Source organism: Hippoglossus stenolepis, chromosome 18, assembly GCF_022539355.2.
Source record: "Hippoglossus stenolepis isolate QCI-W04-F060 chromosome 18, HSTE1.2, whole genome shotgun sequence".
Lineage (NCBI taxonomy): Eukaryota > Metazoa > Chordata > Actinopteri > Pleuronectiformes > Pleuronectidae > Hippoglossus > Hippoglossus stenolepis.
In genome coordinates, this window is record NC_061500.1 from 15,640,844 (window position 1) to 15,712,932 (window position 72,089).

The window sequence follows — 72,089 nt, forward strand, 5'->3', positions numbered from 1 at the left end:
TAGAACTGTTTGAGGAGGACTCACTAATGACGAGGATTAAATCTGAAGTAGCTCCGGAGCATTAACACAGGACAAGAGAACAGAATATTCCAAACAGGCTGGTTTAGAACGGGCACTGCACTAGTATAACTAAATATTGGGTCAGGATTGAGTTGCATTCAAGGACACCAAACAAGCCTGATGACTGGGTTTGCTGCTCCGCGGATGCAGACCTTCATGTTTCTGTCCCTCCACCTCTTCATCATTCTCTCGGGTCTCTGTCACTGGCACCATCTGCACCGATTCCCAGAATGTAATGTATACACTGAAAAACACATCTCCCAAGAAGCAAAACCTCTCGGTGAAAAACATAATGAAGTGCTGACATCTCATATAGAGGGAAAACCCCACGCTTCAATCATGCCTGCACATGAGCACACACACGCTAATACATGTATGAGTTCAAGTTTCCCCTCTAAGAAACTACACTGTATGAATACATGCTGCGCTCTCTGCACTGGTGGTGAGATTTAAAGGCCAAGGCGATGACCCCCGGTGTGACTACCACCTACTGCCTCCACGCCCCAGAGCAGTGCAGTGAGGGTCCCCCCCCTTTTTTAACAAGTCTCCGCAGGCTCATCCGTCTTCCCAGAGAGCCTGTCAGTCTGTGCTCAGCGATTTATCAGGCTGAAAAATGAAGCACGTCTCACAGGAAAAGGCGTCATCGGAGACTACTGGACACAAAGGGGCCTAACGTCGTGCTGAGTGTCGCCGTCACAGAGCAGCCGCTCAGCTCACGACTCGGCATCCTCTGACCAAAACTACAACTTTGTACTAATGCGTAAACAAATCACTTCTGTTGCCTTACATCCCAGCCAGTGCCAGATTTATTTTGTACATACATAAACATGGTAATGGCTCTAACAATAATCATATGGTCGGGAGATTACTTGTCTCCGAGGGAGGAAATGTATTAATAGTAGGCTACTGTCTGGATCATGATCACTGCATGTTTTAGGACATGTTCCATCATTTTTAGACTGCACGCAACTCATAGATATGATGTCAGAGTGAACAGTGGACATACAAGAACCAGGCCCTGACACCCAAGAACCCCCAAGTGATAATGTCTGGATTAGATTATAAGCAACAGAAAGGTTTTGGGTGAGGTTGGGGGGGGGTGTTACAGTGCTGTGGGTGAATAAAGATAACTATAGACAGTTTAGAATGTGCTGAAGCTGCAAATGTATAAACAGTGGAAATTGTGATCTAGTAATTTAAAATCACTACATCTGGATTTTTATTTGATTCTCATAAATATCCGTTCTCCTGAATATTTCCTGAATATTTTCATCAAGATCCTTAAATTATTCTCAGAGAAATCAACAAGAATGTTGGAAAAACACAAAAATCTATTTTTTTAAACGTCAAAATGTAATCGGTCTTTCCTGGGGTCATGCCCCACCCCTTCCATTTCATGGAAATTGGTTGGGCAGTTTGTGCGTAATCCTGCAAACTAACACAAAAAAAAACACAAACCTCTTTGGCGGAAGTAAATAAAAAATATAAATGAATTTTTGGTGTAGTCTGTATCTGTTTGGACAAAACAGTGTGTGAGTGTGTGTGTCTGTGTGTGGCAGTTAATCAGTGCAGTGAGATTTAACAGGAGCACAAACATCCAGTCACACACTTGTACAGATGGTGTGTGTGGCCATTGATCACCAACTTCACGAGCAGCTCTTATCAGTGTCCTGCTCCATTGGCTGTCTGCACTTTCACAGACCAATCAAAGCTTGTGACTCATTCTCTCTACTCGTTATCTCTGTTTGTGTGTGTGCCTGTGTTTTGTGTGTGTAATCCACGAAGGGGTGGGGGTGGGGGGGTCAAAGAGTAAAGGAGGGGCAGTGAATGAAAAGGATTCCCAGCGTTATGAAGGTTACCGTTGGCTTCAGCGACCTCACGCTGTCCATCTCCGTCAAGAAACTTCAGGCTGTTAACTCTTATCTCTCAGCTGAGCCTGTGGTACCATCCATTCAATCCCTCAGTGTCACTTCACAGCCTTTAGAGGGAAAGTGATTTTTGTGTGTGTGTGTGTGTGTGTGTGTGTGTGTGTGTGTGTGTGTGTGTGTGTGTGTGTGTGTGTGTGTGTGTGTGTGTGTGTGTGTGTGTGTGTGTGTGTGTGTGTGTGTGTGTGTGTGTGTGTGTGTGTGAGAAGCCTACTTATCTTTTTTTCGAGACTGTTACTCCACTTGAACGGGTGGTATGAAAATCCTCTTTGCTTTCAGGACATATTAATGGATTATTACTGACATAAACAGAGTTAACAACCTTCTGATAGGAGTATTATTTATAGTTAGCAGTAATTATACTTTTTTTTCATGTTTTCATGGTCTTTTTAAGCTTTTTTAATTTGGAGAATGTTCCAATATTTGACCACTTACCCTCTGGAAAAGTCCAGCAGGACATTTGGAACCAAATCCATTTATAAACTTCTTATTATTAACATGCTTCACCAAACTTTATAACTGGATTCTTTCTAGGAAGCTATTACCTAAACATTTTATTTCACAAATATTTTATTGCTCCCTCTACATTTTAAGTTGTCCACACAAACCAGCAGCTTGTTAACTTCTATAAGTTTGATAAATAATTGTCTGGTGAAGTTTCTAGCAAACACAGAGTAACAGCAGCACCATTAGTCTTTTTGCCGTTCAGTTTGAGGTATAATCGTGTACAGTGGGGTTTTTTCTCAGAAGAGCTGCCTGCTACACTGAAACACAAGAAACACAATGGTGAGAGGGAATGGAAACAGTATAATTGTCGGTGGAAAACCAAAACAATGAGATGAAAGGTGTTAAAAAAGCTCCATAGAGCTAAGGGAGACTGCAGTGTCGGCTGATAATTCTTTGATACGTTTACCGAAAACCTTCTACATTATGCATAGCCATCCATTGTTTAAAAACGCTTCCTGAAATAGCTTTAAGTAAGGGACCTGAATATTTCTCCCACCACTGCTCAAACAAAGAGAAACGTCTCTTCTACCACAGGTTCGTCAAACTCTGGTCAGAAGCTGGTGAAGAACAGTCAGCGGAGCAGGTGGGTGTAAAACTAGCCCTGTGCTTGTTTGTCTCCCACCCCCCACCTGCTGTTTTTATTCCTCCTTTTATTTATTTTGGATTTCCTCATTTCATCCCTCACTCGTCTGCCCGCGGCAGGTTGTTCTCAGGACCCGCTCACAGCGGGGAGCCACAGATGGTCGATAGATAATCCGAAAGTTTCACTTCTGTTTCGGATCCAGTCGTTGCTTTGGTTCACTTGTAAAGTGGACACATTTACAGCTTAGTGACTCATGACAGTATAACCAAGGAGACCGAACTGTGTGTTTTAACATTCAATTTTGTATCCACGATTTAACAAGAGAGTCGAGCCTCAGCTCAAGTCGCTCTGATTTCACCTGTTTGGAGAGTATCTGACCCCAGTTCACCGTGTGTTTATTTAGCTTTTAAACCAGAAGGACACTGGCTCACATACACACACAAGCAAACATGAGTGAAGGGCCAGTAACCTTGAAGGTCATCACAGGTGTGTTTGTATCTGTGAAAACTTTTTTTTGTCTCAGCTGTCTCGGTGGTCTTTGTTTGGTTCGTAAAGTTTAGTGACTCGCGAATCACTGAAAGAAGTGAAACACAAGTAACTATAAAAGCTAGCTTTAATCGGGGTATATGTATTTATGCTTGTCATACTTTTCCTTATGATTTTTTCTTTGTGGTTACAGCCCAGTGATTTCAAGTCAGATGTGTCATGTTTTTAGGCGTTTAAAAATAATAAGAAACACCACTGTTCAACTTCAGTGCTTTTGTAAATGTACCATACTGATGAGCTCACACCAACGTTAGGCTCAATTTGGAGTTTGAATCCTCAACCTGCGAATGACAGAGTGATTCATTTTCACTCAGAAAAGCAGAGGGGAACTCGGAGAGCACATACAGTACCTCCACACAGACTGATTCGCCACTATATTGCACATCCTTGTATTGAGATCAGAAACCCTCGAAGCTGGTAGATTTAAAACAAATCCTGAGGAGGACAGGTTGTGTGATTTGTGTGAATTAAGGTTGAGAACAAACCACATTTTCATCTGTGTTGTCCTTAATATGATGAGTTAAGACTATATATATATATATATATATTACGTGAAATGTTCAAAATCCAGAAATGCAGTCTGGTGCAATGATGACAGAATGGAATGGGTTTTTAATTTCAATGCTTATAAGTTTGCCTCCTTGGTATCTATGGTTTATTTGTTTAGTTGTGTTGTTGATGCTGCTACTCTGGTTTCTTTATTTCTTTTTTGGTTTGATTTTCTAAATAATGGTGTCTTGTAAGCCTATTTTAGGAGGGGCAGATAATGTGGATAAGGTAAGGTAAGGTATTTACTGTGTTACAGCAGCAAAAAAGGAATAGTGAAATATACACTCAGTAAAGGTAATAAATAAGTAAAAAATACAATATAAAGACAAGGAACTATAACAAAAATGTAAATATATATCTTACAATTTCACGTGTAAACATGTTTGATATAAATCTCTTATTGTCATAAAGATCTCTGGATTATTTCTTGAGAAATTTCCAAAAATGTAAAAAAGAAACACCATGCAATGATGAATAAAGCTAAAAAGAAGTTCAAATCGCTCCAAAAGTTAATGAGTCCTTCCTCAGCCCATTCCTCACTCTTCCACCAATTTTCAATAAAATCGGTTCAGTAGTTTTTATTTGCGTTATCCTGCTAAAAGACAAACAGCTATGAAAACATAACCTCCTTGGCGACTGTAAAAGAAAGTTATTGGACCATAATGTCTCCTAAATGAATGAAACCCCTTTGCGTCCTTCTTTATATTTCTCTTTCATCCCCATGTCTACCTCTCATTGATTCTCTCTTGTCTCATTACCAAGCATGTATCACCCCGTGACATGTGGCTGAGTATATGTTTCAATACGGGACGATAACGTTTTCTGGCTCTGCTCCACGCAGCTTGAACCTTATAGCGTGTCAGTCCTGTTGGTCCGTCTCTCAGCTCCCTGCAGGTTCCTTGGCTCAACTTTATGCTCCAGTGGAGTTGAATGGGTCAATCTGACAGGTCCACAGTGGATATTGTGTTGGTTTTCAGATGTAGGGTTAATGTTCCAAAAGGACTGTAAAGATTTGGATTATTACATTTTTATAAACTGAGAAGACATAAACCAGACTTTGTTTCTACAGGAGCAGTTTGGGGCTTATTTCTGCCTAATTTTCTATATTTCACATACCTCTATAACTGCCTCAACATCACTGAACCATGCTTAATGGTTTAAATTGTCTACAATAAGTAAACACAAAATGTTGCAAACAGGGTGCATGTTCTCTACCCCAGCAAACTGATGAGTTTAAAGATACAAACGTAGTGACTGATCCCTTCGTTTCCTCATAAATCAACCCACACAACAGATGCTGCTATAGACATCTAACATAAAACAGAGAGAGAGATCATGTTACTCAGCTCCGAGCATCACATTATGTTAGGATTGATTTAAAGATTTTATTGATTACGTTTGAGAGTTTTTCATGGCTGGGCTCCAGAGTTCCTTTCCTCTCATCAACAACCCAAGTGCAGCCTGAAGTTCTCAGACAGGAACCTGCAGACTGTTTGGGTTTAAGATCAGCGGGGGCCCGTACTTTTGTGGTCAGGGATCTACGGCTCTGGAATGACCTGTATGAAGAGGGGAGGCCAAATCATTTTTGTGCTTTAAGTTACTTCTGAAAAGTCATTTTCAATGATGAACCTACATGTAATTTGTCATTTATGATTCATATCACATTACCTTCATGTTTATTTTCTATGGGCTTTAATGTACGTAGCCCAGCAGTTTTCAGACATGAACTCCAGAGAATGTCCGTGGAATTGAGTCTGGACTTTCTCCGGAGTTTGACTTTCTAACATGAACATACATGTTCAAAACAACACATACATTTCTGGATTGCTCAGGTGAGGGGTGGTGCAGACAGAGGCAGGATGTAACGTATTCATTCAGCTGCGGAGATCACGAAATCGGCGTTGGCCCGTATCACCAAAAACTCTCTTGACATCTTCGTCTATGTCTTCTACGTGTATGGCACCGCTCTTGTATTCTTTTAGATTTTTGCTTACGTTACATGTTAGAAACCTCATCAACACCCCCACTCACTCATGGGGCATCCTGCGGAGGAGGACCTGCTGTGTTCTCACATCAAGATTTTACTGGGGGGTTACTGAGGGTGTTTCTGTGAGAACCAGAATCGGTTCTGCCCGCTCTGCATCGCCCTCTTCTTCAGTCTGGGAGGTCTGCTGCCAGGAACGTTCACCACCTGAGAGGAAGACTGAGGTGGATGTTGGATATAAAAGCACTTCCTGCTCAGGGTCTGAATATAGTCAAGATGGAGTACAGAGGGGATGTTTACATAGTGGTCTACAGGGGCTCCTGACACAATAGGAACAGCCTCGGAGCATGTTTGTTGGATGACGAGAGGCATTGTGCTGTTAAACTTTTTTCTATCTCTAACTCTGTCTCAAAGTAGAGCTCCAATTAGCCCTTTGTTGCTCCAAGTTGTCCCGTTGCATGCTGGGAGACCTACGTTCCTCTTTTGGACATTCAGCTTTCTGCAGGGGCCGCGGGAAAACACTCGGAGGACGAGCGTTGCCTCGGTCGTTATATCACAAAAAATAGTGCAACAGGTTATCATCTCTCTTCACTTTCAGCTTGTCAATTATTTGTCAGCCAGCAGAAAACACAACTCACTCCTGCACTGAGCACCCAATAGTCTACGCTCATGCATTTGGATTAGCTGTTTGTGAATTACTCTCCAGCGCAGACCTGACAGCATTTGTTCCAGGTTATCTGTGTGAACTGGACTCTTCCTTCCTCTCTGAGGCATGTCTTGGCCCGTTTGATGGACTCATCATTTTTCTGGACCAAAGTCAATAAAGGTTTCTCTGCTATCCACAAATCTGAGGACAGAAAAACACACACACACACACACACACAATTCTCTTAGTGACAAAGGATTTCCCCCCTGTTCTGGGTGATTGGTGCTTGATTTCAGATGGGTTAATGTGGTGAGCAAGGCAACACCCATCTGTGACACTTCTTTGACAGGTAATATACCATAAACTACTCTATTCAGTCCCCCTGACCTCCTATTGTCTTCATTCATTAACTCTTTTGGCCACTTGGGGGCATTGCAGCATTCTGTAAGAACATGTAATCACCCTGTAAAAAGTTGTAGGGTCTGAATCAGATTACAACTTTGATTATAGATTTAATCAAGCTATAACATCAGTAGGAGGATATAAGTTTCAGTGCTATTGTAAATATGAATTATTCCATATCTTGTCTGTGTTTCAGTTGTAAATTCATGTATATACAGGACACAAAAGTTGTACTAACTTAAGGCCTTTGGGTCCAGGGCTTGCAGGTAATGTTTATGTGCCTGTTTTTTCTCATTTTATTCCCATTGTGGTTACAATACAATGGTTTAAATTCATATTTTTTATGTCTTTAGGGTATTTTTTTAAATAATAAACCACCCCTCAGCTTCAGTTCTTTTGCAAATTAACTGGATCAATTAGCTCAGACCAACTTGAGGCTCAATTCTTCTTAAACGTGGGAAAAGGAGGGGGGATTTGGTTTTTTTCCACAAATACATCACAAAATGTACTTTATTGATAATATTTGTTCTTCTTTTATTAATTCTACAGGTATTGAGGCACCTCTAGCTTGTAGAGGGAGCTGTGGCCCACATGTTCTGTAACATACAAGTCTCAAGTCAAGTCAAGTCAAGAGTGTGTGCTGCTTTTTCTGCTTTTTATCCTACGGCGCCACCATCAGGAGGATCTCACTAAAGACAGAGCAGCTGAAGTTCCTCCGTTCACAGCCTCAACTGTGCTCCTCTCCATGGACATGTCAACTACAAATACATTAAAGTAAGTGCTGTACTTTATTCACTGCTCCAGTTAATAGTATAAAAGAAGGAATTTTTTAGTACAAAAATGTAATGGTGTGGTAAGAGATGAGATTTAATTCATCTATATCTCACATCTGAGAAAATAGTGCAGACAAATCATATCTAATATGAAAATGTGTTTAGATAAGCAACATGCAACAACTGTCATACAGATCATAATGGACATGATGTCTCTGATTAGCTGTCACTGTGTCAATGCTGGATGGAGAACCTTTGTTGTCTTCATCTTAGCTCTGTAGAGGATGAAGGTCTCAATTGATGGTCTGAGGATCCTCTTTGGTCTCTAAAAATTGTATTCACAAGCAAAACCGCTTTTAGAAAAAAATATATTTTACTATGTAAAAGGCTGGATACACAGGAAAATATACCCTGCTGGATTCGAATGCCCCTGAAAAACAGATAGAAAATGACACTGTTGATGAAAGTAACTACCCTGTCTGTTTTACCTGGCTTGTTACCAGAATTAATAGAGAGACATGAAAACTATCCTTTCTTGCAGGAAATGTCTCCCTGTTAACTGTGTGTGTCACCGTGATAAGAAGAGAGAATCTGGGGAAATATATATACATATTTATCGAGGAGACGATGTATAATTGTTACTTTTATTATTATCTATGAATTGTACAGTAATTGTATATGATTGTACATATTCTTTAAAAGTGTTTTAAAGTTTGATTAAATAACTTGTGTTGGGGTTATTATTTCCCCTTCTGCACTATAGTGTGTGTGGAATTTGACTTTCACGTCAAACAAGAAGCCTGCCTGCCTGCCTGCCTGCCTGCCTGCCTGCCTGCCTGCCTGCCTGCCTGTCTGTCTGCCTGTCTGCCTGTCTGCCTGCCTGCCTGCCTGCCTGTCTGTCTGTCTGTCTGTCTGTCTGTCTGTCTGTCTGTCTGTCTGTCTGTCTGTCTGTCTGTCCTGATACTATACTACTATGAAATTTGTAGTGGACTGTCTCTTTAAATGACTCTGACCAACCAATCACCACTCTTCTCTCTAAACCTATCACAAAGCCGCAGCTCTGAGTTTAACCAATCAGAGGCAGGACAGGGGCGGGTCCTCGCCCACCTCGGTGGGTAAGGCGTAAAGCCGGTGAGTTTGAGTAGTTGGCTAAGTTAGCATATTGCTAACTCCGCCATGGAAGATGCCCCCAGACTAAGCTCCACAGTGTCTCCCGAGGAGAATGGACCAGGGACCTGCGACAGCTCCTGGACGGAAGACGGACTGGTCGATGCTTTCAGAGACCTGGCCACCCTTCCGGTCGAGGTCGAGGAGAGAAGACCGACGTGTTTACGGTGCCGGTGAGCTGAATTAAAGCGAAGCTAATGCTATGTAGCTAGCCTAACGGTCGGTTGTGCAGATTGCCCCACCACGTCCCTCTCAAATAAGTGGCATGCTTTGATGAGGGAACAGGTTCATGTCGTTACAGAGCATCTGCACATCAGCTGAAACAGAGAGAGGGGGCTATAGGCTGGGAAGTAACGGGGATATCACAGCTTCACGTCTTCAACTTTCCTCCCATGTAGTCGCCCTCAGAAGGTGTGTCTCTGCCCCTTTCTGCCAACACAACCCCTGGAGGTCTCCACATGCCTGTACGTAGTGCAGCATCCCGCAGAGGTGAGTCCATACAGGTCAAAAGGGATCTGCCTGCTTTATGCTTCATGCTTCATGCTTTTATTACATTACATAGCATTTAGCTGACGCTTGTATCCAAAGCGACTTACAATAAGTGCATCCAACCATGAGGCTGCAAACCCAGAGCATAAAGAATCATGGAAGTACATTAACTTCAAAATACCAGTGGTGGAGGAAGATTGCAGGCCCTTTATTCAAGTTAAAGTAGCATCACCACAATGTAATGACACCACCGAAGTCCCAGGTTTACTGCAGATCATTTCCACCAAAGTTGACTCAACACAAATGTTACAAAATTGCATTTAAAGTGCAATACGAATGTTGTCTTAATCATCAATACAAGTGACAGTATTTCTCTCTATTTATTGATTGTGGAGAATACACAATAGCAACATTGAAATTTGATTTCAATATCAACAAGAATGACCCTCAGTAGAGAACATACCACCACTAAGGCCCAACAGTCCAATTGCACACACTCATGGTTATCAGTCCCTTAAATGTGCCTCATCTTTTTCATCAAGATCCATGAATCCATGTAAATACATGTAAATGTTTTAACAATTAAACACTAAACAGACATCCTAGCTGATGACAATCATTATCATGTCTTTATTTTACATTTGTGGCTCTAATTAATTAATTGTCAAACCATGTGTCTTTCAGGAGAGCAGAGTTCTTCGCACAGTGCCTCTACTTGCTGCTTGTTTGCCTCCAGGAAAATGCAATGTCATAGTAGGAAGGCGATTCAGTGAGGAAAAGTAAGGAGTTTTTTTTTATATTCTAATATAACACACGGATATCCTGATGTCACAACACTGTTTTTCTCTTAATCTCATTTCCCCTCAGGCACCCAGACCTTGCCGCATTGTGTCGGGACAGCAGGACGCTGATCTTGTACCCAGGCCCTAGTTCTCAAAACCTGGAGGAGTTAGTGAAATACCAGGAAGTAGGAGCTGTAAAACATAACATCATCATCATAGACGGCACCTGGAACCAGGCTAAAAGCATGTTCCTCAAGAACAGCCTGTTCCACCTGCCCAAACAGGTTTGAATCAATGTCTCATTGTGGGGTGAAGAAAATTGAAAATTTGTCAAGTTAGTGTTTGAAAGTCTTTCTCCTCTGTTGTGTCCCATTTGTGTTTTATTTATCAGCGTAAATCACAAAATCTTAGTGGTTATAGAGAAGGGCCTTTTTCCAATAGCCCCTTTTATACCGGGATCCTACTATTGCTGTTAAGAAGAGTCACCAAAAAGGCCAGTATATTGCTGCCCCTTTGTGTGATATATTTCTTTGATAGCATGCTAGCTTTCCAGAAACAGAGACACGCTTTGCTGTGGTATTTAAAGACGTTTTATTCAATATAAATCTGAAGATCATGCTGCTGTCTCTTCATCAGCTTATCTCTTAACTTCTAGACATTAATCAATAAGAGCCATTGCCAACAGCGTGAGAATACCACACTACTACTGGTGACCTCTGCTTTGGTTTACCAGGTGCAGCTCAACAGGACTTTGTGCAGTCAGTACGTGATCCGCACACAACCCTCTAACATCTGTCTGTCCACGCTGGAATGTGCTGCTGTCGCTCTGTCTATCCTGGAGCAGAATGACGCCATCCAAGAGGTGATGTGGTGAAATAATTATGAATTATTGTCTGAAAATATAGATTTGACACACTTTTTGTCCCACAGATTGCACAGTGAATATGAAATTACTTACAGAGTCAGTTTAGTTGCTCTTTAATATATTTCCAGGGGGTGTAATGTTAAGGAAAGGGGGGGGACTCTCTTCGGTTTGACTGCTGGCCTCGGGACCCTTATAGCAGGTCATAGCCTTCTGTGTCTCCTCCACTGTTGTCAAATAAAGACAGTGAATTTGTAATGTGGGATAAGATAGTCAAAAACCCATTTCAATAAAATACATTTCAGTGCAACATCACAATCTACATTCACACTACTACATTTCATGTGAAAACGCATCAACTCTGCTACAGTTACACCCGGTGTTCACACACATTTTTTTTAGAGCCACTAATGCAGGGAAGTTTTAGAGCCACTAATACAGGGAAGTTTGGAAATGCTACTGCTCCCGTTTTAGTCTGAAAACTCCAGGACTGCATTTAAGTAAGGAAGGGCAAAAACTGCGATGTTTGGAAACAATGACGTAAAGACTCACAACTGCTGATTGGGTCTTCTCAGTCATGACCTAACCTTCGCTGATTCATCAGGCTCCTATCACATGGTCCTCTTCCAGAAAGAAACAGGCATTAGTCTCGACTACCACTGTAGAACGCCAAATGGATAATCAATTACAGGTGTTGCTGACCCTATTGTATATGATTTTACAATAATTCAACTGCTTACACTTCATCAGTAGATTATTTTGATACAGGCAGATTCTGGGGTTATAACACCAGTGTTAAGCTTTTAATATCATATCAAAAGTAACTGAATGGAAAATAAATTTGAATAATTGTATTTCGTATTAACTTCTCCCTTTTTCAAATTGTATGTCCAGGTTCTTTTGAGGCCCCTCAAAGCCCTGTGCTCCTTCCAGCTGGATCACGGTGCTCAGGTTCATCACAGCAAGGAGCATCTACTGAAGAACGGCATGTACGACAAACCTATGCCCAAGAACAAACGCAAGATTAAGAGAATGGAGAAACTCGTCACCGATCACAACATCTGCCCCAGATGAAAGTGGGACTGAGCAGAGAAAAGAGCCTCGACTCATCTCTGTATATACTGCACAGGACTGTATCACCCACGTGCAGCAGCGTCAGGGTACAGGCATGGTGACCTCGGGACTTATGGGAAATAAAAAATAAAAAATTAGTTGGAAGCAGGTCAATGTAAGTTATGTATTTGTCATTAATTTGAAATTAATTGATGACAAAGCTGTTGTTGAATTGTCATAGAGTGACAATTAGTCAGGTTTCTGGACTTTCATTGTTTTTTAAAAAGTTTACATGATTCCTTCTTGTGTTTTATAAACATTTTGGTAGTTGTGTTCTGCAGGTGCTCAAATCTGGAAGGGCTGATTTCATTCAGATAAACTACCAAAGACACAGTGAGGAGAAAAAAGTGAAATAAATGTGGAAATATTAAATTGGATGTAAGATCTCCACATTTGGCTGAGAGAACTGTTAAATAAACAGTAATAGGGAACTTGCAGGTCTTAAAGTAAAAGCATTGAATTCAATTTCAATTGTAAAAAGTTTGATTAGTTTTATCCTAAAAAATATTGTTATATACTGCTGGGAAGTACAGAACTGTGATATAATAAATAAATCAAAGCCATATTGTCCTGACTGGTTTTTGATTACACTGTTGTACTTATTTAATTGCACTCTGGTTTTAAATAGGTCTTCACATTTCTCCACATTTAGGAGCAGATGATTCCCACCGCACCACTCAACAAAGTTTGCCATCAGTCTCTAATACAGCCCACGACCAGAGTTATCAAGTGTTCTTCTGTAGGTGGCGTGCTTATTATAGAAATCTGAGGAGTGCAGAGTGAACAGAAGTGGAAACATGAAAGTGCCCTGTGGCGCTTTCTGTGTTATAATCACCAGCTTAGACAGGGCTGTCCACAGCCAAACGAGCTGGGGCCTATCTGACAGATAGTCAGGAGACTGTAGTATTTTTTGGTAGTTGCTATGTGTCTGTTTCCTTAAAATTTTGCAGATGATGACCTCTGACCTCTTGGTGCTGTGAGCCTGTACCTAATGGTACTATTCAGTAACCCATCCAAAGCTATAATAATGCATCATAAATTAATTTTTGATTAGTATTAATCAGAATCTGCGAAGTAACTGCTAACTAAAGTTTGCAAATAAATGCAATGTACCAAACTTTACATTTAGATATACAAATAATACTTAATGTGTACTGTGCTTGATTTGCCACTGGTCAGTATTTAGAGGTTGCCCTCACAGAATCTGAATTCATTTCTGGTGTATCATTATAGGTTTAGATAAAATAAGACCATGAGACTGTTACAAGTTTTGATAGAAATAAGGCCTGTGCCTGTTAGGCTTATTCAGTAATCCATCCAAAGTCTTATTTTATCTATCAGTAATACAAATTACCAAACCTAAGTGAGACAAATGTAAACTAAAACCAAAACCAAGCATATTGTTCATAAGCAAATGTGTGTTTCTGTGGAGACTGTGTAAATAGTCAATAATAGTTCATTATTATATTAGAAAACACTAAATTTAAGTGAATAGAATCTGTGGAGTGTCTGCTATTTCAAATTAGAAAGTAAATTCAGTGTAAATGTGTATTTTTTTGAATGTACAAATCCATTCAGGCATTAACAAAGTACAAGTACTTGTAATGTAATGTTTACTTGAGATATCTCTGGTCTGTATTTTGTAATGTGGCCAGAAGTTGCCTTCGACGAACTACTGCGCATGCGCGTTTCATGCAGGCCCGGTCCGTCCGCCATCTTTGTCGGCTCCCCCCATTGTTCACTGTGGAGACAACAGCGGCGCTAAATCAGTTCCACTGCGCATTAAACTCACCGGACGGTGTCACAGGCCGCTGCCCGCGACAGTCGTGGATTTACACTCAGGGTTGCGACTTGTTCTCGGCCAGCAAGTGTGACAGAATGGACGATGACCAGCCCAAAACCCTGTAAGTGTGCGTGTGTCTGCGGTACCGCCAGCTAGCTAGCTACCAAGCTAACCACTTGTATTCGTCACGTAACAGGCAGCGGTGGCTCGTCTCCTCACAACGAACTCAATTCTCTAAACGCTGTTTTTCTCGTGCACGGGCACATTGCACCTGCACGTGCTTTAAAATTAACACATTATTGAATTAAACCACAGTGTATTGATCTCGCCACTGCACAATTACCACCCAAGCAGGTTTGCATGCTAACAAGCTAGCGAATTCCAGAAAAATCCAAATCTCTAAAACCCGTCTGTTCACACTGCTGCATCAAGAAAACCGAATCAAAGATGAATTGCTATTTATAATTGGTGTTTGGTGTGTTTTGCCTTTGATACATTTCGCTAATTTACGCATTTGATTAATTCGGCAGAGACTGACGATGGACAGATCATTAAACTACCATCTTTTTCAATGGAGTTTGGTGTATCAGCCTCTGCGTTACTTTGTCTGTATAAATGTTGTCGCCGAGGCCTAGGAATCTATTTGTATGGGTCATTCTCTTACAAGCTACGTGGCTAAATGTCAACAAAGGCTAATGCAGATGTTATTGTTTTGGTTTGTTATTATTAACCGCCTTAACAGTAAGCTAAGTCTTTTTAAAGCCAGCAGTGAGGTAAAGCAAGGTCAGTAGCTGTGTATTTCAATAATACTTGTCCTCGGCTGCTCACTATATTGGGTTGAAGAGATGGTTATTGAATTCAGAACCACTTCCTGCAAACAGCCTTGAGACATTTGCATTTACGTGTGGATTAAAAATAGACTCATAATGGCTGTATTTGTTACATATTGCTCAGTGATCGTAGGTGTTTTATTGTTTGTTTGCGGGAATGAGATGTTGGCATTTACACATACACGTTTCTCTCATTGTAGGGGTGAAGCTATCAAATATTGTTGATATAATTGTTCAACCTCAATTAAAACTGGAAAATGTCAGAAAATAGCTAATGGTCATTTGCCAAATGAACCCTTAGATCAAAGTGATATTAAACTGTCTTGTTTTCAATAGTCGAGCATCTACCGAGTATGATACCGAAAAAACACCAATCCTCACATTTGGAAAACTAGAAACATCAAATTTGATACGTTTGAGCTAAAAATAATCAACACTATAACATAAAAGTAAACTATTTGTTTAACAACATAAAGGATTCATTTTCTGATTTGTTTCAAACGTACTGAACCAATTTACACCACTTAGGGGAGGGATGGGGAATTGGCCAGGGAATAACCCATTACATTTTGATGGAGATCTAGTTAAAGGGGTAGAGGCAGTCATTTGGCTTTCATCACTTTTCTTAACACTGCAAGCAGTTCCCCACAAAATTCCCCAGGAAAATGATTTATGAATGTTGATGCTGAAAATTATTTTGAATAATATTTATGAGTTTGTACAATTTGGTGCAGATGATTAGACTTCTTCCCATTATTTTTTTTTTAAATTCAGTGTTACAGACATGTAGGATTGTTTGGCATTGCATTTGGAGTTTAGTCTGTTCTCTTTTGACAAAACTGTTTTGGTCCATTTTAGTAATACTCAAGGACAGTGGCAGCAGTAAGTGAAATTATAGGGAGACAATAGAAGAGGAGCCGTTTGTGTAAATATGGGTTGCAAAAATGCCTTTTTTATAGTTCTAGGGCTGCAGCTTGTGGCTTCATCCACACTAGTACATTTTAGTGTAAAAACAGGTAACTTCTGCCTCGTGTACGCCTTGGCATCCACACTGCTCCAGAGTTTCATAACCCCTAAAACAGAGAATTGAAACACTGCTGGTGCCCTTTAAGTATGAAAATTATGTGGTTGCGTTCATCCTTAACGGGAGGAAATGGAGACATTTGATTAACGTGCATGACCCATGTACATTTATGGTTGTGTGATGTGTTCCAGGTGTGTTTAGTATGGACAAGAATTGTTTCGATATGGAGGTAATCTTCCCATCTTGACAGAGATGGGTTTTGAAACGCTGCTATAAAACTAAAACATTAGCGTAGAGTTAGCCGTTGGTCATTATTGTTTAATCTGCAAACAATTTTATTGAGTAATCATCTAATCATTTTGTCTATTGAATGCGGCACAAAAAAGGTTTTCCCATTTTCCCAGAATCCTTGTGGACCTCATCTTTGTTGACCTCATGTATTGTGTTGTATATGTTATGAAAACCAGCAAATACTCAAATTATAGAGGCTGCAGCCATTTAAGTTTACTGTCACGATGTGACAAAAAAACATTAATAACTCTTATTTGAGACACTATATATAAGTTAGGTATTTTTGGATTGTGATATTGTTAATGGAGTATAAGAGCTAAATACTTCTTCCATCACTAATATTAGTAACAGAACTTGTTCACAGAGTCTAAATTCACATGGATTTTCAAACAGCGACTTGCTAAGCAATTACTGTTGTGTGTTTCTGTCCTGTTTGTTTATATTTCTGTTTAGGTATGTGGGGAATCTGTCCCGGGACGTGACAGAGGCCCTCATCTTGGAGTTGTTTGGCCAAATTGGACCTTGCAAGAGCTGTAAAATGATAGTAGATGTGAGTTCAGTTGTCATCTTTTTCTAACATTAGAAAATACTCTTAACAACATTGTTGCTTCTAAGAAATCAGTGATAAGTGCCTGACTTCCTTTCCTTACAATCTGCCTTTGCTGCTTCTATTTTTCATCCTGTTGATCCACAACTGTTGCTTTTTGATATTAGGTGGTTGACTGATAAGTGTATATTAGCCTATATTAATTTCTAACACTTAACATAAACTAAGATTTTGTTTGATGCTTTAGTTATTGAGTGGGGTGCTGGGACCATCCAAATCTATTTTCACTGTCATTAAGTGTTTTTCTGCTGAGCTAATAATCCCTCTAATATGACCAGTTCCAGCCAGCTTTACTTCCCACCATTTTAATGCCAAATGAGGTCATTATGTTTCCTAAGAAATGCACAGAAGCCACACTGACTTACTTTGTGTTTCCTGTACACTCCAGACGGCAGGTCATGATCCGTACTGCTTTGTGGAGTTCTATGAGCATAGACATGCCACTGCCACAATTGCAGCCATGAATGGTCGGAAAATACTGGGTAAGGTAAGCTATCATATCTCCTGGGTGAGTCCACGGGGGCAAGGCTTGGTGGGCAGGGTTGAAATGAAGCAACTGGAAAAGCTTGTATCTTATTAAACCTTATCTCACTCATGTTATTTCCCTCTTCCACTTCACTTAATTTGTTTTATTCCCATGAGCACAATATTTGCCTGTGCACTCTCTGAAATGACTGGGGTGGGAACACGACTGATCTCTGCCATGTTAATGCTGTAAAGAGTCCAGAAAACATAATAACTAAACTTACAACAATGTGAGATTTTCGGGTTTCATTTTCATGGTACAAAAACATTCGGTTGACTAATCAGCAACTTGTTGTCCTAAACTTAAAAGCTATTTCGTTGACCACGGTAATTAATTATTAACTTGTTTTAATGTATTCTCTCACATTAGTCGGCGCAGGAGACCCCAATATATCTAAGTTTAGTCATGGTGCATCTTGTTTCAACAAATGCTTAACATTAATAAGCTTTAAAGGTTAATTTTCAAATTACATAACTGGTTTAACTCATTAACTGATAAAAATCATAGTGTAATTTACATTGTGCCTTAACACAGATGTAAAAGCATTTTAAGTTCTATCTGGAATTTTTTTAATCGTCACTTCATGCTCCATGCTGTCTGTTTTAATGAGGTTTTTCCTTGAGTGCGTTTCCAATCTGTGTATGAATTAATTATTCGTGGCCCTGCTGTGTAATCATTCTACATGTTAGATTCTCTGATCTACTTTACTTGATGCTCTTCTCTACATCTTTACTGCTGTGTGTTCTTTTTGCAAAGTTATTTCCACATAGAATCCACATAAGAGCAACTTCAAGAAAAATACATTCAGTTGAAAATATTCTATCCTCAACAGGTATTGAAGGACCATTTGAGGAGTATAACAAGTTCGTAAAAATCACTTGTTTGTAAGTCCCTTGTTATTTGGACCTTACTTCCTTCAGTTTTGCTCCAAATTTGTTCTAGACTGAGAGTGCAATGTTCCTGATTATGAAGGTGAAATCTTTAAATCCCTTTGATATTCTCCACTGTATTTGATTGTTTTATTAATTAATGCAAAGGTATGTAAAATTAGATAATGATCAATTTTTAGTGGTGGTTTTAAGAACCCAAGTGTGGCTTACAGAGACCAGACCACCTTATTTAATAAAAAGTTCTCAATCACAAAATATGACCTAAGTAAAAGTGGTGTGACAAAACCTCTAATCACAGAAAAGAAAGCACCTTCCTCTCCTCTGCAAGCTATTTTATGCCTCACCGTTTTCCTCTTCCCCGTTCTCCACATCTGTCTCTTACAGGAGGTCAAGGTCAACTGGGCCACAACGCCAACCAGTCAAAAGAAAGACACAAGCAGTAAGTAACACATCTAAATATTAAGAAACAAGATCACAATGTTGCATTGCTTCTTACCTGTCAGTTGGCTAATTTTCTTATTATTAAATTAACGCAATAAACCCATATTGGTATGAATGACCACATTAAGTACAATTTGAATCTTTCTTTTAGGTCACTTCCATGTCTTTGTTGGGGATCTTAGTCCTGAAATTACCACAGATGACATAAAAGCAGCTTTTGCTCCTTTTGGGAAAATATCGTAAGTGTATTCTCATAATTATTAGTCTGTACAATTCTGTTTTCTGTCCTCTGAACTGTGGCTGTGGCTGTCAGCCCCAAAACTATTGGTTTCTAACACAAAAATGTTAAAACACAGGTCACAAAAAATAGTTATATTTTTTCATTCATTCACGTAATTTTGATTGGACTTCTCGTGATATATATTAAGATCAGATCCATTATTGTAAACTCCTGAAGACCTCAAACATGTCACCCAGTGCAACAGTAGTTTACTTATGTTTTAACAGTAGAGCTCTATGGCACAGAGGAATAAAATGTATCAGGATTTGAATACACTGAATGTTTATTCGTAAAAAAAATTCGTCCTTGAATTTGGTATTTTTTGTTGGGTTTGTTTTGAGACTGATCTCTGCATTTAGTTTACTACAATCTGTAGTATATAACAGCAAATGCTAATGTAGTTTATTTTTACATTTAAACCTTAAGTCATTGTCATTTCGACCCAATTCCCCACCATAGATAAAACTTAAAATCACCCCAGCTAAATAACAAAAGATATGGTATAACATTATTGAGGTACTTGGTTAATATCACAACTTAATCACTCTATTAAATGTATTTCTTGACTAACAGAGTGTTTATATTTGTCAACAGGGATTGTCGAGTGGTGAAAGACATGGCCACAGGTAAATCTAAAGGCTATGGCTTTGTGTCCTTCTTCAACAAATGGGTAAGTGTGTCAGTAGTGCCTGTGTGTTAGAGGACTGAGAAAACATTGGCAGGTTCTGTTTATTGACTTAGTCGGAGCCAGGGTTCACAGTAAAATGTTTTGCATTTGGTGTCTGTGACCCAGGAGTTTGTTCTGTGTGTTTCCTCCTCTGTACAATCAGGATGCAGAGAATGCCATACAGCAGATGGGAGGGCAGTGGTTGGGAGGCAGGCAGATCAGGACCAACTGGGCCACGAGGAAGCCTGCTCCTAAAACTCCAAATGAAAGTAAGTCAGCAGTAATTAGATTGATTGATGCACAGTGGGCACGCACACACTTAAGGAATGTACTCTTGAGAGGTAGATCCAGCAGCAGATCTGTTTCATCTACTTAGACGGAAGTATCTCAACTACTATCAGATATTCATGTGCCCCCCAAGATATGCTTTTATAACTTTAGCGATTCCCTGGTTTCACTCACTGCCATAATAGGGAATATGGATGATTATGGACACTATTCTTTTACAATACACGGCAAAGAGGAAACGGTAGTTTGTAACAAAGCTGGGAAAAAATTAATACATTTTTGTGGTAGCCCTGCTCTTAAAATATAAATAAAAAGATCTTTACCAAATCTTTTTGATTTCTTATTTTGAAGTTGGAAGTAGTAATCTGAGGTTTAGATTTTTACTTGAAAACCAAGGTCACACTTAGTTATATCCTGTTTGTATAAAACTATAAGATGTTGATCCTTTCGTTGACTTAGTAAAATGGTATATAACGGCGATTTTGTTGTACATACTAAATGTCATATGTATATAATTAATCAACAAAGAAAATTCTGCTCAGTTGTGTTGCCTTGTTGTAGCAGGAAGTGTGCAGGTGTAACTAATACAATAGTATACAATAAAACATGCAACAAAAGCATCACACATCCATGAACCAATTAGCGAAACAACATACAATAGCACTTAAAACTCACACAGTCATCAGACACAATTACACAGCAGCTGACAAGGAAACATGCATCACAGGTGGAACATGCATCTTTAGCCTTTACTGTATCAGCGTGGCCCTGCTCTGACCTTCTGAAGCAGAACATCCAGTGAATCGATGGCTTTCATCACTGCCATAGTTTGTAGACATGCATTTTACAATTAATGTTATCGAGAAAAGTAATGAATTGTAATAGGCTCATCAGATAAGGGTTCAATATGATAAGTGAGCAATGCAAGTGCTGTTCTGTGGCATCACACTTATCCCCTGTGGTGAAGCCTTTTCTTTACCTTGATGGATATCAAGTTATTATCAGTTAAATAGTTAAATGTTATAGTAGTTTGTGGTGATGAATGAAACATCAAATAGTGAAACTGTTTTGAGTTTTATTATATCAATGTTTACAAGAACGCAAATAAAATGTCTGTAAAATGACCAATCAGTTCAGATTGTCAGTCAGGCACGAAAAGGAATAAAAATAAGATATAAATATCAATAATCTCATGCACTCTATCATGCACTCATGCACTCCAGGCCTTAATATTCCTACTGGTTTATGTTGATTATATTTTACATACTATGGCCAGTTTTACTTTGAAACCGGTATCAATTCACAATGAATGTGTTGTAAAAGGTCTTATTCACACGTAAGATAAAATCTAAGCTGATCTCTCTTTTTAGCAACCAGTACCAAGCAGCTGTCCTTTGATGAGGTGGTGAGCCAGTCCAGCCCCAGCAACTGCACCGTCTACTGTGGAGGAGTCACAACAGGCCTCACAGGTGAGTCACAGCTTGTTTGTCCATGAGATCAAGCTGCAGGTTAAGAAACAAATGAAATAATAACCTCTTTTTCTTTTGTTCATAGAGCAAATTATGAGACAGACCTTCTCACCCTTCGGCCAAATAATGGAAATCCGTGTTTTCCCAGACAAAGGCTACTCATTTGTTAGGTGAGATCACTTTCTGATTGATCTGCTTACATGATACTATAAATATATTACCCTAATATCTCGATGGAATGACTTGATATGAAGCAATCTGATTTTAATGCTCTCCTCTGCGTGCAGGTTCAACTCCCATGAAGCAGCAGCTCATGCCATTGTCTCGGTCAATGGCACGTCCATAGAGGGCTATGTTGTTAAGTGTTACTGGGGCAAAGAAACAACAGACATGGTTAGCCCCATTCAGCAGGTACATATGCCACAGGTATGAACAAGGATCGTCCCCAACATCTTTTAATCATCACCCTGAAATTCTTACATTCAATTAACCTCCTGCTGGTGAACTGCTGTAGTTACTGTGAGATCCTGACATGGCTGCTGTGTGAAGCTGCTGTCATTTGATACTCCGCCACCTAAAATATCATTCTCTATGTCAGCAGAACACGGTGAGCTTCGCGGCGCAGCCCTACAGCCAGTGGGGTCAGTGGTACAGTAACACGCAGCAGATTGGTCAATATGTGCCCAATGGATGGCAGGTGCCAAGCTACGGAGTTTATGGACAGACCTGGGATCAGCAGGGCTACAAGTGAGTACCAGAGGGGAGCCTGGAGCAGAGGAAGTGCACATGCAAAGATTGTCTTTTGCAAATATTGGTGTTCTGCATGCAAGCACATCTATTTTTATTTTGCTTTTTTCAAATCAGCTTATCTCATAGCTACCAGTCCGTACCTCCTGTCTGCATGCACATTACTGACTGACTGACTCACTGCTCTGCCTCGAGTCTTCCAGCACTGTTAATTTGGCTACCTGATTAGTTTTAATCATAAATAATCAATACGAAAATGGGGGATACGGCTATCGTTGGAACTCACATTGTCTACAAGACTCTGGATCACAAGGCAGCAAGCTGTGTCGTGTCGACTGTGCAGCGATCTGACAATGTCGTGTTTTTTTTTTTTTTTTAAACTTGGCTCTACTTGACTTTATTTGTCTAACTGTTTTGTTTCTCTCTGCTCTTACAGTCATTTACATGCTGGTGCCGGATGGACAGGAGTGGGCGCCGTGAGCAACGGCAGCATGGTAGAGCCTGGACAGGGAGTCAACGGAACGATGCTAACCAACCAGGCCGGCATGAGCGCTGCTGGCTACCACACCCACTGATCACAGTAGTCCCCTCTCTAAGCCTCTGAGGTCACAAAGGATGATACTCTGCTGGGGAAGAAGTGCATTAGATGTGCTCTCTCTGTTACCACAAGAAATTATTCTCCGTTAGGCAGGCTGGTGCGCCATTTTATCAGCCTTACAGCTCATAACCTCACCCACTGCCCAAATCTGCAAGTGTAATCAAATCTCTCCACTCCAGAACACACACAGCTAATGCTAATGCACTGTGCATTCCTGGGCCCATTTTATGATTTGGTGCATTTTTCTAATGACTGCAGATAAGCGGCCAAATGAAAATGATAAATTATAAAGATAATTCTGTCACAGTTTAGTTTAAAAATAGTCTTTAGTCGAACAGCAGGTTTTGTTTGTTTCAGCCCCTCAGAGCCAAAGAGCAAGGGCAGATTTTATACCAGTGTTTAACAATCATACAGGGAGGAGAGTCGAGAAACTTTGCCACAGAAAATACTCAAATAGTCCATTATAATGCAATGCAGCCACAAGATGAGTGTCGACTAAGGGGTGTTTGTTGTTATTTTTTGCTCGATTGGAACATTTCGCTCCCACCGTTCTGTCTGGTCTGTCCACCCGTTACTGACGTGAAACATGAGTCCAAGCAAGTTCTCAGGGTGTTGTTAAGTCATTCTGTGAAATGTAGGGAATCACTGAGTAGAAATAGGCCGGTTGAGGGAAAGCGGATACCACCAAAACAAAAAAAGACGAGTCACATTTTCAGCGCTCCTTCACTTCATCTCCCTGAATGGACTGAACAGACTGAGCGTCCGGTCTGAGGATACGAAACGTGTGTGTGCTTACGTGTGTGTGTGCATGAACTGATGCTTTTACACACAAGACAACGTCCAGTTCATCTCTCCCCTGAGACAAAAAAGGACTACGCCTCCTTTTTTTGCTCCAGATATATTCGAAAAATGTGTCATTTTCTTCCCCTTTTTCTTTTGAGCAACTTTAAAAACGATGACATTGTATAAAGAGCTTTTGCCTTTTTTTGTTGTTTCATTTCAGGACTGTCTTATAAAGAAACGTTGCAGTGACACCATGTGACATGTGAAACCTTTATGTTTGTTTATAAAACACAAAGTGGCTGTCAACTGTCAACCTTATTTTTTAAAATTAGATTTTCAATATCTCAAATAAAACCAATTGCAGGGACTACTGCCACTCTTACCTTACTTTAGGCAGACAACTATTGCACAAATACTTAAGGTTATCTTTTCGCAAAATTTGAAATACTAGGGTTTTTTTTATGTTTTTGCATTCCACCTTCTTTTGTAATTTCATTTGGAAGTCTGTTTTTATGTAAATAACCAAACAGTCTGTTCAATTGTACTGAATCTGTATAAAGACAACATGTTAATAAAGGAAGCGTGCTTGCTTCTGGTTGGGGAAGTGGATTCCAGAAACAGCTGTTTGACACTAGCGCCCCTGTCCAGTGCCGGTCCGTGTACAGGACAGACAGTGCAACATTTGATTCTTCCATAAGCTTGGAGGACAAGCTGCATTGCTATGCAATGCGAACAGCCTTTAGACTGACGAGTGATGCATAACTTAAGTTATTCTATTTTAAACCTAAATAACGATTGTTTTTGTAGATTAAGAAACGACCTCACGAGGATCAGATTGTTTTTCACTGAGGCCACCGTTAATTTTAATATAGTAGGAACATCCATTGTGTTGCCTTATCAGTGAGTTACTTTTAATTTAACCAAAAATCTCCAGAGAGAAGACGGGTGCCCGAGAATGTTTTCAACCTATGTTTGACGAGGGACGTTCTGTTGATGCTTCAGTCCCATGGTTTGTGTTTTTGCTTTGTCCCATTAAAAATGCTGATGCTTCAAACAGCTCACATTCACACTGTTTGCATCTGATGTTTACAACCAGGCTGTTGACACATAACTTGTGGAGGGAGAGACGTCTCCACGTGTTATCATACTCCACGTGTTTTTCACTCTTAGCCATCTTACACCTTGCTTTGTAAGATCAAACATTCTGTTTAAATCCCAAATTTGAATCATAATATTTGGTAATTTTGTTAAAAAATGACAAAATTATACATTTTGATTAAATGCAAGCCTGTAGACACCACTGAGGACACTATGGTCATGTGCTAATAATTTGATGGTTATGTGAAACATTCAACTAAATATTTTATATTTCTCATATGTAAATTTGATTCCAGGTAGATTACATTTAAATGAAGGATTCAGTTTTGTCCCGGAGGTTTAAGTGGGATTGAAATAGCCTTTTGACGTTGATATAATTGGGAAATTAAACTTAAATTGCTTTATCTTATAGGTCTGTTATTTTGTAGCACGTGTCCTGGATAAAACTAATCTGCCAATTGTAGCTCTGGGTTTAGATGGACTTAATTGAGATGCAGCTCTTTTAAATATAAAGACTAAAGTATAGGGGTTTAATTTGTAATTTGACATAAGGCCTCTTAATCTTTCTTTGCATCGTTTCAATGAGAGTGCAGTAAAGAGCTTGCATGGATCCGAAATGGTATTTACATTTGAGACATGAGGGTAAAGAGGAGGCCAACAGGTGAAGCTACTGAGGCTCAGCAGAAAGAAGATATCTATCAGTGATATCAAAGATGCAAAACTGAGAAAACACTTGTGGTCTAGAGTGTAGACCACATAGACTGTATACAAACATGATCGACACTGCAGCTCCCCCAAAACAGAAGCCAAGGCATCATCTGCAGCATAGGTCATAAACCCTGCCTGCTCCATGTTAGTGGGTGGGACATGGACAAAACTAAAATGTCAAAGTGATGTGAGGTGTAAGTTTGGTTTTGATTAGTTATTCGATGCTGTAAAAACAGGGTGAAATGCCATGATTGACAGCTGAAACTGACCCGCGATTGGTCGAGCACATGGGAACAGGGGACCTCGCTGCCCTGGCTGAATTGCCCAGTCGCAACTGCACAGACTCTGGCTCCTGATGCACAAGATGGCAGCGTTCGTATCTGGGATGATTTGGCTTCATTTCTGGTAAGTGAGAGGAAGTAGAGGCACGTCGTCCATCTTTTGTGGCCCAGTCCAACCCTGTAAAACATATAATCTCACTTATAGTAGATTTTTTAAATGCTCATCCACATAATCAAGTCTAAATTTATAATATAACATGTTAATTGTATCTACATTTTTAGCATCTTCTCTCATCTTTAATAACTAATTTATTTTAAGCTGAAAACTTCTTTTCTTTCACCCATGTTTCAACTTCCTGCAAAACTCAGCCATCGGTGCACGTGAACTACAGCTCCCATGATTCACCGCTCCCACAGAGTCAACTCCCCCTCCCCCGCCCTTCTCGCATGCCCTCTTCCTCACGTGACCTGCTCCGGCCAATAGGGAGTGTCGTTACAGGCGCAATGCGGCTGTCGGGATGTAAGGAGCAATGGCGACGGTCGAGGCGGATTTGGAGTCAGAGTGAAGCTGGTTTGACCAAACAGAGCTGGAGACAGGTACTTTGAGCATTTCACTTGCACGCACACACGTGTCACACAGGTGGCGAGTCCACAGCGAGCAGCTGCGTGCAAACAGCCATGTGGGTTCAACCCTGAACTTAATAAGGCTGAGTGCATTTAATTAAAGTTTATTCATGTGATTATGCATCTAAAAACATATAGTTTTAACTTTAATTTTATATGTTGTTCCTGCAGGGAAATGGGTTTTGTGCAGTGTGCAGGGATGACAATGATAACTAATCTATAACCGATGACGGTGGGAGAAAGTCATTTAATATAGATTTCTGCTCGTGCAGTTTTAAATGAATATTTTCTTATTATAACAGTTGATTTTTAAAATTTCAGAGTAACATATTCTTACTGTTACTCTGCAATATTTCTACTATACGCTCCTATACTTGATACTTTTAAATTTAAGGTGAAACGTGCAAAACACATTAACACGATCACAAAATATTTTCAATTATTACAGATTAATACACAGTCAGTGCTGCAGCTTGTTTCCGTTATTGGCAGATTATTGACTCAATTAATTGATCATTTGCTTCTGCTGTAAAATGTCATGAAATTGTGAGAAGGGCCTGTTGAATCTTTCTATATCATCAGATGCGTTGTTTTGTCTGAGCAGCAAAATCCAACGATTTCAACTCATATTTGAATAATATGATAATAACATGAAACCAGTACACGATTTGGCATTGTTGCTTCAAAAAGTTTTAAAACAATTAATTACAATTCACAGTAATTATTATATTTTAATTTTTTAATGATCTCATGGTATCAGCTCTATATACAGCAGCTAGGTCAATTTACTCCATCCTGAACCAGCTGGCATGTGAATGCATTACTACTAATGATCCAATAATGTAACATGATCAAGCTGCATGATAAGTAGTATCTTTATTTTCTTCTTGGCTTTTTCGTAGGTTTTTTGCAAAACAAATGCAAAATTACCACAGATATATATATATTTGTCCTTCGTGATTATTGTCTTTTATGCTTTTGTTTGTATTGTATGTTTTGTTTTGGTCTGTGTGATGAAAGTTAAATATAATAAAAATAGAAAATAAAAAAATTAGCACAGAGACATGAAAAACATTTGCAAACACGCGAAATGTCCAGAAAGACACAAAACAACTGCAAAAAGAAACAAATTGACCAAAGCTTGTTGAAAAGCTGAGATACAAACCATCAAAAAAAGACACAAAACAACTCAACTGTTTTCACTTATTGTGTCTGTCAGTTGGAGGGTTGGGGTCCATGGGAAGAACAGATCTATTAAATACAGATGGAAAAAAGTCATAAGAGCATTTCACACCTTTTAAAAAATGAATAAAAGTGTTTGAACTGAGGAACAATATTGACATACGGTATATTTAAAGTTTACAGGGCTGTCATCTTCTAAAATCAATGATTGTCTCTTTGTATTTTTGTACATTCTGTCTTGGATAAAACTCTTAGCAGCACAATATCAAAACATTGACATCAGACTCATGATCAAAGACTTCTACTCATGACTTCTACCACCATCATTTGAGCTATGTGGTTAAAAATCCTCTCTTTGTTTCCTTTTCCCTCTTTGACAAGGTTCACATCCCGTCACCTCCAGCTAAACTCTCAGTAGCAGAATGGAGACTGAAGTGACAGTGTCCTCCTCAGCCAGCGTCGTCTCGTCCTCCGCTCCGCAGACGTTGACCACACAGGCCAACCTGGCAGCGAAACAGCGAGACGGCAGGAAAAGCACATCCACGACTCCATCCTTCCTCTCCAACCTGGGGAGGGCCACCCTGCGCGGCATCCGCAAGTGTCCTCAGTGTGGCGTCTACAACGGCACCCGAGGGCTCAGCTGCAAGAACAAGGCCTGCGGGGTATCGCTCCGAAATGCCTCAGCGGGAGGTAGAACCAGGAAGAAATGTGCGGTGGAGGTGGTGAAGGTGATAATAGACAGCGAGGAGAGAGTTGGGAAGGAGCGTGACGGAGGAGGAGTCCTGGGCGGCAGCTCAGGCGGAGGAGTCCAGGTGTTTTCAGTGTGTCACAGAGGAAGAGGAGCCACAGCTACACAGCTGGGCTTCGTTGAGCTTGTCCCTACCGACACTGCCATAGCAACTGGTGACGGCGCCACTTTGCTGACCCGCATCAACCTGGGCCGCTGCTTTCTGCCCTCTTGCAGACAAGGTCAAAGGTCAAATCAGGGCGAGGCAGAATCAGGGGCGGCCAATTCCAAGCAGTCTTCCGACAGCCTCTGCATCCACATCAAACAAGCCATAGAGTGTCAGAGCCGCGCGACGCCGCTGACCTTAAAGAGCTCCGTGCTGGAGGGTTTGCAGGCCTCCATCCAGGCCAGGGAGGAGCTGTGGAGGCTGGCCACCGAGTCCCCGGGCCCGCTGGTGCAGCGCGTTTCAAAAGACACGCTGGTGGTGAAGTGCCACACGGATTCCCATCATCCTCTTGGCCTCCTGCATCTCACCGTGGGTGCCGCCGGACTGTCCGAGGTTTCCAAGAATGAGAGAAAGGGCAGAGAGATTCAGCAGCACAGTTTTTTTCACTGTGCCTGCCAGGTCAGAGCAGCGCAGCAGCAGCAGCAGCAGCAGCAGAAGGAACAAACCTGTTGTTGATGGAGCAGGTGGAGCCTCCAGCTTTCACTCTCCTCCCAGCTCGGCCTCACCACAACCCTGCCTTCACTTCTACGCCTGTGTGTGCGCCTTTGCGAGCGATGAGAAACTGGCTGCGGAGTTCGCTCCTTTCATCGGCTACACGCCCAGTGGTACGCTAACTGTACGGTAACCTATTTGAAAGGAATAGTTGAACAATCGTCAAACACCTCCTTTAACTTATTCTGTTTTTGCTTGTGTTTCTCTCGTTGTTTTTCCTCTCAGCTGTGCAGCAAAGTTCTCCCAGTGGTTCAGCAGGTCGCAGTGAGAAGCCCCTGCAGCATCAGGCCGAAGCAGCCAACTCTCATCACAAAGCAAAGAAAGTTCGCCTGGAGGAATCTCTCTCTGGTGATTTCATCTTAATGCCCCCTGAAAGACTTATTACAGAGCATCAACCACTCAGAAATGCAGGAGGAGTCTGCAGCGCATGTTTGTCTGAATCTTCATTGTCCTTCCTTCTGTTTCTGTTTCTGTCTGATCCTTCCCAACTTGCCCTTCTTCTCATTTCCTGCCTCTGTGCGCCCCCCTCAGCGCCCCCTGCCTCTGGCGTGGGGAGAGAGGGAGCGTCAGCCTCCAGCCTGAGGAGAGCTGGTCAGAGGAGAACCCCCCAGTGGGCTGGTGGGCTGAAGGTTTCAGGTGCTGCCTCCCCCTACTGAGCCCACGCCCTCTATCGCCTTCTCACCTTCCTGCTGCCTAAATCTGACTCTTACATCGTCTCAGACATCTGCTTTTATCTTTATCATTCCTCTGTCTATTCTTGCAGCACTAATCCTCATCCACTTCTGAAAAGAACTCTAATTCATGACTGACACAACCAAAGTATCTGCAGATCTTCTTCCAGAAAAAAGGCCTTAAAACTTCTTAAATATATTTCTAGCCTTCTATAGGCAAGGAGATTATGTTTGTCTGTTAGTCAGCAGGATACCGCAAAATGGATTACCAAAACACTTGGTGGAGGGATGTGGTTTGAGTCAGCAATGCTAAAGAAAAGAAGAAAAAAATCCTAGATCTGCACCAAACTTTAATGGGTTCTTCTTTAGATCGTACTTCACCCATCCACAAAATGTCATGGAAATGGTTCAGGATTATTTAAAGATTAAATAATTTAATATTCAAGGTTAATATTGGGATGTATTAACAAAAAAGTTATATCAGTTTAAATAATCTGTAATTTCTCCATGTTAACCATTGATATGCTTCATACTTTAGCTTCCATGACCGTAAAAACATCTTCAGGCCTTTAAATCAATCTTTGAGTAATTTTAGACAAAATATATTGATGGTAGAAAGAAAGACAATAATGAATGTGAGCTTGTTGTGCTGTTTGATCATCTGATCTGTGTGTTTATGCCTCAGGGGGTACGCAGGTTGTGGACGAGCGCACAGTGACGTTGGGTTTCCATCAGTGGCTGGCCAGTGTCACAGAGAGGATCCACCAGACGATGCACTACCAGTTCGATGGTAAAGCTAAAGAAGATTGATATCCTGCATATAGGAACCAGTTAGATTATGAAGCTCATCAGCTCTAATAACTTTGTGCTCAGCAAAGCAAATGAGAAGTTGTTAAGTAAACACAACCTGGGGCTTTGTTTGAAACCCATCTGACTGGTGTTTCCACGCTACTGTGTGTTCATAGAGCTCAGCACTGGATTTGAGTACAGTGTTACTGTAACCAATAGAAAAAAACAGTCAGACAAACAAAAGCAAGTTCTGATAAACTGATTGCATTAGAATGGTAAAACTTTCTAACAAGTTCTATTTTATATGGAGATAATTGTCTTTATTATGACTATAAACCAGCAGGGACCCATTTGAAAGGAAACTATCTACATTAACTAACTTTAAATGATCATTAACAGAAGGTTTGTCCAGACATGAGAAATATCAATCTTCTCATGTATCCCTCAACAGGAATCAAAGCGTATTTCACATTTCACAATGTTTGGAAATCCCAAAGCAAAACTGATTTCTCATTATCTGGCAACCCATGGGTTTGTGGTATTTATCACCATGAAGCATTATTCATTAGTTATGTATTGTTAATACAGATATTTACTACAACATTCAAACCCTTATATTTTACAGAGCAGGAGGTTCAAGCTCATCACTCAAAGCTGTTAGTCTCTGCAGGAAGACGACCTGGGATTGTTTGTATACAGTGAAATGTTGTTTTTGTCGTTTATCCTTCAGGGAAACCACAACCTCTGGTGTACCACATTCCTCAGGAGTTCTTCAACGCGTTGCAGAATCGTCTGTCGCTCGGATCAAAGAAGAGGAGGCTGCCAAACTTCACAACAGGTGGGAAAACTTACAGTAAAGTATTACACGTGCATTGATGCATCAGTATCAACAATCTAATAATGTCATATATAATACTATGTCAGTCACAGCGGACATTTCGCTACTCTCTCTCTCATGCATGATTTAGCATTGTTGTATTGGTGTGTAAAGCAACACAATTTAGTTGTTTTTAACCTCACAATAACAGCTTTCAAATCATTTCAGTGGTACACAAACCTATAACGCTGAGAATGGCGTTTCTTCCTTTGCCACAGTGCTCTCCTGACGCCTGGAATAGCTCTTTGTAACTCTACCGCACCAACCAGAACATGAGCTGTGAGCTGGAGTAAGCAGTTAGCTATAAGAAAAAGCTAGCTCAGTATTCTCAGTATGTACAAATGTACAGTACAAATTTTTATGGATGTTTTAATGGGCTGGTGATTTGTCCCGGTGCTGCTAATAGTCACTGAAGTTAGTTTTCAAATGTTCAAATTTGCATTATTATGAAGCATGTGGGATACATATAGTATATAATGTGTATGTATATATAGTAGCTTATATAAAAGTACATGTGTGTGCTGCTGTGTATGAAGCGAGACTCAAACCAAGACTTGTATTTACAGCACTGATAGAAACGTGATTTATGTCTCCCACCTGTAGGGGGACCCAGAGTTTACACAAGAGCATATCTAACATTGTGTTGCTTTAAGAGCAGGATCTGAATTCTTATTCCACCACTGGATAAGCAAACCACAAAAGTGTAAATAAATATGGACTCTCTTCTTTGTGTCTTTTTTGTGTGGACGTCAGCCTTTGTGAGAAACGATGGACTTCCTCTCGGCTCCTTCTCCAAGTACACCTGGCACATCACCAACCTCATGCAGGTCAAACGCCTCTTCGACACTCCAGAGGTAAACTCCTCATTGTTCTTATGCCAGGGTGTAATTTCCACTGAGGACGAGGGGACATGTCCCCCTCACTTTTCATCCTGTGTCCTGTGCTTTTATAGTTAGAATTTCTGAGTCAGACTGAAAACGCTGCTGCTGCCAAAATCTAGATGAGAGAAGATGAGTCGATTTAAAAATATCATTCATCTACTTTGCCTTCAAATAAGACTCCAGCATAATATGTAAAACACTTTTTAAGCCCTGGGTGCAGATGAATTGTATTATTTGTTACTTTGTTAATGAATTAAAATTATTATGCTCCTGTTATCTCATCTGAATGAGTTGCTGTATTTGTGCTTGTAAAACATTTTGGAAAAACAACTCCACACTTAGAGACTGTTTCAGGTAAAACAACAGAGTGGAGTAAAACTGTGATTTCAGTGACTTTGCCACTCTTACCTCTTCTCTCTCTCTCCACCTCACTGTCTGCCCTCCAGCTGCCTCTGGAGGTCTATCAGAGTTTTGTGAAAAACATAGATGGCTCTTATTCCCGTTTTCGCTGTCCTGAGCCTCTTCCCGAGCCAGAACTACCAGAGGGTTACAGGACAGATCGGCCACAGGCCATACGACCCATGGAGCTCCGCACCTTCCTCAAAGTCGGTGAGTGACCGTATCCAGCTGTGATATCGACGGCTGTAGAGCTGCACACATTCACACTGTGGTGTCTCTGCCAGGACCCGGCATGGCAGCCGATCAGAAGGAGGCCAGTCCCTTTGTGGTCGAGTGGATCCCGGACGTTCTCCCTCGCTGTCAGATGGGAGAGCTCAGAATCAGCTTTGAGTTCGGCCACCAGAAGAGCGGTCAGCCGGAGAGCCACTGTGAGAAAATAAGCACGCCGGAGAAAGGGGCGCGCAACAAGTTTGAGTCCACCCAATTGAAACACTCGAAGGCTGTGGACGTCCTTCAGTTGGTCGTCTAGAGGTCCTTCAGTCTCCTCCTTATTACACTGTGTTAACGTCTCCTGATTTTAACTGCAACGTGTCTGATATAGATGAAATATAGAAATATGTCTGACTCATATATCCATGTTATATTATGCAATATGTGGATAATCAATCGCAGCCCCCATCATGTAATATAATATTGTTTAACAGTATTAGTTTGTTGTGGAGTCCTCATGTTAATGCCTTTTCCTTAATGCTGAATATGCACAAAGTAAATAAACTATATATTTAAAAGTTATTTTTTATATATGTCAAAGACAGATCATACGACCAGTTGAGAACATTTTAGAATCATGTATTTAAAACTAAAGGAAATAGACTGGATAACGTTTCCTAACAGTGTGAAAACCTACGTGTACTTTCAAAGATTTTTTTTTTTTTTTTGTCCTGTTTGTTTTCTATGTAAAGATTAAGAAAATAAATCACATTCAATGGACAAAAATGTGTGTTGAGTATTTCCATTTAAATGCAACTGCACTACATCTCCCGGCTTTACAGATAAACATTCAATATATAAACAAATATAATATTCTTATAAAAAATGTTCTTTGGTGAATCATACTTTTTTCGTCAAGGACACATTTTCCCTCTAAACTTCCAAGATGATTTCATAATAACTGTGTAATGCCTGAAGAACTACTCGATATTTGACAAATGGAGTAACAAAACCACGTTTTAACAGATTTCTTTTTAGAGAAGCAGGGTGCTGCAGTGGTTTAGTTGTTCTGTGTGGAGTTGTCTTCAGGTTCTCCAGCTTCCTCCCACAACCAAAAGACATGCTGATTGGGGTTAGATTAACTGGAGGCTCTAAATTAACCATAGGTGTGAATGTGAGCGTAAATCATTGTCTCAGTATGTCAGACCTGCGATACTCCGGTGACCTGTCCAATGTCAGCTGGGATTGGCTACAGCTCCCCTGCTGCCCTCAAAGGATAAAGTAGTATAGATGATGGATGGATGGAAACCAAACTATTTATATTTAGAGAAGATATGATTTTTAAAAAAGAGAATCCTTTATTCGTCTTGTTACAGCATCAAAGAGGACAGTCAAAAATAGACATTAGTATGATAAAGTAAACATGCAATATAATAAATGCAAGAAAATGTGAAAATTATAATGGAATAGAACTAATATAAGTGTAAACAGATTATACAGTTGTGAGAATATATTCAGTGAAATGCATTGCACAGACATATGAATATTGCACATATTATTAGAGTGAAGAGATTTTTAATGATGATGCCAGTTGATTTCTGTCCTTTACAAAAATAAAAATAAAAACTTGTGTCAGGAATCTGTATAAAGTTTTGACTGAGTAGGTTTTGTGTTGGTGTCGTGCAGGAACATGAATTGTCCTTCAATATCGAAGATCCCAACTCATCAAATAAAATCCCACTAAAATTCCATAGATGGACATTTATTTCTGTTTTCTGTATCTTCAGTGTTTTTCCCCCACCTGTACATTTTCACTATTCTTTCTTATAGTGTGTGGATGTACTGAATGTGACCAGCAGGGGGAGGCATCAGCCTGTCTTCACAAACAGGGGACTGGCCTGAAAAAGGCTTCTCATGCAAACAGATGGAGAAAGTGGAATAACTGCGAGTAATATTGAAACTATCATTGTTGTGTGTCTCTGTTTGTGTGTTACTAACAAATATCAGGTGTCAGACTTCCTCCCGTCTGAGCTTCACTAAGCTAAAACCACACACATGCTGTGAGGACATATCACAGGAAGCATCACACGTTCTTCCAAAATGTGTCCAAATGTTCATGAATTAATTAAGATTACGAGTTAATACCGACAAATCACGTGCACGGCTCAGAATAGCAACTTTGCACATCGAGTATCTACATCAGGGGTGTAGGCGTCTGAGAACAGCGCCAGCCCTCGGCCCTCGTTCCTCCCTCACAGGCCCCCAGGACATCAGCGTGAGCACAGCCTCTGCCTGCACACAGGGGCCCCGGCTGCCAGACAGCTCTGAGCCACGCATTTAGCTGTTTACATGCTCTGTCAGTCACAGAGACGGGAGATGCATCAATCCTCTCCTGGTAGAAACAGAGAGCACATTTTGACGGGGAGACTTCCTCCATCACTTGAAAGATGTATTAAAGACTGAGGCAGTGAAGGCCGGAGAGGGGAGGAGGGAGAAAAAGAGAGAGGGAGAAAAAAGAGAGAGGGAGAAACTCTCATGTTGATTTCAAGGACTAACAACCTGTTCACTCTAGAAAGTGATGCAAAGACATTTTGTTCTTTTTCTTCTAATTCTTTTGAGTTTGAGGTCTTTTTTATTTATTTACAAGAGTTTAGCTGAAAAGTTATTTCTCACTGACTGAACGCTGAAAAAACTTCAACTGGTAACACGCAAGTTGATTTATTACGTTTTTGCAAATCAAAGTTGTCAATTGCGTGAATATAAGTTGTTTAATTTAATTTAAACAAACTTTATTAATTTGTGTGCTACTAATTGAAGTATTTTTTCAAGTTGACCCAACACTTTTCATATTTCAAAGTATAATTTTAGAGTTTATTTTTTCTAAATTAAGTGTAAATGCCATAAAATTGTAAATTATTGTATTAGGGAATCAATAAATCTTTCAATCTACATTTCTTTCCATGTCATATTTTTTTATAATAACTTTGTTAATTGAGGAACAAAATATGTAAGAAAATAAATACAAATAATAACTATACACTTCTTTCCAAAGTTAAATTTCTAGAAATTTAGTGATGTGAATATATGGATGAATATTTTTTTATTCTTAAATTTTTTTTATATAATTAATAAATATAAATAAAATTATATATAATATATATAAATAAAAATAATTAAACACACAAAGAAATAAACAGGATATTGTATGGTGGCAATCAAATAACATTGGGAAAAAAAGCAAAAATGTCAACCTCATGGTGGTGCTACTGGAAAAGTCAGGGATCCCTAAGTTAGGATTCATCCTCTGGTGACCATGCATACTGTATCTCTACAAACTTTCCTGGCAAATCCACCTGATATTTTTAGAGAAATTTCAGTCATGACTTAAGTGTTTGACGGCCTGACGGCCAACGTCGCAATCCGTGGAGCGATGCCGCAAGCACGGCAGGAATATATAGACAGCAAGAAACTAATTTTAGGTTTGGGCCGTTCTCACAACCACATGTCAAGTGGAATAAAACGAAGTTCATGGCCGAGGCAGCTCCGTCTTTCTCTGTTATTATGTGATCGAGTGAGTGGAAGCAGCCAAGACACGACTGCACGTCTGTCAACACCAGGCGACAGACGTGCACTGAGCCAACAGCTTCCCTCCAGCTCTGTCATTCCACATGATCCACACAGAGAACTCACCAGTCAACATTTATAAACTCGGCTGCACCATGTTGTGACTAACTGCACCTCTCGCTGTCCAGGTCGAGCTCCCCACTGATATTCAGAAGTTGAGAGGGAGTTAGATCATTTGGAAACAACCCACACCACATGTTTTATTTCACATATTACTGTACTGTACACATTCACTCTCCCTGCAGCACCAACTCCCATTCATCAGAACTGGTGGGTGGTCATTAATCTACTCCACACACACACACACACACACACACACACACACACACACACACACACACACACACACACACACACACACACACACACAGCTTTCATCGTCCTCTAATGTCATAATGGTTTTAGGATAATGCACATTACAATAAATACTGTGAGTGATATTTATTCCTGTAAACAGAAGTTATTAGATTTTGCACAATAAGTAGTTACCTTACTTGTCTTAACTATAATCAGTGGTGGAGGAAGTACATAAGTAAAAGTACAAATAAATAGATAAAAAGAAAAAGTAAAAGTAGCATATTTAAGTGAAGGTTTGCCGATATGTGTAGTGAAGTAAAAGCATCTGAAAATAAATCGACTTTAGTAAAGTACAGATCCAAAACGTACCGAGGTACAGTAACAGTGTAAATGTATTTAGTTACATACCATCAATATTTCATATTTACAAAGGATCAAATAACTGTATGAAAAATTGGAGCTGCAGTTTTATAAAACTCATATTTTGGTTTTTCAGCTCCTAACTGGTTCCACTCTCACCGCTATTATAGTTTTGGTTCAGGCACAGCAGACTTGATTGATTGTCGGTGATAGTAGTAGTTGGTGATCATTATAATCCATTAAATAAACAGTATAAAAACTATTAAATTTGATGCAATGTCAACTTACTCCAAAAAATGATTTGTTATCACACTTTAGTCATGATTCCAGACTTCAGATTTCTTCAGAACCCTTTTCCCTTGTGTTTTTTCCTCTCTCTCACTTCACTTCCTGTCTTTGTTTGCCTTCCCGCCTTTGCTGATTACTCCGCCATTGTTGTTTTTAACTGTGTTTTGTTAATTTGTGTATTTCGTGTTTCCTCTACACAGCATCTCGTCGGTGTCAGTGACTCTGTAGCTGCTTTCAAACATGCACTGAACTGGATAAGAACCGTACATGTGGAAATCGTGGCATCGTACGAAACAAGGGTCAGATTAACACTAAGCTGGAGGCACTGAAAAAACAGTACCACCAGGTCGTGAGCCACTATTGCCAGAGAGGAAATTCTATTCACTTAACTAATCCTGTGGTTTTGGTTGGGAGCCTTGAGGCGGCTTCAACATCGAGCTCAGAGACTCTGACCCCGAGCTGCACTGAGAAGGCATCCCTGCCTCAGAATGTAACACAGAGTAGTGACCGCGAGGACCAGACAGAAGATGGCTCTACGCACACCTCGGTTTCAAGTACAGGTGAGTTTGACATTTATTGCTCCTATTTATCAATTTACAGGTCCAGCATTTTCCAAATGTTTGACACAACTACCTAACCTGTACCAAACCTTGTAAATGATTGTAAATTCTGTTTACTGCGTCATTTGATTGGAGCCTGACAAATCAGCGAAGGCTACATCGTGACCGAAAAGACCCAATCCGCAGGCGGTTATGAGCGTCTACATCATTGTTTCCAAATATCTCCATTTCCGCCCTTCCTGACAAAAACGCAGCTAAAACGGGGTCAGCAGCATTTCCAAACTTCTCTGTTTTAGCGGCTTTAAAACTCCGGGGTAGTGTGGACACCAGGTGTATCCGAAGCAGAATTTTAGTAATGCTATGTGCTACAGTAACAGTCATAGTCATTTGGATTCATCTTCTGAGGTTCATACCATCCCTGGGGCTAAAAACGTTGAAGGGTATTGAATTTGGATTGGACGCCGGAGCACATTAAGATAAAGATGAATATCAGGTAAACAAAATTACCATATGTCAGTATGTCTTCCATGAAACGTATCTGTGTTTCAAATGAAATGTGTTCTCATGCAAAACCAATCCCTTATCCAGGATTTCCATATTCAAATAAACTGGATGAGGACAACCATGAATTGGTTCTGCAAATGGAATAGTCATTGTTTTCCCCCATGTGATTTACTCAAATACAAATACTATAATACAAAGTTTAATAAACTTTATTAATTTAATAAACATCTTTTAGTTTTAAAGAGATCTGAAACAAACTAGCTCAGACCAACAAGTTCCTATTCATTCTTGTGATTCACTGTGGTGGTTTGTTGTTGCAGCGTCCTTGGACTGAGAGTTACTGTAAATGTCTTCGTCCATCAACTGTGTAATAAACAGGTCAGAAAGGGGACAGCAATCTGCACGCAAGTCCTGTGCTTTATGTCTTTCTGTCTGAGCAAAAGCTCAAACATTAAAAAGGGGAAAAACCTCGAGGAAACACAAATCATCGCTTTACGGAGGTCAGCATTTTCTGGGCCAAATGCACACGGCAAAACACATTAACTGAGTCAGCCTGGCAGACTCACACACATTAGATATGCCTGCTCAGTGCACCTGCACGCAACAAGCACACACGCTAATCTGATGTGATGCCCTTCGGTGTAAGACAAGGGGGAAATAGAGCTGCCAACAAGGAATCTACCTGCCAACTGGAGGAGGTAGAGGCAGACTGACAGGACTTGTCAACACATTCTTGATGACTGACGACAATCCGTGACATGCAGCCTCGATACAAACACGCCTCTCAGTCTGCCCCAACAGGGAGTCGTTACCTCGTTGCCAGGCTGAGGCAGGACCAGACGCAGGCCGGGATCGGGAGGAGTCGAGGTCAGAGTCACATCCGAGGCGAGGAGCCAAGATAGACCACTTACCCAATGACCTCTGAGCTCTGCCTGTCAATCCCGGAGTAGGTCGAGCGAATCCATCGTCCGTCCCTTGACAACCCTCATCTCAATTCACCCTCTGTTTCTCACGATTGCTGTTGAATGCACAACGGCCCATGAAGACCCATATTAGGAGAGTTAAATCAGCCCTGAATGAATTTGTGGAATTAGTCCATTTTTGCCTTGTGTCTGTGTCCTGTGCGTCACACCCTCAAACACTTAAAGTTGTTCAGAGAATATCTATATCTAATTATGCATGAGTTCAATAGTCAAAATAATAAATTACTTTGGTCAGAGTTGACTACGAGTGCAGTGTCCAGAGATTTATTCCACCCTGGTCTGTTTTCTATACCGATTATCCTTTCGAGGTTCAGAAGTGGGAGCTGGAGCCAATCCCGGCTGACATTGGACGAGAGACGGGAAACCCAGGGCCAACCTACAGAAAGAGTCTTCGCAGTAGGATGGTGCAGGGCCAAAAAGGAAGGCAGGGTTGGATGTCCGACTCCACACCACACACCGACTTTATTGTGTGCTCAATAAATTATTCTGATTGTGAAATTGAGCTGATTGTATTGTTATCCCTGTGAGAATCGGAGGATGTTAGTGGTGGAGCTCCTCAAATACGACCGAGAGCTCTGTTCTAAACTCAGCTGTGGTTTTTCCTTCCTGCTCACAAGCTCATGAAAATACTGTGAAAGCCACAGAAACAATCATAATGCGATATGTCTGTTGCAAATGGGTGGCTGCTGAGTTATGAACCTTATAAACAGTGTTTGTATAGGCCTGGTTTTGTACTCAACAGTACATAACGAGTTGAGTCCGCCACAAGTCTAACCAGCCACAGACGGAACGTTACGCTGACGTACATGAAACGTGTGATTTAAACGTCCACTCTGGCTTCCACCGAAGAGATGAAAACATTAGATGTGTGCGGAGCGATGAGGAGTTTCCTGCAGTTTGAGGTTTTTTTACGGGTCCTTATTTTAATTACAATGTCCTGTTGAGTCTTTTTCTCCTGCATGGGTTTCACGGTGGAGAACTGACACCACCGTTTACCTTGATGCGTGCAGGAATACAGTAGTGGAAATGAGACGGCCACTGATTTGCATTTTCTTTTGATGGTATTCTGGAAATTTGGTTATAATTTGCACCGCATGTGACTGGAAAGTCGACGGGTGACTAAGAAGGGATTCAGACTGGAGCAGAGTTGCATTGAATAATATAAGGAGGTTTTTATAGGCTGGGGTTGTGTCGTCTAAGGTAATGGTGAGACCATAGGGTGAGACAATAAAATAAAATAAAAACCTGGAAGTTAAGCTGGAGTGACAGATTATTGCATTTGAAAGCTTGTCAGATGGAGAAACTGTGCACAACCGTTTGTAATACATCGAGGTAAACAGAAGGAATAGAGTGTAACAGTGACTTTTAGAACGGCTCCTGTTGTAAAAGGAAAATAAAGGAAAGGGTAGAAGACTGTACATTATTATTTTAAGAGTGAAGGAACTACACATCCCATAAACCATTGCGAATCACACCTTTCCAACGAATTCCAGTGGTTCTTCTTGAATTTAACCCTATTGTTAATATGGTGTTGTCATATATAGTATTTTGTGTCTTGTATGAATGTATATAGAGTTCCATAGTGTATAAGATAGTAACTTAGTGTAGTCGACATGAGCAGTTTGGGTAAACATTCCACGGTAACAGCTAGCTCCCCCAATTAGAGATATCGCTATTAAGCCTGAGGATTGTGGGAAGTGTAGTTTTTCTCCTTGACATGGCATATAACACTTTTTTTTCTTGATATCATACGGAGTTGTGGCCTCTTCAAGACGATCTAACGTTGTTTCACAGTCTAATAGCTTGTGGTAAGTCTGCCTTGGATAGTTAAAATGTTATGACTGATAATCAAAATTTGTATTTAGTAAATGAATGGGATTTTTATACAAGGGTCATTATAAAGCAGTTCACCATGTGGATGTGTGCTTGCACGTGTGTCACTGGCCAACACAGTGTCTGGATGAAGTTAAATAGTTTTGCAGCTAAAATTGAGCCTGGTTGAACTTTTTTGCTGAACACGTTTTTTGGCCAGAGGCCCGTGCATCACCAGATATATAAAATGAGAGGGATGCATTTTTTTTACAGTTGGCCTGAACGCAGCCAAGTAGTGTTTGACCAGAACTCACAGAAACAATTTGAATCAGCAAAGAGATTTGTAAATTCCACTTTTGCAGCTGAGATCCATCAGTGTTTGGATGAATCTGAATTTGTGCAACTGATATTCACACTTGCTGTGCAATTTAGTTTGGCTCAGTCACCATTTTTTATCATTTCAACACAGCTCTTTCCTCTTTTTAGCTCATGTGCAAACTTTCTCTCTTCCTCCCTTCCCTTCCCTCTGCTCTGACTGCTCTCTGATTGTTGGGCTGAGCAAAGTTATCATCAGATCCATCAGTGCAGAGTCACTGCCTGAGGAAACACGGGCCAATTATGGCCATAAATAATAATGGGAGCATGCATCTGGCATGATGACTGATGGGCCTCTCTCACAGCTCATTTACATGGCTTTTGTGTGGCCATCAGCAGCTTCGCTCTAATGTAATGTGCAGCAAACGAGCCTCTCTGAGAATATTGTACGATTCAAGAGTGGAACCAGGACGCCGCTTACAGCCAAAACACACGGACTGGAAACGAATATGGCGTGAGAGTGAGGAAAAAGATGTATTTATTGTCCCTCTGCACGTTGCCATACTTCCTGTGTGTGTTAATGTGCAGGCTCGGGGCTTGTCTGTGCACGCATGTCAGACAAAGAGAAGTCCACGTCCATCCATCAGCATCAATTACCGCGACATGGAGGGAGATTGATTGTGTCTGTGCGGTCAGGTAACAAACCAACCACCTCCCACACTTGAACACACACAGTACAGATACTTTACATGTGCCTGCCAGACACCTGTCCTCTTATCAGGCCTCCCCGCTGCCTATCATGTCATTTTGTGAGTAGCTACGTGAGAAATGATAAGAGTTACTTCAAAACAGAGATTTGCGGTCAGTTTTTAATATCTCGGGATATGTGTCAGGGGCTTTCAGAGAATCCTTAATCTGTCCTTTGGGTCGGTGGCAGCCTCGTGCCAGAGAACAAAAGGCTGCAGCATGATGACGTGTGTCCCGCGAGCTGATAAGCCTGGTTGTTAATGGTGTTAGGCTAGATTTCATTACCCCCTCCAGACTGCTCTCATTAAATAAACATCCCCCTGTCACATCCCTCACCCTATGAGCAGAGGAATAACCCAGGCAGAAGGGGTGAGGGGAGGGGAGGGACGAGGGAGACAGACAATAAAGTGGAATGTTAATGAAAAACTTGTCAGTCAAAGTCAAAGCTGCTGCAGCGGAATTACAGTGGGCGTTCATGGCTCGCTGTGCTGACTGAGTTGCTTTTCAGCCGTGCTGGTCCAGAATAAAACATCTGCTGGATGGACGAAATACTTCCATGGTTCCCAGAAGATGAATCCCACTGACTTTTATGATTCACTGATCCACCAGCAGCTTGATACTTTGGCTTAACGTCAAATGTCTTGAGCATTTACAATAGGTCTTGACGACTTTTGGATAAATCTTCTTCCATTGTCAATGTCAATTTGTTCAGACATGGATCCCAGAGGATGAATCCTAATGATGATGGTGATCTTAAATTTTTTTTTATCAGCAACACTAGCACGTCAAAGTTTTCACTCACTATAAAACATGTCAACATTGAACCGAATGGATATCGGCATAAAACTGTTAATTCTTTCAAGAAAGGAGGATGAATCTTAAAGGCTAGACTGAGGAAATCCCCTGTATTTTCGGGGTAGCATATTGTGAACAGCGTAGTGGTAGTGGGTAGTGGTTAATACTGTCTCCTCACAGCAAGAAGTTCCTGGGTTCAAACTCTAGATCCCATAGTCCAAAAATATGCAGGTTCATTGGCGACATATCTCAGAGCCCATTGGCTGTCGCCTGGGGCCACTGGGGCCAACGTCCAATATTTTGGGGCTTCTGGTGTGGACAGTGGAAATCTGCACCAAGACTTCCGTTTGTCGTACACGGTTTGATGTCCAACTAGTGATACCTTTTTAGCTGTATTAGGTCCAGACAACATTTTGGCCAATCTCTTTAACAGCTTCCTGCATATGAATGTAGTTAAATTAAAAAAGCCAATAGTCGATGCATCTCGATCAATGTGTTCCTCCTCTTTTTTACCTGTGGGCAACCAAAGCCTGCTCGAACATGATTGCTCAATCTAGAATGTGAATACTGAGAAAAACAAACACTTACAGAAGAGAAGATGCAACATTGACGTAATCTGTAGAAAAATGATCTATTGTAAATGTGACATGTCAGTTTGTTTCATGTCTGAATTAGAAGAACGTTATAATCTTTTCATCACTGACACAGATTTGTTTCCATTTGTGGCTATTTTTCATCTCCGTTCATTGCGTTTTGCATTTTGTTTTTATGTTGTTGTTTTTTTCAGCTCCTTTAAAACCATCCGCAACCCCCACATGTTGATCCGAAGGAGCTCAGTTTTAATTTATCACCCGTTGAGCCGCGGTGCCGATAAACGCAGGTGTTACTGTATCATCCATTCATTTACGATGCCCTCATCTCCAAGATTTTTATTGTGCGCTATCACTCCCTGACCCTTACTCAGTTCCCCATTTTCCACTCCATCACCTCCTCAGTCAGCCTCTTCTCTGGGTCTGCTCTCCATCTCCTCCTCCTTCTTCCATCATGTTATTTATACATTTCTTGTTGTCTTTGTGGCCGACCTTTCCTCATCCTCTCTCAGACCTCACCTGACCTTGCACGGACTCTCCTCCCTCCTCATCTCCTCCACAGCTCCTCTCCTACGCCCTGCTCTGACTAATCTATGCCATAATCCTCTCTTCATCTATCAGGGTGCTCTCATTGTTTTGACGTCTAGTTAATTCTTGGCTCATGATTTATCAAATTCTTATTACCGCTCGCTGAAAGCCTCATTCATTGTCCTGATGTATGGTAATGATAGTCCCAGTGTGGCTGCCTGAATCCCAACAAACCCACTCATTTTTTCTTACTTCTTCTTTTTTTCCTCCCTCCTCCCCCCTTTCTCTTCCTTACTGCCTTTCCTGTGCAAACTGTTTTCTTTTTATTCCGTCCCTGTAGCGGTCTTGTCTCATCTCCCAGTAATGCACACACAGGGATTGGTATCTTTTCACACACGCACATGGATAAATAAAACTCTCCTCTTGGAAAATGCCTTTACTGTACCGTATAATAAAATGTTCAAACCCTTTTTAACAGCTGTGTTTACTACAAGACAAGTTGTCTGTGAATTTAGGTAAATTACAGCTTCTTTTCTGCTTGTGTTCATTAGCTGTTGACAAGCAATTATCATTTAGGAAGAAAGACGCCACAGATTTATTCTTCAGATGTTAGGAAATGTCTTTTTGTTGGTCAAGATCAGCGTATTTAAACATCTTTGTTTTATTCAGAGACTCATCAGAAGTATCTTAAATGGCAGGAGTGTTTTTTTTTACATTTTTATCACATATTATTACATTTAGTTCTGTAGACCTTATACCTAAATACAGAACTTTAAAAATATCCCATTACAAGAGAAAGAACTGCATTTTATTGAATAGAAAACAGGTACCATCATGCATATACAGATTGAGAGTGATATCTGATAAGCTTACCATGATGACTTTGTAGTACACGCCCCTGGACCACTTAGGCAGCTTTTGAATGCTTTTGATTTTGCTTTTATATATCACATTAAAAATGTGTTTGGTGTCTTTACTTTCAGCACAACATTGCATATATGACTAGACAATTATTTCCTCTTTCACTTTTTTACATAGTGTATCAACATATTGGACCTAAAAACAAGACACGTAACGTGATTAAACAATGTTGGCGTGATTGCAGACTTCAGAAGGTTAAATACAATGATTGAAGTAATGTTCTATAGCCTACAATTAGTTTTTGTTAATTAATATACTTTAACTAACTACAAAAGAAAAAAAAGTTCTGCATAATGGTCCCCTTCAGAATGAATGTAAATTATTGGATTGTAGTGCATTTGTTCATGTTAAAGGTAAATTTGGTGTATACCTATCCTGTTGGGTAGCTTATTAATTTGACCACATAATCAAGGTTATTTATTTTACCATAATAAAACATCATCATGTGTTTATTGATCATATTTAGTTTTATTAATCTGATCTGGAATGTAAAGTTATCAGATAAATGTTGTGGAGTAAAAAGTGCAACAATTAGGTAGAAAATTAAGAAATTAAAAAGTAAAGCACAGGAATTTGGTAGATCTTGAGTGCAGCACTTTAAGTTAATGTAATTTCCGCCACTGTTAATATATATCTTTCCCAACGTGCAGGGGGTCACAAAACGAAAGTAAAGGGTAGTGAGATGATTGTATCTCTGCTGTTGTTATAGTATGGACCTCAATTGAATCAGATTTTTGATCAAATTGCGTCTCTCTGGAGAAATTGGATGTTAATCACAGCAGCTGCCGGCTTCATGCTGCCAACCTGCTCCGCTCCGTTCTCAGCCAACCACAGACCCAGTGGCACTGTGCCTGGTACATCTCCTCACACATTTTTTAGGCTGGAGTTTAGGTATAGGCCACCTCGTGATATAACTCAAACCAGGACATGAGTGGTGGTGGGAGTATTCAGGTTCGCAGACGCAAACGCAGCAATACAGCAAATGTAAAATTGCCACATTACAGTACAAAATCAATTCTCAAAAATAAAATAGTTTTGCCTGTGACTGTCGACCTTGTGCTGGTCAGAGGAATGTGTAAAAATGTGTGATTTGCTGCAGGCAAGCATACACGTCAACAAAATAAACATAAATTAACATTGACTTGGGTTTAAATTATCAGTTCCTGTAGTCATTAAAAGTGTATTCTGTCCTTCCTTTACTTTAGTAAAAGTGGCAATATCACAATTAAATTGTTCCACAATTAAAAGTCCTGGAGTCCCAGTCTTTATTATGTAATAAGAATTAGTAGCATAGTATAGTTAACAAATGAATATTAATGTATAGGCATTTGTATATTATATATAAACCAATATGACATATAAAGTATTATCTCATGATTGGATCAATATGATTGATTATTATTTATCTGACTACATGAAAAAAGAAAACCTTACTGTTAATGGATATTTTCATTCCAATAGATATTTTTTGTCTGACTATGATTTGGTAGATAATCCTGCTTTAAGTTTGGAAACTACATTTCCCATGATGTTTCAGGGGAAGTAATCAGGAAGCACAAACTGAAGCCAGAGGCTCCTGTTAGTAGCTGGAGGCTTCGATGCCGTATTTAATAACATTTAGGCAAACTGACACAATTCAAAGCATGCCGAATTAAATATCAGCAGTTCCTTTTTGCTTGATACCCATGGATGTACGGATTAATCTCGCTGAAGAACTTTTATACCCAAGCAAAGTTAAAAATGAGATAAATCTCGGACAAGTTCTGGAGTTGAAAGGATCGTCTTCTTCGTCTGGACTTTGTTGACTTTCTCTCGGGATGGACATCGGAGATAATGATGTCAACAGAAAGAGTAAGTCACACTGAATCTAAAAATGTGTGTTTCACATGTGTGTGTCAAAGTTTGAGTGAGTTATTGTGGCTCAAAGAAGGAGTGTTGACACAAAGTGGCAGCTGGATGCTAATGCATTCAAAGTAGCCGACATTTAATGATTTTCACCTTAGAAGCAGTACTCATTATTTAAGACAGTTATGATCACATGTTAAGTATGTCAAATCTTAATTTGAAAAGCAGTGAGGACCTTTATCTAAGATGAATGTAGTGAAATAAGGGAAATAACTCAAATCCCACTGAAATGTTAGCGTAAAATAGGCAATAAAGTATCATATAAATAGCTTTTTAAGAGCATTGATCATCATTAGCTTTAAATGATGATTCCACACATGTTGTATTTATCTGATTTCACCTTCAAGTGGCCTTTTGAGCCATCAACAAAGTGGTACATTGGCATTTTATGTGTCTGACCATGCAGGTTCATCAACATTGACCTTTCTTCTTTGCCATTCAGCTTGAACTGTTGCAGTCGCTCATAATGCTGTATTTCTTATATTGGGGATAGCATGCTGTTTAGATTAATATGGAGCTGTAAAAGAACAAGAACAAATTTTTCCTGCATTTTTTTTATTAAAGGAGATTTGACCAAAGTCACAGAGTCCCGTAAAAGTTAAAACTTGAATTAATTAGGATCCAAGACAGATGAATTTCTATTCCATGTTTTTTCATGTGACCAAATCAACATGCCAAAAAAGCATACATACTAGGGACAGGTCAGGCAATGATGCAGCACTTCTGGCCTTCTGGCCCGGATGAAATGAATGTGAGCCTAAAGTGGCCCACTTGTAAAAAAGCTAATGTGGCCCAAATGTCCCAAAACAAATGTAGACCTTTTTTTTTGGCCAACAAATGCGATGCTGTAGGCAAGATGTAATCTGGATGGTGACCTAAATTGGCCCACGTGGTAAATGGACAATTTGGCCCAAATAGCACAAAGCGAATTCAGGCCACTTTTGGCAAGATCTGGCAAACAGGAGTGGACCGCCCAAGTGTCATCACTCCACACAGTATGTGGGCCTGATGACAGTGTGGCAGTTTGGGCCAAATCTGGGCCAAAACTATTTAGCTATGTGGAAAACTTCCTGCAAGTACAATATTTTAATTAAATGTACCTAGTACTTCTGCAGACATTACTTACAATGCTTAAAAGTAAAGTAAAACGATACTGGATATGCTATTGACAGTTTATATTTAAACTATGTTGCATAATAAATCCCTGATCAGTGGATTAATGAATTGTTTCCCTCTGGAAAAATCTATCTCAGCATTTCTCCCACTTTTTGTCATTCTCCTCCTTTTCTTTTTCTCTTTTTCTATTTCTCCTCCACCCCTCCTTCGTCATCCTCCATGAAGGACAGACACCAGGGTAGAGAGGAGGTCAAGCATTAGCACAACTATCTAATCACTACCTCTCCTCCCTTTCTCCTCCTCCTCCCTTGACAAGTCATCTGTCAACAGCCTGGCGGCCCTGGCCTCTCTCCATTAGAGCACCAGGAGTATTTCTCAGTCCTATGCGCACGTGCACTTTTCCGTGCACCTCCTTACCCAGACAGCCTCCCTATACAGAGGGAGGTGGTGGTGGAGGGTGGGAGGGGGGAGGTGTTGCCATCTCCATGCATCATTTGTCTCACGGCTGCCCTCTCTTTAATGAGCTTGTCTGGCTTCAGCTCCTTCTTTTTCATTCTCCCCCTTTTTTCCCTTCTCACCTCTCATCCCTTGTTCAGCTGACTACTTCAATCTTTTAACATGTACATCCACTATTTTTTCACTCTGCACTTGTCCCACTGTCAGACACCACTGACTTCTCTCTCTATTTAGGTAATGATATAAGCGGCGTGCTTTATAGTGGGTGGAAATCGCTAAAGTCACCCCTGTGAGCTGTGCAGGGGGAAGTATTCAGATACTTCATTTAAGTAAAAGTACCAATACCTCAGGTTCAGTATACTGCTATTAAAAGCAGCTGTTTCCAGCTCTCCTGGAAACCAGACTGAATTATGTGATATGCAGTGTCATACATTTCGTTTGGTTGAAAGTCCGTCCAATTGCATCCGGAGGCATTTTGGTCCCATTCACAGAAGCCAGATTATTCTGGTGATGTCACGCTAGTTTGCAGCCTAATTCCACCTGCTGATACGTATCATGTTTCTCTTTATGCAACGTAATGCAAGATTTGATCTTGGGTAAACTCTAGCTCCCCCTACAGGTGGGATGTGTAACTCACTGTCGTAAATACGAGTTGCAGCCTGGGCCTCCCCGTGCACAAAGCTGCACACACATGCATTTGTCGACAAGCTGCCGGAGAAACAACCGGCCACCTCGACTGACAACGTAGAGATTTTACACCAATATTACAGACTTGTTCTGCTAACTTGCCAGGTAAACCTCTATCGATGGGTTTACCGCTTCCACAGCCCAACACAGCAAAGGAGACATGACCATAGGAATCTTCCTATTTTTCATCGTAGTTTTGGACACATTGATGCCCAAGAAGGACGAACTTGCACGAGTCGGTGAATTCAACCACTACAGGGTCACTATCAGGGTCATCACTGCTGAGGACAGACAGTCAGTGAACTTAATAATATGACACCCAACATGTTGGCTGTAGTGTAAAGGACAAATAATATCTTTTGTTTGTAAAATCTTAATTTGTAAAGTAACTAGTTACTAAAGCTGTCAAATAATTGTAGTGAAGCGAAAAAGTACAATTTCGCTCTAAAATGCAGTGGAGTAGAAGTATTGAATAACAGAAAAGTACCTCATATTTGTACTTGAGTAGATGTACTTCCACCCCTGCCTGTGGGTATTAGTCTTGGAGAGTCGGGAGCATTGCTGCTGGGCCAGTAAATATCTGTCGGCAGTAAAACATGCTTAAGTAATAATGGTAGATGAGTAGTTGCCACGGTGCTGGAGCAGCTAATCTGTCTTAAGAAGACCAGATGAATGAGCTGTGCACCAGTTCATCAGTTTGTGTGTGTGTGTGTGTGTGTGTGTGTGTGTGTGTGTGTGTGTGTGTGTGTGTGTGTGTGTGTGTGTGTGTGTGTGTGTGTGTGTGTGTGTGTGTGTGTGTGTGTGTGTGTGTGTGTGTGGAGGGAGGAGCCGTGAGTGACTCTATTAAGAGATATATGTGGTGCCACTTCTCATTGAGCAGCCAGGAGTCACCTTACTTGTCCCACAAAAGGTGATGCACGAGCCCCAGGATCCCAAACATAATACTCATCAGCCTGTATGGCTGTGCACGTAGGCGTGTCGGTGGTGGTGTGTGCACGTGTTTAGTTTTCACCGCTCTGTGCTGGTACTAACGTTTGTTGCTTTGCATGTTTATCTCCGAGGCCGTAGCTTCAGAGACACTGAGTTTTTTTTCACCCCTTGTATCAGTTTATCTTAAAATAGAGGAACATGTAAATACAGTACTTCAGCTGAGCTAAATGTCATTTACTTAAAATTCTCAAATAGATGGACGCTCCTTTGTTCACCTGAGGCCATATTTTCTAAAATCCTCTCTTCCCAGTTTTCACAAACTCTAAACCTCCTCCTGTTGTCTTGATAAAATAAAGTCTAAAGTCCATTTTCACAGCACAGTGCAGCAGGAGCAGGGCTGAGTATTGGCTCAACATTGATGCATTATCATCTATTAAAGGTATCATATGGAGTTTTGTTTGCCTGTCATGTTGGCAACATAACACACCTTTCTGCCAATGTAAACAATTTCACCATTTTACAGTTGGTGATAATGCCGCAAATAGCGATGCAAGCAAGAAAGTTTTTGTCATTGTCATTGTTTGTGCAAATATTTTATTCTGAAATATTTCATGTCTTTTATTTATTTATAGTTTATTAAGTACAGACAATTTGTTTTTGAGACACAAATCCTTGATTGATGGTTGATTTACACATCACAAATCTGTAATGTGTAAATGTAAAAAAAAAGCACATTTCTTAAATGTTTCATAAGGAAGCAAATGCATTCAACGCATTTGTATACAGGATACACACAATGTGTTCTTTGTGAACAAACATATCTTCAGTTTACAAGAAAATGCCCCAGGAAACCTTCAAGGTGACATGATGCCACATGTTTCTGGTTCAATATTCACTCTCTTTTAGCTCAGATTTGGTCTCCACCCCCTCCACAGAGAAATCTCTGGCTCTATAGCTGCACGTTGTTCACCATTCAGTCTGACATTGGATGTTTGCCTTTTTATTCTAGTCATTTGTTCCATTGTTAGTATATAAAGATTGAGCATAGCAGGTTTGACCACACTGCGTGATGCACAAAGCTGCCTAGATGTGGACTTTAGGATTTAAAAAACTGGTGAGGACACTGTCATCACATATCATCTGAAGCTCTTTGATAGCTGCTGTTTGCACTCTGCTGTTTGCAGCTGTGCAAAGACAGAGTCAACACAGAGAACAATGGCATCTCCACAAAGTCAAACCCTCCACACAACTGGTCAGTTCATGTACTGCCGCTGAATAGCATGGAATGATGTTGACAATATTTCTAGATAGCAGGACTCGACAGTGCAGTGCTTTAGTGTTGGAGAGGCAGTCACACTGAACTCAAAGCTGTGCTGTGCACTGCTTGTTGTATTTATGCTTTGCTGTCATTTCAGTCTAGAATGAGTTCCAAACAGTGATTTATGAAACATCTGAGCATCCTGAAGGCTGGAAATCACAGTCATGATGGATGATGTCCTGTGGAAACAGAAACATAAAGACCTGCAGAGCAGGATGCCTGATTCTGTCTGTGCAGAGGAGCGAGACTTCAGGGGAACATTTATCCTTAGACACTATTTAAAATGCTTTTTTTAAAGCCTGATGGTGATGCAGCTTGTTGTCCCGGAGCCATTTAGATATGTATTGCTGAATGTTTTTGTCTTCACTATTACCACATCAAGCGTACATCAAGTGATGTCACACTGAGATAGTTTCTCAGCTCCTATATACGTCTCCATTCCCTGGACTCAAAGAACAGGAGCTTGTTTTTCGACTCACATTTGAGACCATCATTCAGTGGAAGATGCATTTACTATTTCTTTCACTGTGTGTAGTCTCCATACACCATTAGATTATAAGGTAATGGAGCTGCAAATCCTGTGTCTTATTTTTATACAGTTATGCATGAAGAAATATCACTTTTTGTTTGAGATGTTTCAATAACATTTTTCCCTTCCCGATACCGATTCTGATACCTGGAGTTTGTATATCAGCAGATAGCGAATACCAATCCAATACTGCATTAAAAAGATATCAACTTATAAAACACATCTTCAGAGCTGTGATTCACTAACCCAGTGGTTCTTCAAATGTTTTATGAGATTTCTAGTGTTGTCATTGTCAACACTTTGTGCCACCCCTCGAAACCGAAGTCTTACATATGCAACACGTCGCAGTTTGTGGGACTTTCCAGTGTGAAGTGTTACCAAATTACTGACATTACAGCTGCAAACATTTGTAAACATACCTGAAGCTCAAGCCTATCCGACAGAACAGGACTGGGAGTGCCTGGTGCATTCTGGGTGTTGAATTGTTTCTACCTTTTGGGCAAAAGGAAATACATCAGTCATTGTTCTTAGTTTTTCACCTTTACCTCTGTCCCATTAGTGAATTATCCCTTTAAGTTGCACAATATGCACTTTAGTTTTAATGCATTTCAGCTCAGTGTGATCTGTTCAGTGACACCGTGCAATGCAATGTGATACAGCTTATCGTGACCATGTATTGTGATATCGTATCGTGATTATACAGACGAATACAATCCAGATACTTAAGGTGGTCTTTATATGTACACATTAGCAGAAGATGTGTGTTTTAAAAAATAGTGGTGTCTTTTATTTTCATATGCGTCAGGCCTGATGTGTGACATTGCATTTTTGTTATGATCAGTGGTAATAAAGATCCCCGTATGAGTGTATTTATCAGAGTGTGGGTCTCTCTGCTGCCCCTGCCTGGTCTCCACTGGCTGCTTCCTCTAAATGACCCGGCCTCCTCCTCCACCTCCACCCCTCAGTCCAGCTGCTGGACCATTCCTCAGTGTTATTATTGGATTTCAGAGAGCCAAGGGGGTGTATATCACCCCCTCATTCACACTCATTCTTTCATTCATCTTTTTCCTTTTTAATAACTCCCTCTCTGCTCTTTGGCCATTAATAAAGATGAACTCAGTCTGCTGTCGCCTCGTGGCCTCATCTCCCTCTCAGTCGTCTCCTTTCTCTTTGCATTTTATTGACCCTCTTGCTTAAATCTCACCCCGTCTCACTAACCCTCCTCCTTCCATTTTCCTCCCCCTTAACCCCCACCCATGCCACCGTTCACCCTCATCCTCCCCTGTGTCTGTAAAAAACCCTCTTGTCTTCCCTCCATCCCTCCCTTCCCCTCTCCTTTTCTTTTCTCCTTCACTTTCTCTCCATCTGACACAGCAGTCCATCATTCCGCCGGGCTCTGGACGCCAGCCTCCTTCCCGACGCTCTCATTCATCAGGACTTTGAAAAGCAGAAATCACTCTCTCCTCTCCTCCGCTGGCCGCTGCCACTTATTGCGCTATCCATCACACCTGGCGGATGATCAATACGAGCCCTTCCCCTCTGCCTCTCCCCTCACCCCCTGCTCTTTTCTCTCGCCGCATCTCCCCTTACCTCCACCTCCTCCCACTTTACTCTGCACTGTATTTCTTACATGTCAGCACGTCCTTTCTGCCCAGTTTCATGTGAGAAAATGGAACTTGTCAGCCCTTTACAAACCTGACACATTGGAACCAGACCAGAATGGCATGTGCAGTGGTGGAAAGTAACAAAGTACATTTACTTGAGGGCAGTACAATACTTTCTTTACTTACTTGTACTTCAGTATTTCCTGTTTATATTACTTTTATACTTGTATTCCACTTCATTTCAGAGAAAAACTAGGGAGTAAAACTTTATTTCACAGGTTTGCTATTTCCTTTCCATAATTTCTTTGAAAGTTTCCTGCACTGAAGTATTTTGACACTAAATATTTTCCAGATTAATTTCCATGATATTTGCTCCATTTAACCCCCTGTGAATATTTGTGGCCGTTTTTTTAGACACATTTAATATTTTACGTGTGTAGCTCACCTGCTGCACATCGTCTGTAATTAGAAATAAATGGAAACATACCAATGGATTACTTTCTATTTCACTCCCAAATTATATGTTTATTTCCTGGAGGCTTAGCAGGAGATTTTTTGGAAATAAACTGGAATTTATGAACCTGTAAAAAAAGAACAGGAGTAGCTACTATTTTTCAGATAAACACATTGGATTACATTTTATAATGAAATGTATTGTTAAAGTTTAAAACTGTGGCTCCCTGGGACTTGGAGCCACCACCAAAGAGCTTATGTTTTCATCAGAATTTGTTTGTTTGTCTGTAGTTTGTAGGATTACACAGAAACTCCTGGATGCATGACTATGAAACGTTGTGGAAGGATCTGGTATGAGTCAGCAGATAACCTATTAAAGTTGGTGCTGATTTAGATCAGGGGGCAGATCCAGGACTTTAAGGTCTTTAACATTGCAAGACTTGTAATATTGTCCTTGATTTATCAGAGAATAATTCATGGATCATGGAAAAGGGACTGATATTTATGAGTTTGTGTAATCTTGTTCAGAATGTATTGAATTTAAAGCTGGTTTCATAAGAGTGCTGTTGGGCCTTGCTGGAGGTAAACGTTCTCTGTCCGTCTAGTTTGAGAATAATTTGGAATTAATGGATCGGTAAAAAACCAGCTGCAGTTGCTGCTTACTTTTCAGATTTTAGAAAAACATATGGGATAACATTATAAAATAAAACATACTGTTAAAGTTTAAAGCTGTGGCTCCTGGTTATTGTGGCCTGTTGTTATAAGTTGCTGGGGTTGTTGTGATATTTCTGGACTAATGTGTAGGACAGAGCACCAGAGCCACACTACTGCAATGGCTAAAAAGTCCTATTCTGTAAATATGAGGGAAATAAATGAAGCCAGAAGAGCTATTTTCTAACTGCAGGGACTAACTTGTGTGAATTAATGTTGTTATTCTGGCGATCACTTTTCAGGTAGGACCCTGCAGTTAATGGGGGCAGGCAATAAGAGTGGTTAACAGTGGCTGTAATTCTGCTGAGAGCAGCTTTGCTTTGTAAAACTGATTTGTTCAGGACAGAGGAGTCGTTAAGCACGGAGGCCGAGCCTCCCACATCCTAATGCCTCTCTAATCTCCTTTGGTATCGCTAATTCTTTTTGGTCTATACCGCCATTAAACTTTTTCACAGGTTGTTGGCAATGAATTAAATTACTCTGGATGTATTGAACAAACTAACCATAAATTGGCCTTTTGCTGCCCACACTGGTGCAGGTGGAGCGCTGAATACACTGGGTAACTGGATTCAGCTGCACAGCAAATATAAAGGGAACAGAAAATGCAAACCAATAAAAAATACAGATACAGACTCTTGCATTCTTCCCCTCAGTTTGTGCCCCTCATTTATTACAATTACATTCAAACCACAGAGCTGCTTTAAGCATCTGTTTCACTGCAAAATAAATAACTTTAAAAACCTAATTTAAAATCTCATTCCAGTAACACTTTACATCCCGCTATTTAGCATTAATGATCAGTAAATAAATAGTTTATAACACACTATAATGCTGTAAGCAGATTATTAATGCATTTGTCAACAACTGCATCTCCTCCGGTGGTCATCTGTGAATGCATGCTACTGTAGAAACAGATAATGAATGATAACAAGGTTGAATACAGTTGTAACTAGAGGTTCTCTGAGAGTGCATACCCCCCCGAGACCTCCACTATCTCGCCACGTAAGAGAAAGTAAAAAATGAATCCGTTATGCGCCCGTTTATCCAGATCGGCTCCAAAATATAATGGATTCTTCCTTGGGTCATGACCAAAATTTCATGGAAATTGGTTAAATTATTTTTGCATTGTCCCGTTTGTTTATACATTTTGGTTCATGTACAAATTGAGCAGAGAAGTAATTTCTGGTTACCACCTTTGTTTGGATTATGAAATATAGGTTTCAATTTGGAAAACGGTCTTCATGACATATGTCCGTCCTGTTTTATTATTTCATTTCGGAAATGCGGAAATACCTCAAAAAATTACTGGGAACTCATGTTCCAGAGAAACAAATGCTTAGCTTTACGAAACAAACGAAATGCTAGTACATGAGGCACAAACCGCTACCACTGACACACAACCTCATTGCTCTGGTTTCGGCTGTGCACACTGACACAGCAGCAGCGATGTGCCGTGGGACTCAACATAAAATCAGGCTGGCGAACCTGCCAACAGCTCAATTATCTGTCATTAGCAGGCAGCGCAGCACAGGCACAGGGGTAATTTGACAAGCTAAACTGATCCTCTTTCATACTGGATTGCTTCACTGGACATGAGCAAATATATTCTCAGGCTAATACATATAAATAGAAGAGGTGTGTTTGAACAGCTGAGAGGCAGTGAAGGGCCAGGACGAGTGGGTAGCAGACAGAAATAAGGGGATTCGTTCGATCTAAGTCAGGACATCTTGATGCATTGTGACAGGCAGGCTGGAGGTTGACAAAGTTTTGTGAATGGCATCAAACCAGATGATACGATCTCAGTGTACGTACTGAAGTGACCAGGGGTTAATCTCTCCTGAACCCCGTTTCTCTCAAAACTGCTTGTTCACCCTGATTGTAATAATCCTGAGCTCACAGTCGGCTTCAGCCATCTTATCTCTATGGTCCTTCCCTTTGGAAAACCGGCAGGTGCTGACAGCAGGGTCCGGTCTAAACCCTCTCTCTCTACCCTCATGTCTCTGCTCCATCAATACACTTTTTTTATTCACAGAGATTCTTGTTGTTATCATGTTATTTGGAACAGTGCCCGTTCTAAACCTTCCTGTTTGGCGTGGGCTGTTGGCTTGACCTGTGGTAATGCTGGTTGCAGCTTTCTTTCGGAAACTGCAACCAGCATTACCGAAAGAAAAGTGACCTGCAGTATTTGAGCCCCAGCAAGTAAACCAGCTGCAGGACACAGTCCACAGAACCCTGAGGCTGCACCACCACTGCTGCACAAAGAGCTGCTCACCTGTTTATTCAAAGTTCAGTGAAGCTTGACTCAGAAAAACAACACAACAAAAGAATGGAAGGAAAGACAGAATGGATATAAAGAGATACAACAGAGGGAGAGAGATGCATTAGCTGCCTCCTCTCCGCCCTCCAACCGGCTTGTCTATCAGCTGTCAGGACGCTGAGTGAGGACGGACACTTCCGTGTGACACATGGGGGGACAGATGTCGGGGAAAATAAGTGACAGAGAAACAGGAAGTGACACAGAGGGTGAGAGCTCTCTCCTCACCTAAACATCCGTGTGAACTCTCTTGTTTGAGAGTGAGCGGGTTAGACACTAAAAGACTCTCAGTGAAGAATGCGCTCTAGCTACGTGCCGCTGCAGTAGCTCACCTTTTGATTTACTGCGCGCCATACAGGACATTACTCATCGGGTAATGCTTTAATCATCAGTAATAAGCCATAAATAATGTCAACATTTAGAGGTTGTTTCCCTTCAGCTACAGTATATCCTCCTGCAGCTTTATTGTCTTATAATCCTGCTCCTCAATTCATCAACCAGACTGTTCCGGTGGACCAGATCATACACTTACCTTTCAATGTGTTGATGCTTAATAGGTTAGCTAGTAATGTTTTTTTTAATTTTTACTCTCTGGCCCTCAGAGGTCGGGGCTGTTAAGACATCTTGCTATCAATGGGGAAAGTTCTCTTTACCCCCCAATCTCAATGATTCAGCTTGATAGAATGTATTTATCATTTTAAATACCAATGTGTATCTCATCTTCTCCTGTCAACCATTCACACTCATATTCACACCTCGACTCAATTTAGAGTCTTCAATTAACCTAACCCCAATCTGCGTGTTGTGGGAGGAAGCCGGAGTACCTGGGGAAAACCCATGCGAAAGTACAGAGAGAACATGAAACTCCACACAGAAAGGCGCTGGCTGAGCTGGGAATTCCAACCGAGAAGCTTCTTGCTGTGAGGTGACAGTCACTGCAAGAAGCACACTGTGCCGCCCTAGTCTAAGTCTGACCATAATTAATTGATTTAACAATAATTAGACCATTAGTCCAGTTAAAAACCTGTTATAAAAAGTCATATTCATTAGCACTAAACTGGGTGACTGTGGCTCAAGGGCGGGAGCGGGCATCCTCTAACCAGGACGGTTCAATCCCAGTCTTCCCTATGCCTAAATGCTGTAAAGCGCTTTGAGTGGTCATCAAGACTAAGTGCTATAGGTCTATTAATACAGATATACTGTACATAACACTCCTCAAGTATAAAAGAGAATGGAGCATATATAAACTATATCCACTGACAGTGAGTGATTGATTCATTCCTTTGTTAATGAGCCCTGCTCATCTTTCCTTTCCCTCCTGGTCCCCCCTGATCCTGATACTGTGTGACATACATTATCAGGAGCGATGCAGTGCTGAGGCGAGCCTGTTGATCCTCACACAGTCTTAACACAACCCAGGAACATTCCTCCCGTTGTCCTGTCACTGCAAAGTATGAACACTTATTTACTGTATATGCCTGGGAAAAACCTGGATTTCTCTCTGTCTCCATGTTGACCAATATCAGGGTTTTTCCACTTTCTTTCCCCCTCTGAGAACATGTGGCATCAATCGCTTTTTTTTTTTTGGCTAGACTCTCCCACTTTAATCCTTCTTCTTGTGAGACAGAGCGAAAGAGGGGAGAAAGAAAGATGGGAGTGTCAGCGAGGAAGCACACAGCAGCTGAAGGTCATTAATCACTGTCATGACGGAGAGAAACGGAAGATGAAAGACATGCGAGATGGAGCGCAGCAGAGATGGCAGGAATCCCTCTGCAGAGATGAGATGAATCAGCCCATTCAGCGGCCTGAGTTTTGTTGCTGATATGAGGCTGCGACATCACATCCTGAAGGGCTCTGAGTCAGTAAAGCAGCGACGTACTGGTCAAAAGAGTGGAGAAGGGAATGTGCCACGCTCTGACCACTAAACAAATATGGATTGTGCATTGAATTACTGCCAGTCTAGCAGCTCCCAAGGGCCCCAAATATCTCATGAAGTCAACAAAGTTATGGGTCAATAAAATGTTCAAAGGAAAGTCCGCTCTTCAAACCCAGTGTTGACATGTACAAGCCACAGATCAGAGGTTAAAGAGCAAGTTAGGGGCCGGATTATACCATAAAAGTCCTCTGTGTGGAAGTGGTTCTTGTGACTTGTTGTCCACCATGTCAGACATGTAAAGTATTGGTAATAGTTTATAAGTAACGTAGGGTAACAGGAAGCTGCAGCAGTACATTGTAACTTGGTTTTACTTCCATATCCATAAAACTCACAATTGATTTCTTCAAATGTTGTGTTTTTAGTTTTTTTAAACTTTCTAGTTGTGATCTGTGTTATAAGAGACACGTGTCTGAACGGACCACGACCCCTCAACTCACTCATGGACTTGTCTCTTTTGCTGAGCTGTGATGTTGAGCCAGCAAATGTCTCAGGCCTTACGAAAAATAGTTTTGATTAAGGGCCATTCAAAACATCAATGTTGAAAAAAAATACTGTTTCTATTTAAACATATGAAGTGAATCACACATCATATTGTTGAGAAAGAAGAATATTGTTGATATTATTGCTGTTGGGCCAGTTTTGGCCTGTGAGCCGCCAGTTGCTGACCACTGGTTGTAGCTGAACAGAAGTGATCTTATCCCTTTACATCTTCTCCCACCGAGCATCCAAGGGCACGTACGTCACACACGTGAAAGTTTATGTTGTGACGAATACTGACCGACGGCAGCCAAGTAGTTATAGTTTTACTTTGGCTCTCTATTATGATCTTTTATAGTGTTTTATAGCAGTTTGTGTGTGTAGGACGTCATTACCAGTGTAAATCTTACAGATCTGAGGGGCAGCACATGGACAGGGCCATTGGTAAATGTATTTATAAGCTGCTTTTCTAGTCTTGATGAGCACTCAAGGCACTTTACAGTACAGTTTTGCCATTCACCCATTCATAGACACATTAATACAGTACATCAATTTGCAGCACTTTCTCTGTCACACTGCCAACACAACCGTCAGAGGCAATTTGGGGTTCAAGGACACTTGGAGGAGGAGCCGTGGATTGAACCTCTGACCTTCTGGTTAGTGGTTGACCAGCTCTACCTGAGCCACAGCTGTACCTCCGCCTCTGCACAGCCGACCAAACGCAGCATGAAGTGGCTGTGGATGTGGGATTGTACAGGTAGAGGTGATCATGAGCATTGATCTAAACAAAACATTACTGCATAAAGTGAATTCCATTGGGTTGATGCAGGTTCTACCATCATGAAACCAGAAAATGTCAAACACAAGTTTTATATTTTGGATTCTGTCACAAAACATGTGATTTACAGAGCAGCTATGAATGCTATAACGAGGGAGAAATGAAATTTATTTTCAGTTGGATTTGAAATTATACAAAACAAGAGGGGGGAAAGGAACAGCAGAAGAATGAGCGTGATAGTAACTCCTTTCTCTTGCCCACACTTCATACCACGACTCAGGCCTGCTGTGCTGCGGCCGACACCCCAATATGAACCAGATTCTTGAAATCACGATACTGTATTATTCTGGCCGTCCTGCAAATCTATAACATCCCTTCACTTCAAAAGCGGAACGTGCGTTTCGCATGTTCTGTATATATTTTTCTTGCCTCAGGCTGAGACATTGAGGTGGAGAGGGGAGAAAAAAAAGTTAAGAGTATGATGAATGTGTTCTGGCCACAGGAGTGTGGGTGGTCTGTATCTGTCAGCGCTGCTATTACAGCAGACAGCAAAGTTGCAGGCCAATAAGCCGCACTATCATCACCGTCATCAGCAGCAGATCCCCTTACAACAGCTCTCAGCTGTCCACATCACAACCTAGCACAAACATGTACTTACCCACAGAGCTCTGCTCTCCAGTGTCTTGTATTAAAAAACATTTGGCTGTGTCACTGTATGTTCTTAAAGGGACAGTTTCCCCAAGTGACAATTTCCACTTCCATCTGGTGGTAATCAGACATTATTGTACTTTTCATTCTTTGGCGACGCTTTAAGATATGTGGGTCTGATGTTTTCGCTGGCCAAAACAGCTAAAGTGATGACGTTTTTGAGAAATTACAGCAAAAAATGTATTTCCCCCCCTAAAAACATTTCCAGACTTATGAAAACTGTTCTTGCTTGTGGCCCAATGTTCTCAGTAGTCTTGGTTATCAACAGACCTCCTAGAGTAGCAGTTACTACTAGAACTTCTGTAGGAATTGCTGAATAAAGTTGTCCAACGATACAAAAAAATGTTGTTACTGAATCTGAATGAGCTTTCTGCGTCAATTACTGTACGTGTGAATGCGTTTAATACCTGCGCCAATGAGGTTGTGTTTTCATTGCCATTTCCTTGTTTGTCTGTGAGCAGAATTACGCACGAACAATTTAACCGATCCTCTTGAAACTTGGTGGAAGGATGGGACATGGGCCAAGAACAACCAAGAATTTTAGTTTGGATCCGCACAAAGGTGTTTATCACTTTCTTTAACATTGCGATATAAGGCTTTTATTTATTTATTTAATTTTATTATTTTTATTTATGAGGACATTTGCGCCTTGGCGGGGGCCTTTTAGATTCTTGCGTGATTCTGCTGGTAATCTCTAAAACTGATTCTGAATGTGAATGTGCTGAATCTGTAAGCAAGGGACAAGATTTTTGGTGCCTTGGATTTCTGTTTCTAGTTTAACCAATCACGTATATGAGCAAGCTATGGAGGGCAACATGGACTATGGGCAACCTTGCACTGTTTACCTGCGGGCAACAAATAAACAGTCCATGTGGAAAGCAAAAGAGGCGGAACGCATTGACCGAAATGCATCGGCTATCAGCCTTTTAATTTATTAGCATTCATGTGTAGATGGCTGTTGATAACATTAGCTAAAATGTCATCTGGAAATAAAACAGTTTTTCGCTGTTTGTTTGAAACTAGTTGGACTGTAAACTGGGCCAGATATCCGCCGTCTACAACAATAGCCCCAAAATATATGCTGTTGCTAATTTGTCATCAGCGGTAGCCAATGGGCTCCGAGATTTTTCTGCTCATCTATTCATGATTTGTTAAGCTGTTTTAAAATGTGATGACTGGACATTAGCTCAGGGGGTTTTGTTCCAAATCTGAAAAATGCTTTAAACTGCAGAGAGACTCCCTGTTTATCTCACAATCATGTGACTGTAACTGACATGTGAGTTGCAGATACTGTGTTTATGAGCAGTATGTCATGGAGGCAGAATGAGTATGAAGCCATATTGTATGTCAACAGCTCTTTAACTATTTTCCACTGACGGGGCATGGCATTAGTTAGCTTTGTGGCTTTCTAAGATAGCAACAGATTCACTTTAAAGCTGCTGTCCGTGCTACACTGACGTTGAAGAAGCAACTGGGTCATGTTTTGTTTACTCAATGGAACTGTTTTTCACAAATAAATGTAAACTCAAGCAAAACCAGGTCAGGTTTACACAAAGGTTTATTTAAGTTATAAAAAAAGACATGAGACCATGGAGACCCAACCTCACAGGGAGCGGTGTGCTGCCAACAGTGGCGCAGCAGCTCTCGCTCTCCATTACTTTCTTGTTTTGGTGACTTATCGAGCTTGGTAAACGCCAATAACCATTTATCCATTTATCCACAGTCAGTCGATGAGAACAGAATACCTTTAAACACAGGCTCACAAAACCACAACAATCTGCATAAGTACGAGGCCACGTTTGTTTTTATGGAGAAAAAAACAACAACTGCTGAGAAAGTACTGGCTGGAAAATTCACAACAAGAGAAACAGAGGTGATAATCCTCGTATTCTCTCACAGCATCTTCCCCCTGTGTTTCCTCTTGTTTACCCGTGTTTTCATGGAACTGTGACGCTCGTTCGCTGGAATTTTTATATGAGATTTACTGGAGCAATACGAGCCCGAGCGTTATAATTACTGAGCTAAACAGGAGAGGGCCTCTATTAAAACAGTGTGACGTTAGTCGGTAGCTCTGATTCATGACTGCAAAAACAGGAGACACACACACACACACAAGCACACACACACTTATAGAGGGCAAACGCAGGCAACATTTTGTTATCTGCGAGATTGGGCAGGAGAATAATGAGGTCACCTATGAGCCAGCTCCACTGTATTCCATTAATGAGGTTGCTGTCTGCCACTGTGGCCAGCTACAAGGACACACACGCAGTAGATCACCTCGCGTTATCTGTCCTCTGTCACTTGGCCTGGCAAGCGTACAGAGCCAAAGAGAGCGTGCAGCAGAGCAGCACACCTCGTGGACTGTACCACTGCTTTATTTCTCTGCGCGGCTCATGTTCGACCCTCTGACGACGCAGCGTTGATTTATGACTCCTGCAGACTGACACAGCCAGCAGACAACCCGCGTGTGTGTGTGTTTGGTGCTCACGTGATTGATTATCCCGTGTCTGTGGCATTTTTGAAATGTAATCTCTCTGAACAGCATGAAAGGTGTGAGACCCCAGAGAAAACAACCCTCCCACCCGCCCGCCACCCCCGCATGTATCCTTGCCTGTATTGTATTAGCATACCTTTTCTCAAGCTCGCTAGGAAATTGAATTCCCTCTCTTCCTGTAAAACTCTCGGCGGGATTAAACCGTCACCGTGTGATTTACTGTAACCTTGCTATAAACAGCAGCATCCCTCTGCGCTGCGCTGATTGATGTGCCAGCAACTGTTTTGTGTTGCCACATTGTCACGCTATCACGCAGTACGTTTCATTTTGCTTACACGGCTGTGAAAACAGCACTGGATGAAATGGAGGGTGTTGGGCTGAAGAGCCGAGAGAGTATAATTAAAGTTTTCAAGATTGAAGTGAGTGGAATGATCTCCCGATTAGATTATGTATTGATTAATTTTGACATATAGGGTTGGATTTTTTTATGGTTCAGTTACATCAGATAAATTCCAATGATGCGTTGAACACTTCTTAGAATTAATAGATGAAACTTTCAACAATAGTTGAAAAAAATGAGCAACACAAGTGGTTCCAAGTAAACATTTATAGACAAAATTGCAAATACATTTTATATGACCCATGGGATAATATAGTACATTGTAATATAACACAGTAGTGTGGAATAGAAAATACTTAAAACTTCAATGTTCTAATATCGTGATGATGATATTGTTGGAAAAAGAGTATAGCAAAACAAAGCTATATAGAGTATAGCAAAACAATACAATATATACTAGAGTATGAAATAGTATAAAGGCCTAGTGTCTCTTTTAAAGGACACCAATTGTTTTCTTAACCCCTCCCGTGGATGATGATTGTCCATTCAGAGCTTACCAACCCTAACTAGGCACAACCATAAAGATGGAGGACGCGTCTCTTCTTCATTGCATTTTACAAAAATGAAGCCAAAATATTCCAAGATATGAGTGCCGCCATCTTGCTCTTTTAACATAATTTTGAGCCAGGGTCTGTGCAGTAGTGATCAGGGGATAGAGCTGCGGTATCAAGGTCTAGCAGATACATGCACTTCTCTCTCTGCTGTCAATCATGACGTTTAACCACATTTTCATAGCATCCAGATAAAACTGTAAAAATGAACATTTGAACAAACATCAGTGTGATAAGAACTACCATCTTTGAGAAAACATTATTTGACATGTACTTTGACTTTTTCGTTTGGTCCACATCCCATCCCGTAATATGGAGGAGGCCGGGTTCATGACCTTCACTGCAGCCAGCCACCAGGGGGTGATCAAGATGATTAGGCTTCACTTTTTGGGAGCTCTCATGTCGTCCATCTTTATACAGTCATCTTTTATACAGTCACAACAGAATTAATCAAGCTTTATACTCTCAATCAGCACTTTAATAGAAACACCTGCACACATGCTTGTTCATGTATTTACCCAATCAGCCAATCATGTGTTAGCATTGCAATGTATAAAATCCCTCCTTTTAATTAACCTTTATTTAATCAGGGAGGCTCATTGAGAATCTTTTGAGAGACATGAGAACAGGAGACAATCACAATCACCAAATAAATACAACACAACAAAGAATTAACAAATAAAAGCAACACCACAAAAACTTAATTAAAACAATTACAAGAATCATGAAAAACGCCAGATAACAAAGATTTAAAATCCTCCTGAGAGTTGTCTTGGCACATTATGGGCCTCATGATACCAGTCGGTTATTTGAATGCCACAACCTGTCTGAGTACTTTTGCTGACCACGTTTCCTTCACCTTGTGGAATCAATGACACGAAGCACTAAGGCACTAAACTTTTACCCTCCCTTACCTATCGTACTTTTTATAGTTGTGTGTATAGTTTACCAGCATTTCAGGTACACTGTCTTTTGTAGCCAATATTGAAGTGTACTTATGTTATATTGGCGTTGGTGGTAAGTTTGGTTAATGTTGCTGCTTAGGGCATAGGTGGTCTTCACGTTTCTAACACACGTACCTTCGGAGTCACGGGTGAACAGATGCAGGGATTTTCAATCAAAGTTTTTCAACCATGTGAGAGCGTCTCTGTTTTGCTAAATTAATTAGAATTTCACAATATCATTTAAAGGTTATTCTTGCAGTGCACCCGGGCTGTTCGTAGATGTGTTTTAAATATGTTTAAATAAAGTACTGACATTTTTTCTTTAATAGCTGTTTTGTTGTGGGTTCTTTTTTTTTTTTTTAGACACCATCAAACCGGTGTTGCAAATTCCCCGTGTTTCCAGATCTCCGTTTGGTGAGTACAGTGTAATCATTACCTAGCTACCAAAACAAGACTAACATCGTAATAAATTGAAATGACCCTTTAAAGCTTCCGCACTGACGCAATCCGCACAGCGACGACTCTGGCACCGCGCCTCGTTTTTCTTCTTGCATTTATGTGTGTGTCTGCCTCTGTGTAGCTGATGATAAATGAGCGCAGCAGCTCCTGAGAGAGCTCACAGAGGAAAGAATAATGGGTATTTAAGCACACTTGTAAATTACCAACACATTTGTCTTAGGCTGTCCCCTCAGGGATGTATGACAGCGCAGCACACAAAGTATATAAAGCTTGCATACATCTGTTCCACATAGTCTTATTGGATCTGCTGACATCACTTAAATGCGAACTGTCACGCCATGTGCCATAATTCATACTTTGACAAAGCGCATAAAGCAGTCGTTGCTGTCTTTGCACCTGCATGTGTGTATATGATAGAGCCTGTCTCAGCAGGTGTGTGCCGGGTCATGCAGAGTGCACAGGCGATGTTTATCTCTAAGTACCGCAGAAAGGCATGCTGGACCGCCTGGTGGGAAAATGGGATTACAGCTATCTGTTCCTCTGCGGCATGCTGGGTGCCGAGCATGTGATTTTGCGGTTACATGCCTCCATCAGCGGCACACATGCTGTCTGCCACTTTGTTATGCAAAGTTGTTTGACCCAGCAAAACAGCCGCACAGAAGAAATGATGATGATTCTCGTTTCATTTTTTATTTATTTATTGAGAGTGAGATTTATGATTATTAAATACAGATTGAAATGTAAAGCGGAAAACAAGGGCTCAGTTCTGCACTTGATGACTTTGCTTTGACTTTTTGTCAGATTGTATCCTGCAGCAAAAGTTTTTGAATTTCCAGGAGGTGGTGGAGACCAAAAACAGACCTAGATGTGAAAAAAGGCAATTTAAAGGTCTGGCATGTGTTCACAGCTGCCCCATGTGTAAATAATCTGTTTCATGAAACAAGTTTTGGGCCTAACCTAGAGGTACCTCTACATGAATGTGCACATTTTCAAGATATAACTCCAATATTAGTCGATATTGATAATTATCACAATAAATGCCACTTTATTTTCCATTTTTAGTTAAAAATAAAGAGCGAAGGTTGTGGTTTTAAACACATGATGACGAAATGTCTGGCATTCTCATTTAGTTTTTTCAAATATTGAGTCAGAGTGAGATTTGCTATTATTAAGAACAGATTGAAATATAAAACAAAAAACAACGTCTTGGTTCTACACTTGATGACTTTGCTTTGACTTTTCATCGGACTGCATCCTGCAGCAAAAAGCGCCAAGTTGTTTTGAGTTTCCTGCCAAAGTCGGGATCATAACACAGCTTTGTGTTCCTCCAGCCGCTTCCAGCAAACAGCCAGAGAGCTCCAATTCATCATCCTCATTCATAAACAGTCATTAATGTTTATGACAGGTGTCGTGACATGTTTATGACAGCATTATGTCTGCTTTACGAGACCACTGTCAAGTCAGGTTTTACGACCGTGGCACTCGGAGGCAGCGAGGGGACTGCTGGCGGCGCGCCCAAGAGGCTCTGGGATGTTTAATCAGTTACTTGAACACATTCACAAATAAAAAGAGAGAACAGCGTTTGGCAGGGAAGTCGGTCTGTTTGACAGGGGTAGCCATCAAACCTTCTCATTAAACTCTCTGGATCCCGGCTCCCCCTGTTCTTCAGGGCTTTTATTGGAAAATCACTATTCTCAATTTGCTAGTTGTTGTAAAAGTTGTGTTCCAGGTAGTGGTTGTGAGTTCGGGGGGTTAAGCAACGCCGCAAAATCCCCCACCCTCGAGCTTTATGGCCTGCTGTAAAGCTGTTGGCAGGCTGACAGTGGCAGTATCTTTTTATCCGGCTGCTAATTTAAGGAAGGAGATTAAGGTTGTGAATTACATTTATGGCCCTGTTTGTGTGTGTGCGTGTGTTTGCTGATAGTGAGGTGCTCCCTCTCCATATTTTATCAATGTTTTTGTTTTACGCTTTGCTGCTCCTTTCTAATGACACTTCATCTGAGGTTAAATAGCCACACATAATTGACTTCGTTCAAATGTATTTTTGTATATATTTTACATTTTGTCACATCGTGTTAATGGACGATATTTATATAGAGCTTTTCTCGTCTTATTGAAAACTCCAACACTACAAGTTACATTCACCCATTCACACACACATTCATACATGGATACTATGTGCTGCGGGTTTCTTTCACACAGTCACATTCACACTCTGATGGAATGGCCGTCCATGTGTTGCCCAAGGACACTCCAGTGTGAACGACCGACCTTCAGGTTACTTCCTGACCCTCAGGGCCAGAATTCAGGTTCAGGGCCCAAATTCATCAGTACCATTCTCAAGTAAAACCATGCTTACACTTAAGTTTTATTTCATAACTCATAGTTAATAAATCATATACAAACTAATAGTAGTCAGTTAGTCATTAATATAAAGGTTTTTGTCTGTCAGGTTGTGAAAAAAACAACCTTTGACCATGGATTACCAACAGCGTTACTACCAAAGGGAGAGAATAAACTCCAGGAAATGTGTTCTTATTAATTGCTTTCAATTGATCGATTCACTATTAGAATTAATGATGTCCTATAAACCCTTTATGCAGAGGATTTTTGTGTAATTGCTAATTTCTATATGGCAGAATGTGGGAGTTCATACGGGCTTAAAACTATCCATTCTGTTTTCCGGCCCAAAAGTCCACACAGACCCAACTGAACCTGATACAGCTGAATTTAGGCCCTGAACCTTACCCAGAGGCTATATTTGAGTTATTTCTTCTTCAAATGCTAAGTAGTATGGTTGCTTTGGAAACATTTTCTTGCTGATAAAAAATAACAACAGCAATAGGCCAACACAGGATGTGACCCCACAACCCAACAGCACCAAACATAAAGTTATACAGGTTTAGTGAGAGCTTTATAATGAGCTTCAGCTCATTGTTCCTCTGTCCGACTTCAACTTTAGTTTTTTTTTGTTAATCCTCTGCTGTCATTCACTACCTTCTCAGCACCAAACAACAAGACAAGACACAGTTAAACATGGTAAACCTAGTGAAGCAACAAAAAGGCAGATATCTCCCTCGGGAGGTGGTGGAGACCAAAAATGAGCAGGATGTATAAATAGGCAACTTTAATGTGATGATCTGTCAGATTTGTGTTCACATCATGTGTCAGCATGTTTCCAAAAAGTCAGTTTTGGGCCCAACCTAGTGGTGTAACTACGTTAATCAGCTGATCATTTTCAAGATGAATTGATTCATCCTTTGAGAGAGAAAATGTTATAAAATAGAAACATTTGTTTAGGAAGACCTACGGTATGCTGTGAATAATCCTGACACAGCAATGTAGCACTCCATCCAACCGAATCATACTGTAGTAGTTTTGTTTACCACTTTTACATCTTATGGCAGAAAGATTAATCGGTAGACTGACTCACCTCTTTATTTTTTACTGCAGAGCTCCCTGTAGCCACTATAAACAGTCAGAGAATATGGTAAAGAATATCTCTCTTTAAATAGAAAATCTTTGAGGTGAGTTAGTAGCTGTGTGTCGCTGGAGCTTGGACACTCACCGCCCTCCGCTGCGCCCCGGCAAGCACTTTACAAACAAACGTAAGCAGTTTTATTGATAGGGTAATCCTAGACTGATTAATGACCCAATAATCAGCCGTAACCTGCAATAAATCAGCCTCTGATCAATATAGCCTGTGCTCTGCAGCCGTGGCCAGATCATTACCATGTCACTGTATATCCACCATTAGCACAGGAAGGCAGAGCGCTAAAGGGAGGGAGAGAAGAAAAAGAGTTTCCTTTCTAATGTGTCGGAGATGGGATTGATAGAGAGGTCATTTTTTAATTTCATTTGTCTGCCCGCCCGCCTTCCTCCCTCCCTCTTCTCTCAGTCTGATTAATGACCGAACAGCACAGGCAGTGATAAAGATGGAGAGGGGTGAGCAGGATGTTAAATTATGATAATGACAGTGCAATTAATGACATTGGGAGACATTATTCTTCAGCCTTTTGGCATATCACAGCTGCTAGTGGTAGAATCGATGTACAGTGTGCTGATGCAGTTAAAGGTGCTCTCTTATAGTTGTGGCAACCTACCTCAGGTATTCTGTGTCAATATCTAAGAATTGGAGATGAAATACAAGACTTTTTGAGAGTGCTTGGCTGCCGTCATGTCAAAACTGTCCTCCCAAGAAAAACGACAGCATCAGATGTTTCAGCCAACCTTGAAGTGACAAAGAACTCAGGCATTGGAATTATCCAGACCTCTGCACTGTTCGACTTACTGCAACACACTTCATTCTGTTTTAGAATTAATTTTAAATGGATACAATTTACATTTTCCCATTAATCTTCTCTCTGAAACAAATTCTGAAATCTCTCATTTGCTGAAGGATTCACACCCACAGTTCAGAACTTGTAGAAGCCCATTTGGCAGCAGTTGTAAACATTAGTTTTCTCAGGTAGTTTTTCTCAAACTTTGTTGGATTGGTTGGGATGCATCTATGATTTGCAATCTTCAGATCCCTCCACAGATGATCTATAGGGTTTGATGTGTGGGCTTGGCTGGGCCAATCCAACATTGTCTTGTCCGAATGCGTTGGGTCAGTGTTGTGCTGAAAGGAGAAAATTGTGATTATCTCTCAATATTTGGTGACATGTTCATACTTTCCTCAAAACTGACTATTTTACCATTAGAAGAACCCTCATAGCATAATTCTTCCACCACCGTGCTCTACAGTAGGGATGATATTAGTCAGGTGTTGAATAGTGCCTATTTTTCACGCACTTTCTGCCCAAAGGGTTCAGTTTTTGTAACTCACACTGAAGAATCTTTGTCTAAATGCTCTCAGAGTCCTTTAAATGCCATTTGGCAAATTCCAAGTTGGCTGTCATACGCCTTTTACTCAAAGTGGCCTCTGTCTCGCCACTCTGCCATAAAGGCCTGATTGATGGAGCGCTGCTGAGATGGTCAACCTTCAAAGATTTCCACATGGAAATAGAAGGAAGGTCATCTCACCACCCACTTCACCATAATGGCTTTTGTCGCCATCATTAAAAGTGACCGGACAACTTCTTCATATTGTTTAATACTATCTGGGACATTTCCAAGCAGACATAAAAGTGGACTTGCTGACAACATATTAGCTGTGTCTCAATTCAGGGGCATTTGATGACTTATTGTGTGACAGCTGCACAACTAAGCTGTCCCATTTCTAAGGCTCAACAAATGTGTCCCTCCATTCCCAAGCAACGAAGCATCCAACGTGTCGATCCGCGGGGAGCCTACCTTTCCCAGGACTCTTTGCACACCGGTGACAAGCTAACGATCTAGCTATCTGGATGGCTGTGCTGCAGTAAGTGCAGCCGCTGAAAGTAGTGGCAAAAGGTGGCAATAAAAAATAGGAAATCCTCTGTAGACCAAACCGACTCGTTTAGTTGTGCCTTTGTGGACTGCATAGATCGCGTCGAAGGATGTGGCCCTGAATTGACAAACAGCTGATAACTGACTAGTGAGTATATGTAAAAAAGTTTTGCAGCATGTTGCAAAAGTGAACCTATGCATGTTAGTGTTAATATATACATCATGCCTTTTGCAATGTTGGGCTCCTTTTTCGCTCATTTCCCTTCATCTCTTGCTTTACCCCTATTTTTTTTGTATTGTTTGGTGCTTTTCCTTTTTTAAATGTTTCCATAATAGCTGAACATGCTTCAACCCTCTGCCAGTTCTCAGGCTGCTCTGTTTACTTACCCAAACTTAATCATCACATCATTAAGCCATTCCTTTTTCAGTAAATATTGTTTTACCTTTGTTCCTCGTTTCCCCTGAAATGTAATTATGCTGATTAAGATGTGAGCCCAGCTTCGCTCCCTCACAGACTCTGTTTTAGGGGGAAAAGGGAGAAAATCCAGGGGTAATCAAAACCAGTTCTTGGACAAATTAAGTAAGTAATTGACAAAACTGCTCTCTCAGCTGAATTGGCTGAAACTCGATCTGCAGCCTCTTATTTTTTAGTACTGGGACTGTGCAGCTAACTGAACATAAATCACTCCATCAGACTGTTTATTTATAAAACCTCAACAACCATAACATAATAAAACCAACCGTGTGTGTGTGTGTGTGTGTGTGTGTGTGCCTATAAACCTTTCACGGATTCCTTGGAGCACAATCTCTGCTGATATGTTCTGCACCTGCTGTACAATCCAAAC

General features: G+C 40.8%; 3 protein-coding genes across 7 annotated transcripts; all 3 read left to right on the top strand.

Moving 5' to 3' along the window:
- The first annotated feature begins 8,891 nt into the window (after window positions 1-8,891).
- Window positions 8,892-12,951, top strand: dtwd2 (DTW domain containing 2). 2 transcript variants are annotated; one of them, XM_035184004.2, is made up of 6 exons: window positions 8,937-9,315; window positions 9,541-9,631; window positions 10,316-10,410; window positions 10,499-10,697; window positions 11,147-11,275; window positions 12,170-12,951. In XM_035184004.2, exons 1-6 carry the CDS (start codon window positions 9,152-9,154, stop codon window positions 12,347-12,349), a joined length of 858 nt encoding a protein of 285 aa, XP_035039895.1. In that variant the 5' UTR covers window positions 8,937-9,151; the 3' UTR covers window positions 12,350-12,951. The 2 variants fall into 2 exon arrangements, with proteins under 2 accessions (XP_035039896.1, XP_035039895.1); XM_035184005.2 differs by lacking the exons at window positions 11,147-11,275; window positions 12,170-12,951 and adding an exon at window positions 10,805-11,140 and having other exon boundaries at window positions 8,892-9,315.
- Window positions 12,952-14,074: 1,123 nt separating this feature from the next.
- LOC118125444 (cytotoxic granule associated RNA binding protein TIA1) lies at window positions 14,075-24,679 on the top strand. Of its 4 annotated transcripts, none has more exons than XM_035184000.2 (12): window positions 14,075-14,292; window positions 16,770-16,866; window positions 17,312-17,410; window positions 18,724-18,778; window positions 18,932-19,019; window positions 19,655-19,730; window positions 19,891-19,996; window positions 21,386-21,484; window positions 21,570-21,654; window positions 21,772-21,910; window positions 22,086-22,231; window positions 22,668-24,679. In XM_035184000.2, the coding sequence occupies exons 1-12, from the start codon at window positions 14,081-14,083 to the stop codon at window positions 22,804-22,806; spliced, it is 1,341 nt and encodes a 446-aa protein (XP_035039891.1). In that variant the 5' UTR covers window positions 14,075-14,080; the 3' UTR covers window positions 22,807-24,679. The 4 variants fall into 4 exon arrangements, with proteins under 4 accessions (XP_035039891.1, XP_035039892.1, XP_035039894.1 ...); XM_035184001.2 differs by having other exon boundaries at window positions 21,772-21,895; window positions 22,083-22,231; XM_035184003.2 differs by having other exon boundaries at window positions 21,772-21,895.
- A 1,465-nt stretch (window positions 24,680-26,144) lies between these two features.
- On the top strand, window positions 26,145-33,523 carry c18h2orf42 (chromosome 18 C2orf42 homolog). Its single transcript, XM_035183998.2, is given in 10 exon segments — window positions 26,145-26,296; window positions 27,887-28,857; window positions 28,859-29,063; window positions 29,176-29,298; window positions 29,482-29,586; window positions 30,307-30,411; window positions 31,141-31,248; window positions 32,041-32,141; window positions 32,615-32,777; window positions 32,852-33,523. Coding segments are annotated over 9 exon segments (2,085 nt in total). The 5' UTR covers window positions 26,145-26,296; window positions 27,887-27,927; the 3' UTR covers window positions 33,097-33,523.
- Window positions 33,524-72,089: the final 38,566 nt, after the last annotated feature.

Bases quoted from the DNA above. Each gene is read 5' to 3' on its own strand.
- dtwd2 (XM_035184004.2), top strand. From the start codon at position 9,152: ATGGAAGATGCCCCCAGACTAAGCTCCACAGTGTCTCCCGAGGAGAAT. The intron at 9,632-10,315 runs GTGAGTCCATAC...TGTGTCTTTCAG, and splicing joins TAGTGCAGCATCCCGCAGAG to GAGAGCAGAGTTCTTCGCAC. The intron at 10,698-11,146 runs GTTTGAATCAAT...TTGGTTTACCAG, and splicing joins TGTTCCACCTGCCCAAACAG to GTGCAGCTCAACAGGACTTT.
- LOC118125444 (XM_035183999.2), top strand. From the start codon at position 14,081: ATGCAGGCCCGGTCCGTCCGCCATCTTTGTCGGCTCCCCCCATTGTTC. The intron at 16,867-17,311 runs GTGAGTTCAGTT...TGTACACTCCAG, and splicing joins GCTGTAAAATGATAGTAGAT to ACGGCAGGTCATGATCCGTA. The intron at 21,485-21,569 runs GTGAGTCACAGC...TTTTGTTCATAG, and splicing joins AGTCACAACAGGCCTCACAG to AGCAAATTATGAGACAGACC.